The 72089-nt window shown below is 46.2% G+C and overlaps 2 protein-coding genes and 1 long non-coding RNA gene across 3 annotated transcripts; 2 read left to right on the top strand and 1 right to left on the bottom strand.

The window, feature by feature from the left end:
* The first annotated feature begins 44046 nt into the window (after positions 1–44046).
* On the top strand, positions 44047–55423 carry LOC135919232 (uncharacterized). Its single transcript, XR_010569925.2, has 3 exons — positions 44047–44412; positions 49317–49409; positions 54946–55423. It is a non-coding gene; the product is annotated as an uncharacterized lncRNA (long non-coding RNA).
* On the top strand, positions 44623–46945 carry LOC135919214 (uncharacterized). The gene is made up of 5 exons (XM_065452916.2): positions 44623–44938; positions 45248–45479; positions 45957–46130; positions 46200–46283; positions 46568–46945. The coding sequence occupies exons 1-5, from the start codon at positions 44800–44802 to the stop codon at positions 46803–46805; spliced, it is 867 nt and encodes a 288-aa protein (XP_065308988.1). The 5' UTR covers positions 44623–44799; the 3' UTR covers positions 46806–46945.
* LOC135917488 (putative nuclease HARBI1) lies at positions 46968–48342 on the bottom strand. Its single transcript, XM_065451053.2, has one exon. The coding sequence runs from the start codon at positions 48100–48102 to the stop codon at positions 46981–46983; it is 1122 nt and encodes a 373-aa protein (XP_065307125.1). The 5' UTR covers positions 48103–48342; the 3' UTR covers positions 46968–46980.
* Positions 55424–72089: the final 16666 nt, after the last annotated feature.

Raw genomic sequence — 72089 nt, 5'->3', positions numbered from 1 at the left:
GGAGTTGCGCTTGCGTCGGTCATGAGTTCCATCTGCCCACAGCTGTCCAACAGCTTATATGGATTTACGTTCCCATTCGGCAACATCACTATCGAAAGCGTAAATGTGGCGCTCTCAGTTTAGATTTTATGCAGGATTTCGTCAAGCCTGCTTATATTGCGCTAAAAGCCTTCCGAATGCACAAATGAACGTCAGTAGTTGACGCGGAAATACACGGCCACTGAAATGTCACTTATCTGTGGTACAATCTCGCTTTCCTGTTTCGTGGTACTTAGTGACCCAAACAAATATTATTACGATAGGCCAAATGCTATGACCCTGAAGAGGAAAATGTGCAGTGTAGTCACCGATAAAGGGCGTAACACTGCTTCCCGAGCCGGTGAAGTCCTAGTTTCGGCACACAAAGGGAAGATAGTTTTCAACGTACCAAATACGCATGTTTCCAATGCTGCTATATAAAACAATTTCGTAAAGCATCAGCTGTAACAGCACTCTCTAACTATGGCCGTCATTCAGGCTCCAGGTTCTAAACATAGTCAATCGTGGGAGTCTCCGTGAGATGTTTATGGAACCAATATTTTGAATTCGCACCCATTATCCCGCTAAGACTTCTCCTGCATAGATTAGACTTCTCTAATAGACTTCTCCTGCATTATCCCGCTAAGACTTCTCCTGATATATATATATATATATATATATATATATATATATATATATATTGATATTGTGGACTTGCTTTTACCATCGCAAGGAAGTGAAATTGTAGCACATGGACTGAAACACTAATACTGCTCTCATATCTGGTCCTAAGTGCGCGCAACTGCATCCAGTGCATGTGAAAAAGGAACACAGCAGCGCACAGGAGCTTTCAGATGGTTTCGCGGTTAGCGCGGCCTCCACGTACGTGCCACGCCGACATTTGAGCCTGATGCACTCTTGCCACTGCGCAATCGCTCGAAACACAACGGGGGTCGAGCCACGGAAAAGACGTACGCACGGGACGCGGTGGACGTACAAGCAAATAGGAGGGCCTAAATATATGTACGAGGGAACTAGGGCGAACGGCGCGAATCCAGTGCTCTGAATAAGTAAAACCCCTCGTGCGCGTTTCGCTCTTGTTTTCTCGTAGGCAGCAAGAGGACGGCATCATCCGCGCTCGTTTAGTGGGTGCGGCGTCTCTATGAAACGAGAGACGACGTATGATCCGACAGTCCGTTGGTCCTGCTTGCGAATGCGAAGCTCCGCAGGGGAGCGCTATCTGTCTTGCGCTGTCGTGCTAGGTTGAGCTTTGTGGGAACATAAAATGGAAAAACAAGACCGGCAGTTCGTAATTAAATAAAGTAAATATGAATGTGTTCTTAACGTGCAATACAGCCGGACGTTACGAAAAGTGAATAAGTGAAAAAAGAAGTGTAAAAAGTGCGCGTCAGGCGACAGCTGTTGTGGCCCTTTCGCACTCGCCGAACAAGAAATGGCCTAGCACGTCACAGCCTTGCTTCTGAAACTATTCCCCTGCTTGCTAAGTTAGATCAATTTGTATGTAAATAAGGAAAGCTTCTTGAGAGAAACCACAATCGAAGGATACGAATAACAAGTGAAAAATGAAGTATCGCAAAACGGTTTAATTCTGCGAAATTGCTTTGTTATGAGTAAGCTTGCGCTGAAACCAGTCAGAAACGTTTTCCGAAATGTCATTTGTCATTCGAATAAACCTCTCTTGCTCGTATGCTACGTGCCACAACATTCGTGAGGATGGTGCTGCAGAACAAAAGAAACACTAATATTTTTGGAAATGCATGAACGACTAACTCCGAGAGAGAACATATATATTATTAGGGTTCTGGCTCCGGACACAGTTCGCTAAATCAGGCTGGCGATGATAAAATCTTTAAATATAGAATCACTGCTTGTCGTTTTTTACGTTCGTTTGCGGCGTTATTCATTTTTATGCGAAGCATATTACGAGAGCTCAACCCAGCTCCTCAGGCGCGGCGGTGTCGCCTTCAATACCACGTGACACCGTGACGTCACGACAGAGGAGAAACGGGACTCCAACTCGCGCCGTCGCTCGCGGCGTCGCGGCGTTATATAAGCAGCTGCGCTTGCCTCTGCTAGATACTCACGAGGTGAGATGCCTCCTGGAGACCGAGCTGCTCGTTGGAATGAGAAGCGAAGTTTGCGGCGTGCTACAGAGACTGATTTTCTAGGTGGCTTTGGCTCAACTCTTGCAAGATGGGCTGGGTGGGAATCGAACCAGGGTCTCCGGAGTGTGAGACGGAGACGCTACCACTGAGCCACGAGTACGATGCTTCAAAGCGGTACAAAAGCGCCTCTAGTGAATGGGGTGTTGCCTTAGAAACGAGCTGTTTCTCAGGCTCAGGCGTGCGTCGCTTGCTCAGGCGCACATTTCGTTGCCGCACCGAACGCTGCGTTGCTCGACGCTCACCGCGTCCAATGCGGGGCGCGTAGTCGCTGCGCCGTAGCCCATTGTCTTATACCCCTCGGCGGGTCGACGGGAACGCTGTCGCGTTCCACTCTCGAAGGCGAAGCAGAGTAACGCATGAGTTGTTCCTTCGTCTAGCCGAACCAAATATAGCCAAGCAACAGCAGTTCACCAGGCTAAACAGTGGTTCAACAACTAAAATAAAGGCTAGTATGCTTCGCATCCTGGGCTTAACCATAGCTAAGCCACAGCCATTTTTTTCAGAAGCCTCATGAAAAGCCTTCAGAGTAGTCAGAATTGCCGGATAGTGAAACGTGAAAACATACAAGGTCATGTATTTGCGCAGTTACACGACCTAATGCTTGCTGTTGTCGGGGAGGAAGTTTTTCAAACCATACATCTCATGCAATTCCATGGCCTCCTCAGCCTAGTGGATACAGCGATTTGTAACAGCAGTCAGGCGTTTCAAGCCGTTAAGCTTCGGACACAGCTTAAACAGCATGTTTCTGTGCAGTGGAACGTAATCTCACCTGTTAGCAGCCTGCGTGAAGAATGAATGAATGCGTGAAGGCTGAACATTGGGTTAGTTTAACCATATGAAGGAAATAGACAACGACATAGCTACCAACTCTCTATATTCGTCCGGGTCGTTCCCGAACGGCGACCAATCCCTGTTCTACGGACACGGCCTTAAATATATGCAAAAACTGTCCCGTTGCGAAATAAAACGAGCCAAATGAAACAAAATTACTGCGTTATGCAGCAGAACCCCATCGTGATCGCCTCTATGTGCTAGGTAGCTATCCGAAGGGAGATTTAAATCTAAGCCAGTTGTTTGTAGGCACTGCAGGCCTTAATCTGTTCGTTTCCAATCGAGACATGGGTATACGGGGCTTGTGAAGCAAAGCTCTAATATGGGTTGCATAACGGCCGGTTCCCTTGGTTAGCTTCGTTGCTGTATAAATGCGTTATGCAGGGACGCATACGGAAAACAAAAAGTTTTTGATGAAGCATATTAAGATTGGAAAAAGGCCCCTATTTCCGTGCATACCATATGTTTCTTCAATATGAACGCGTGCAGGAGCCATTTGCGGTAAGAGTACGAGCCCTGAGACGACTAATAAATGCACTGGCAGCCGTTCGGAGCCCTTTCTGACGTTGCTGTAATGGAGGAAGAAATGAATCAATTGTTGTCTTGACTCGCCGTTCCTCCCGACGAATCTGTTGAATTTCAAGGTCCCCACCCATGCTGAGCTGAAGACCCGGAAAGCATAGACAAAATATTTGCTATCTTTTATTTGGAATGTAGAAATAACAAGGAGAAGCAAAATGGGTAGAAGGACCACTTCATGGAGGTGGGAGACGAACCCATATCTTCCGCGTTGCGTGTACGATGGTTTACCACTTTGGATACTTTGGATACACTTTATTGGGTGTCTGTGTTGGCTTTATCTGTGTATGCGTACAACGTTAGTCCTGCGAGTGTTATCCAGCAGCGCTCGTGGCTTTGGTGATGCTTGTGGAACAATATTGACGTGTGCAGTTTGGCTGGTTGGTACACTTCTTTCATATAGCATATTTTGAACAGCATGACATGTTATAATGTGTGATTCATTTTCATATAGCCTATATATACATCCTACGCTGGTGTAAACATCTTATTTATTCGTGCCGACAAGTAAACAGAAATAAAGAAAGTTAGAGCAGAGCCATGGCTAACAACTAAATGCTTCGTTTCCAGAAGCGGTAAATAAAAGTATGCGGATGAGCATACACATAAAGTAGTAGAAAATATCCAGACAGACTATGTTTTGCGTCCTCAGAGGGAGGGACACAAAGCTAAGGTATGTGTCTCTGGGTGTAAAGATGAAGGTTTCAGACAACTCGCATGCATGCTGTAGGCGTTCCAATCATTTTAAACATTTCAAACATAAAGGTGAAGCCATCCGTATTGCAATCGGTAGCGAGAAGAAAATGCGGGGAGCCATTATACAAGCCACATGACCTATAGGTGCTTGCTGGGACCTCTTGCAGTTTGCAGCGAATGTAACAGCGAATTTAGGCATATGGATGAATACGTATGCACAGAAGAGGATGCGGTATCACAGGATCGGATGGGATAGTAATTTATCAAATATTGAGATCATACAGCATTTGTGTTCCGTCTCTTTACACGAAAGGGACTATTAATGGTCTTAATAGTGTGGGTAAAATAAAAAAAAATTGGGTTGCATGTGACCTTTGCTCTGTGGATATGCACATCTAAACCTTTCATTTGTAAGTACTTTAACTAAATAAAATTAGTTGCCAGCTGATGTTCATTCTGTCTTTTTGTTATCTCTCTTTAATTGGGCACTAAAATAAAATATTAAGTCGAGGTAAATCCATAGCTTATCTGTCTAGAGGTCTGCTGTCGTTTGCTGTACGCCAATATATAAGTTCGTTATGCATAAAGAGCTGCAGAAAATACCGCTGGCGCTCATGAATTTGAATGGCCTGTGCCAAGCGGACGAGTTGGCGTAATCTGCGCTTGGCTGGTAGCGGCGTAATCAATAACGGAAGCGACAGAAGTGGACTGATTCTTCTGAAGCACTTCCTTTTTTGATTGCATGGCCCGTTCCGCCAACCCATTCTACTGCAGAGGCTATGGGGCTGTTCTTACGTGTTTCACGTAGTTTTCTAGCAAGATAGGGGACAGGGTGGCACTTGAAAACTGTGGTCCGTTATCCGATACTATAGAGCATGGCAGCCAAACATGTGCGAAAATACCCTGTCGTACTTGAATGGTGGTATCCGCTTGGGTGCTCTTCAAAGGTACGGCCTCAATCCACTTCATTTCGACGTCAAGCAACACAATAACATGGTAGCCATTGATAGGACCAGCAAAATCCATGTGCAACCTGTATGTGCTATGTAGCTATCCGAAGGGAGACACCATTTGATTGAAGACCACTTCGAACCATCACTCTGATGTGGCTATCTAAGCCGTGATACAAAAAAAAAACACTCGCGCGATTTGTTTCATGGCACTGATACAGGGGTGACTACCGTGAGGTTCTTCCAGCATGCACCGTCGTGGTGCCTCCGGCCACACCACACGAAGCCCCAGTAAATTAGATTGTGACTGGCCACGCATTCGTCCCGGCGATGAAAGTATGGCAAAAGGTGCTGCTGTGTTTTGGGTAAGCGCGGTGGTAAGCCGCACGTGATCCACGCCTTGGCATGCCGAAGGGCATCGTCTGTGCTGCTCACGTCCGCCAAATGCTGATCGAAAAGGGCCGTAGCCTTCAGGCCCTGCGTATAGAGCACGTATTCCATCGGCTCTTGCCCTGCTCGGTCTCCCAAGCTCGGCAATGTCAGCTGACTGAGAGCGTGAGCGTCATCATGCAAGTGTCCACTGCGGTGCTCGATATCATTGTAGTAGGCTCACAGCAGCAATGCCCACCGTTGAACTCTCGCTGCTGCTATCTGCGGAATCAGCTTCTCCAGGTGAAACAGTCCCGTCAGCAGCTAAACGATTCGCCAACAAGTAATCTCTGAACCTGGTAACGCCGAACACTAAGGCCAACGCTTCTCTCGCCAATTGTGAATAACTCCGCATAGCAAGTGTAAGCGCTCTTGAACAGAAAGACTTAGGATAGTGTCTGTTCTCAATTTGGTGTGACTGCAACAAAGCGACCCCAACCGGCGAAGCGTCGCATTCAAGCCACATGTGCTTTTGTGGGTCAAAGTGTGTGAGAAGCGTTGCTTCGACCATGGCGTGCTTGGCTGCCAGGAAAAATTTTTCGTGTCCGGCTTCTTAAGGCCGCCGTGCTCCTTTAGCTAGCAGTCTATAGAATGGATCCAACGTGGTTTCAAGGTTAGGCAAAAATTTGGCGTAGTTTATGCTCAACCCCAAAACTGATTTCAACGGGCTAACCATCTCCAGTAAGGGTGCAGCGGTGGCGGCTTCCATGTGGTCGGCAGGGCGCAGAACAGTTCACTCGATTTGTGCCCCACAAGGAAACTTGCTTCCCTCTGAAGCAGCACTTGTCCCGGTTCAACCTGGTTCTATTGTGGCGCAGCCTCTCGAAGATTTGTCGGCGCGTTGAATTCTCGCATCGATTTTCGGCTGTAGCAATGTAGTCTAAGTGCACCATGATATTGATGATGATTAAATATGGGGTTTTATGGCGCAAGGGCCAAGTATGGCCAAAAAGCGCCATGCTAGTGTTAATAAGTGGGCAATGTAATAGTGAATTACGAGAGGTGTATATGGTGGGCCTTGAAAACAGTCGTTTTCAAGGCCCACTGTTAATGATGCATACTATTCACACGAAAAATATATTTGCAAGGGCAATACTACACTAAGTACATACTAAACATATAAATATGCTGTAAAAACTTGTAAGGAGCACAACTGCCTTGACAGAGCTCTTGCAGCCTAAGAGCCAGCAGGCACGTGCTGTACAGAACGCTACAATCGCACCATCATCCTCTAGCGAAAGGAGGCGCAGTCAATGTCTTACGCTGACAACATGTAATACAACGTCACTCAAAAAACCTAGAACAACTTTGGTATTAAAAAGCAATTCTTCACCAAGAAACAAAATGCGTAGGATGCAAAGCAGGGGGAAGGCGGAAGATGGAAATTCAAGACGTTAAGCAAAACGAGCACGAGGTTAAAGTGGGAGCCAACGTTTCGACAACTATATTTGTGTTTTTCAAGGCTTCATATGCTTTCCTCGCCACAATGTACCTATATATACTGCGGCGAGGAAAGCATATCCCCTTGAAAAAGACAACTCCACTTGTCGAAACGCTGGCTCCCGCTTTTACCTTGTTCTCGTTTTCCTCAATGGGGTGGATGGGCACACGATAGCCGTATGCTTAAGGGAAATGTTTCTTTCCCTGTGTTTCAGCTTCCCTACACTCTAGGAGCACGTTGAAACAGTCAGCTGTTCACCACGTCTGCCACAGATTGGTGATTCACCACCAGTCAGCAAACAACTGTGGGTGCCATGTGTGTGTCCTATTTTGAGACGAGATAATAGAAAATCAGTTCGTAGTGTTTGCGCATTGGATGGCCAGGAACCCAAATGTGGCTTGATTACGTAGAGCTTAATATCTGTGCCAGCATCCGATGAAGCTGCCAGTGACTTCTCAGTTTGTTTCGGAGAAAGCGCTAGAGATCTAAGGCAGGGACAGTAGCGGCATATTTAATAGCTTGCGATTGAGCTGGCAATTTGCTCAGCTAGCACATTACCCTCAATATCCCTGTGTTTAGGTAGCCAGCATTTAATGAGTTGCTGCTGAGACATGTAGGATGTGCAAATAACGGAATAAAGTTCGATAAGTACAGGGTTTCGGTGTTCACGCAGTGAACATTAAGGATTTTCCTAAGCTTAAGGAGTCCCAGTATATAATAGATTTGTGTAGCTTTGGTTTCTTGATTTGTTTTACAGCGAACAGTATTGCACACACTTCCGACGTGAAGATGCGTGTTACCGAGTGCAAGACATCAGAAGAAGGGTGGTCCCATTGCTGCATAAAAAACGCCGGTATGTGACTTATGATGATGTTTGGTGTTTAATGGCGCAAGGGCCAGGTGTGGCCAAAGAGCGCCATGTCCGTGTTCATGAGTTTGCAGTGAAATCATGAGTTTTATGAAGTTGGTGTGACGTGGCTGTAGAGGGGCCTTAAAAATGGTCGCGCTAGACTGCGGAAAATCTATATTATAAAAGAATGGCGATGACTTGTGGCGTGTGCTATGAACAATAGGACGCATTTAAAAAGAATGATATGACGTCTAAAAATATATCAGGGTATATAAGATATGCTAGAGCACTACTCTACGAGGCCTTAGTGCCCTTGAAACTCAAGGGCCTGGAGGCATGTGCTATTCAAAACAATTATCGCAGCGGCATCCTCTGGAGCGAGGATGCTCTACGAATTTAATGGGCTTACAACGTGTAGAAGTACATCCTTTAAGAAGTCGAGGACTGCCTTGGTGTTAAAAAGCGGTTCCTTACCAAGAAACATAGCTGGGTGAAGAGGTATGCAATGACGATATTGTCACGTGGTGGTGACGTTAAGACCACAGTAGCAATACTGTGACAGACAAAACTAACTTTTATTGGGTGAACCTGTGCCCACAAAACAGGCTACACTTATAGCACATCGATAGCGGCGAACACGGTCGGCGATCGTCGAAAATCTCATCAGCGGGTCAAGCGCGTCGGCTTTTATAGAGCAGTCGTCAAATGTTCCAGACTAATCGTTCGTACCCGCGTGCCTTCCACAAAGTTCTACACCATTCGCGTTACGCGATGAAATCGGATAACGCAAGGTTCGGCGACAACAGACAGCCGGGTAGAAGCATCGATAGCTTTCCAGAAAAATCGGATACATTCAGGCGCGTCCCTCGCTGTGTGATTACAGTTGTTAAGCGGCGAAACGTGGTCGCCCGATGAAGATAAGTACACGTGTCAATACCCCCCTCTTAAAAAGCATCGACCCGATGCTACATACAAGCGAAATAAAAACACCCGTAGCAAAGAAAACAACAACAACAAAAATAAGGAATGTCGTCAGCGTCCGTAAAAGGGTTTAAGGCGCACCACGTGGACCACTTCAGATCGTGCGCGGCGCCGCTGTGAATGCGAAATGCCGTCTGGCACGACCCCATAGTCCTGTGCGCCAATACGTCGGATGACCTTGTAGGATCCGAAATAGCGTCGCAATAGATTCTCACTCAGTCCTCGTCGGCGTATCGGGGTCCAAATCCAAACACAGTCGCCAGGCTGGTACTCGACGAAGCGTCGTCGGAGGTTTTAGTTTCGGCTGTCAGTCCTCTGTTGGTTCTTGATCCGTAGGCGGACGAGCTGTCGGGCTTCTTCGGCGCGCTGGAGATGCTAGCGACGTCAACATTCTCTTCTTCAGTGACGTGGGGCAGCATGGCGTCGAGCGTCGTCATCGGGTTCCTGCCGTAAACAAGCTTAAACGGCGTGATCTGCGTTGTTTCTTGCACCGCCGTGTTGTAAGCGAATGTTACGTACGGCAGGACGGCATCACACGTCTTGTGTTCGACGTCGACGTACATGGCTAGCATGTCGCTCCGTAAGACCATTCGTCTGCGGGTGGTAGGCCGTGGTGCTCCTGTGCCTTGTCTGACTGTATTTCAGAATGGCTTGGGTGAGCTCCGCTGTAAAGGCCGTTCCTCTGTCGGTGATGAGGACTTCTGGGGCGCCATGTCAAAGCAGGATGTTTTCGACAAAGAATTTCGCCACTTCGGCTGCGCTACCTTTCGCCAGTGCTTTAGTTTCAGCGAAGCGGGTGAGGTAGTCTGTCGCCACGAAGATCCACTTATTTCCGGTTGTTGACGTCGGAAAGGGTCCCAGCAAGTCCATCCCGATCTGCTGGAATGGTCGGCAAGGAGGCTCGATTGGCTGTAGTAATCCGGCTGGCCTTGTCGGCGGTGTCTTGCGTCGCTGACAGTCTCGGCATGTTCTGACATAACGGGCGACGTCGGCGGTCAGGCGCGGCCAATAATACTTTTCTTGTATCCTCGATAGTGTCCGGGAGAATCCGAGGTGCCCAGCGGTTGGATCGTCGTGTAGGGCGTGCAGTATTTCTGGACGCAGCGCTGACGGTACAACAAGAAGGTAGTTGGCGCGGACTGGTGAAAAGTTCTTCTTCACGAGGGGATTGTTTTGAAGCGTGAAGGAAGATAATCCGCGCTTAAATGCCCTGGGGACAACGTCGGTGTGCCCTTCCAAATATTCCACCAGGCCTTTTAGATCCAGGTCTGCCCGTTGCTGTTCAGCGAAGTCTTCCGCGCTTATCATGCCAAGGAAGGCGTCATCATCTTCGTCATCTTGCGGCGGCGGGTCAATGGGGGCGCGTGATAGGCAATCGGCATCGGAGTGTTTTCGTCCGGACTTGTAGGTTACAGTGATGTCGTATTCTTGTAGTGTGAGGCTCCATCACGCCAGTCGTCCTGAAGGATCCTTTATACTCGCTAGCCAACACAACGCGTGATGGTCACTGACAACTTTGAATGGCCTGCCATAAAGATAAGGGCGAAATTTAGCTGTAGCCCAAACGATGGCCAGGCATTCCTTTTCGGTCGTAGAATAGTTGCCTTCCGCTTTTGACACCGACCGGCTAGCGTAAGATATCACCTGTTCGACTCCGTTTTTCCTCTCGACTAGAACGGCACCGAGGCCTAGGCTACTGGTGTCAGTATGGATTTCTGTATCGGCGTACTCGTCGAAGTGCGCAAGTACGGGCGGCGACTGCATGCGTCGTTTGAGTTCTTCAAATGCGTCGGCCTGCGGCGTTTCCCACTTGAAATCAACATCACATTTAGTTAGACGTGTCAACGGCTCGGCGATGCGTGAAAAGTCCTTGACAAAGCGCCTGTAGTAGGCACACATGCCAAGGAATCTACGCACTGCCTTCTTGTCGGTGGGCTGCGGGAACTTTGCGATGGCAGCTGTTTTCTGGGGGTCGGGGCGTACTCCGGATTTACTGATGACGTGGCCTAGGAACAGAAGCTCGTCGTAAGCGAAGCGGCATTTTTGTGGCTTCAGAGTGAGCCCTGATGACTTCATGGCCTCTAGTACTGTGGCAAGCCGCCTAAGGTGATCGTCGAAATTTCCGGCGAATACAACGACGTCATCCAAGTAAACGAGACAGGTCTGCCATTTCAATCCCGCTGAAACCGTGTCCATCACGCGCTGGAACGTTGCAGGCGCCGAGCACAGTCCAAATGGCATAACCTTGAACTCGTAGAGGCCGTCTGGGGTGATGAAGGCGGTCTTTTCGCGATCTCTTTCGTCGACTTCTATTTGCCAATAGCCAGACTTGAGGTCCATCGAGGAGAAGTACTTAGCGTTGCAGAGCCGATCCAATGCGTCGTCTATCCGTGGAAGGGGATATACGTCCTTCTTCGTGCTCTTGTTCAGACGACGATAATCGACGCAGAAACGTAGGGTTCTGTCCTTTTTCTTCACCAGGACAACAGGGGATGCCCACGGGCTTTTCGATGGCTGGATGATGTCGTCGCGCAGCATTTCGTCAACTTGTTCTCTTATAGCTTCGCGTTCTCGCGGCGAAACTCGGTAAGGGCTCTGGCGGAGTGGTCGAGCGCACTCTTCGATTATTATGCGATGCTTTGCGACTGGTGTCTGACGAATCTTCGATGACGTCGAAAAGCACTCTTTGTATCGTCGAAGCAGACTTCTGAGCTGTTGCCGCTTAATCACGGGGAGACTTGGATTTATGTCGAAGTCTGACTCGGAAACTACGGTCGTCGGGGTGGATGCGACAAAATCCGAGAGGACAAACGCTTTGCTCGTTTCCAGAATTTCCTCGATGTATGCGATTGTCGTGCCCTTGTTCATGTGCTTGAACTCCTGGCTGAAGTTTGTCAGTAACACTTTCGTGTTTCCTCCGTGCAGTCGAGCGACCCCTCTTGCGACGCATATTTCACGGTCGAGCAGGAGACGTTGGTCGCCTTCGATGACACCTTCTACGTCAGCGGGTATTTCGGTGCCGACCGAAATAACAATGCTGGAGCGGGGCGGGATGCCCACTTGGTCTTCGAGCACACTCAAGGCGTAATGACTACGAGGGCTCTCCGGCGGTATCGCTTTATCTTCCGACAGCGTTATTGACTTCGACTTCAGGTCGATGACTGCGCCGTGTTGGTTCAGGAAGTCCATACCGAGAATGACGTCTCGAGAACACTGTTGGAGGATAACGAAGGTGGCAGGATAAGTCCGGTCATGAATGGTTATCCTTGCCGTGCAAATTCCAGTCGGCGTAATCAGGTGTCCTCCAGCGGTGCGAATTTGAGGGCCTTCCCATGCAGTCTTAACCTTCTTCAACTGGGCGGCGATGTGTCCGCTCATTACGGAGTAATCGGCCCCTGTGTCGACTAAGGCAGTGACTGCGTGGCCGTCGAGAAGCACGTCGAGGTCGGTGGTTCTTTGTCTGGCGTTGCAGTTAGGTCGTGGCGTTGGATCACGGCTGCTTCGTGTTGAACTGAAGTTGGAACGTCGCGTCGTCAAGTCGTCGTTCGTCGGTGTAGTCTTGCCTTCCTGACTTCGTCGGGACGGCGGCGTGTCGTTATTGTGTCGTCGAGATCGTTTCTTCGTCGTCTTCGTCGGCGGCGGAGGATCTTCTTCAGTTCGACGAACAGCAACCGCACCTCCATCGGTTGCTGCTTTTAGTTTTCCGGATATGGGCTCGCTGACCGTCCCCGGGCTGGGCCAGTGTATGGTCGGCGCTGCGGCGAGAGGTAGCGGCCTGGTGATGGCGAACGCGACGGTCGTCGAGGGCTCCACTGAGTAGCGGCGAGGTAGTCGGCGATGTCACGCGGGCGCTCTCCAAGCTGTGGACGCGGCGCGTTGACGGCGAACCCTCTCAGTCCCAAGTCGCGGTAAGGGCATCGGCGATACACATGACCAGCTCTTTTGTCCATTTTTACAATTTTTTTTACCCATCCTTGCCAACACATTCCAAAGTCCCAGACACCCGGATACCTTGTTCGGCGCTTCAAACACAAAGGGTGCCGCTACTTCTGTATACCGCCGAGAGGACGCCTACGCTGAGCTACTGAGGGTAACGTCTCGTGAAAGACCAAGCCGCTGCCTGCCAGCTACTCAATACATTGCTCCCTAGACTCTTTGTCACCATCTTAATTCCTTCAAAATTACACGACACACTGCTGCTACGCTACTCAACTCATTCTTTTAACTCAAGTATTTTTTGTTGCTCGCGCACTGACCAGCTGACCGGCTCTTCTAAAGCCACAAAAGCATGTCGCCAACGACACCTCTGAAGGTTCCTTAACCTTCCGCTCCCCCAACTCCCTCCCACGCCCTTCTTTTTTTTATTCTTTTTTTCTGTTCCTGTTTTTTCTCCCCGCTTTCCCACTCTTCCACTTCCGTCCTCTCGTCTTAGAAACGACGCGTAGTGAGGTCGAACGACCTCGCTCATTTTCTTTTCAGTCTCTCTCTTTATAGCAAGGCGCCACTGACAACTGCACGTGACGTCATTCAACTAGCCCGTTAAAACTAACCTGCCGATGATGACGAGGCCACCTTGAACGAAAATATATCATCGCATCAAAACGTCGGCCAGTCTTTCTGAGGCACCTTAACCCTGTCGATAATCTTTGCACCACAATGTGCTGCTTGATCTTTCAGCCACATTTTTGATTTTCGTTTATCTTTCTGTAACTGGTACAAACCCGCATCTTGTTTTACGTATAACCTTGGCGCAGCATCAGTGCAGCAGGTAACCAAGTACACGTTTCTTGGCGTAACAATAACCAATGACCTCTCATTTAAGCTGCGCATAGACAACATCTGTTTCGCCACCTTCCGTAAGTTCCTTTTTCTAAAACGTAAGCTTAGAAATTATCCTTCCAACATTACACTACTCAGTTACTTTACGCATATAAGAGCTAAAATATTATGCTTTTATGTTCCACGGGACCCCCTCAATAGAGCTACATCAAAAAAAGTTGAAGCTCTACCGAGGAAGGGTTCTAGGTTTGTTTATTCTAAATTTAAAATTACAGGCACGGTCTGGGCTCACGGCTGCTAACATTCAAAAACTTGCACTACAACAAAAAAAAGAACCACCTCAACTTTTTTATCTACTTTTTAACGATAAGTTAGACATTGACCTGCTACCATATTACAGCGAAGTGGTTTATGGCTAGGTTCGGACGGGACTCTCTCTTTGCACACAGACCAACAAATTTCATATGTGGGCCGATCCCGAAGTTAGTGCAATGGTGGGCCCAGCCGCGTTGAAGGCGAAGCAGGCGTTAAGCACTCCCAATACATGGACCAATCCTCAAGATAGCGCAATTCCAGGGCGACACGCGCTGGAGGTGGAGCAGGCGTTAGACACACCCGATACGTATGTCGATCCCGTAGATAGTGTAATACCAGGCCGACCTGTAGCGGACGACCTGCAGTGGATGTGAAGCGGGCGTTAAGCACTCCCCATACGTGGGCGGATCCTCAAGGTCATGCAATGCGGCACCGACCCGTGCTAGAGGTGGAACCGGCCTTCAGCACTCCCCATACGTGGACCGATCCTGAAGTTTGTGCAATGCCGCGCCGGCCCGCGCTAGAGGTATGGGAGGCGTTAAGCACTCCCCATACGTGTACCGATCCCAAATATCGTGCAATGCCGAAGCGACCTGCGCTAGAGATGTAGCAGACACTCCCCATACATGTACCGATCAATCAGATTGGGCAATGCCGGGCTGACCCACCGTGGAGCTTAAGCAGGAGTTTAGCAGTCCCCATACGTTGGCCGATCCCGAAGATAGAGGAATACTACACACGCCGGCGACGAATGTGAAGCAGGCGTTGCGCACTTCCCATACGTGGGCGGATCCCGAAGACCGGGATCAATGCCGGGTCGACCCGCGGCTGTGGTGAAGGAGGCTCTCAGCACTCCCCATACGTGGAGCGATCCTTTAAGGCAGTGCAATGCCGGGGCGACCCACGGCGTAGCTGAAGCAGGCGTTAAGCATTCCCCATACGTGGGTTGATCCCGCAGCAAGTGCAATGCCGGGCTGACTCACGGTGGAGGCGAAGCCGCCTTTAAGCACTGCCCATACGTGAGCCGACCCCGAAGATGGGCAATGCCAGGCCGACCCAAGGCGAAGGTGAAGCAGGCTTTAAGCACCCCCCATATGTGGGCCGATCACGCAGACAATGCAGTACTGGGACGACCCGCGGCGGAGGTGCAGCTCACCCTTAAATGCAGGTGCAGCTCACCCTTAAATGCATTTCATGAACGGAGGGAATAATAATCGCACGAGTCTTCCTGTAGACAATCGTGTTTAAGGAAAGCATGCGAATATTCTTCTTTTTGTGTCGGTAGCAAATTTTGAGCGGACAGTGAGTGAGTTAGTGATTTATAACTTTGTTAAGGTCCTGAGGGGAAATCAATGTGGGTCGAATCCATAGCTTTTGTTTCTCATGGTTTACGAATGTCCATGCCGCCACTGAGCGTCGTGTAACAGGTCAGCAGGTTGTCGTCACAAAATAGCATGCGATGACATATATGGAATGCTACACGACACCCACTTTTCATTTCTCCGAATTGTTAACGTTCATTCGTGGTCAAAAGAACTACACCATATAATGTGCTATTTCATATCGCGGCACTTATGGTGCATGTCGGAGACCTATAAAATTGTTCCGCTGTAGTGACGGTGAAGAACGAACCTATGTCAAAATTGTGAGTTATAAACTTATCTCTTTATTGGGGGAACTTGGGCCTGCAACAAAACAAAGAACCCTTACTCACAATGATAGCGGTGAGCATAGACTGCAACCGTCAAAAATTTGATCTGCGGGTCAAGCGCGTAGGCTTTTATGCATGTCAGCGGAGTGTCCAGAGTAATCGCTGATGCATGCATGTTTTCCAGAAAGTACTAGGCAATTCGCATGGCGTGTACCATCAGATTACGCAAGGTTCGGCGGCAACAGACCCCGGATAGAACCATCGGTAATAGAGAGTTTTAGCAGAGCGTTTACGGTCCGCTCCGCTCAGACCGGCCTATCTCAACAATTGGCACGCAGGCGCTCAGCAAAACGCTACTGGGAACACTGACGCGCGTGCGCACAGCACACATAGCGGCAGCGGAACGTGGGACGCTGACCACGTTCCGCTAGGAACCTGATTTAGCGGCGCGTCAGGAGGTGTGTAGATGCTTCCGTAATCGTTTTACCGCCAAGCTGAGAGCACGTCAGTGGCGTCTCTGGGAGACGCGCTTGTTAGATAAGCGAAATCAATGCATTCTATGCAGCCACCGGTGTGCGTGAAACGTGTGCGGAGCGGAGCGCAAGCAAACGCTCTGCTAAAACTGTCTAATATTCGAAAACCTTGCAATACATCAGCCCTGTCCTGCGCCTGCATGTACAAGTTCGAATATTTATCCATTTCTACATTGCGATTTATTTGGCAATGCAGTGAACATGCACACTTACGATATTTAAGAATGTAAAAATAAGGGGTGTACATTTACTGAGCTCTCGGTTACATCGAGTCCGGTGGCTCGAGTATCTGACACACACATGCGTGCACATACACAAACCACAGACACACACATGCGGTCGCACGAACAAAAACGCGCACACACGCGCCTTATTTTTGCCTGCACAAAGCCAATAACTGCCGACAGGCCATGTGAAGATTTGATAAAAAAGGAAAGCGAGAGCAGGCGACAACCATCGGGCTCTTATGCCTGGCAGGAAATGCTTATTCGAAACCTCAGACTAACATGACTCCTGAGCGAAGTGACGTCACTCATGTGCTTCAGTTGCTTCGTGCAACGTTATTTCGATATTTTTCTCCTCGTACTTAAGAAAGCCTTCATAGACGTTTCAAAATTGCAGCGCAAGAAAGTTCTTCCAGCCAGCGACAGTATTACAATGATTTTAATCTGCTACGCAGTAGTCGTGAACATGACGGACGAAGAAGCCGGACACAGCGGCCTGGTACAAACAATGTGAAGCATGGACGGTGCTGACAGTGGTCAGTAAAACACGGTCTGTCAGCTAGATCAGCATTTGCGATGCTCGAATTGTGATCTTGTGTGCTCTCTGAGCGGTGTACATTTAGGTCACATAATATATTGTGTTTCGGCAATGCTACGACTTTTTCTGTATTTAGCGGTGAAAGTGAGTATCCTGTAGAATTATCCTGAAGAACTGAACCAACTTCTCTACAAGGCTTAGGGAATTCGGCTAACAACAACCAAAAAAACTTTCATTTGTGTGAAACTGTGACATTTACGTTCCGCTACAGCGCCCATATATGCCACTTCTCGCACTGAATTTCACTTGCTCACTGACAGTTATGGCTTCCCAAGATTTAGTTACCCACAAGAAAAGTGAAAAATATTTATCAATACAAAGGTCAAGCAAGGCGACGCAATCTCTCTAGTAATATTGACTGCACGCATAGAGGTATCCGGCTTAGTGACAATCAACGGCGACTATCTCAACAACCTTTTGATCGCCGATGTTCAGTAGCGCTAACATAATGCAACACGATGCAACAATTTATTCAGAACCTTACCTGAAAAAGCTTCAGAGTAGCTTGAAAATTAATGTGCATACGACAAAGATGTTCAAAGCCTGGCAAGGAAATGAGAATTCAGGATTGCGACTCAGACTCTAGAGCCTGTACAGGGATATGTTTATCTAGCTCATTTGCTCACAGCTGACCCTGATCATGAGAAGTAAATACACAGAACAACGAAAATGGGCCGGTGTGCTTATTTTCCGCATTACCAAATCCATGTTACCACTGTCGTTGAAAAGAAGAGTGTACAATCATTGCATTCTACCAGTTCTAATATATGGGGCGGAACCTTGGAGGTTAACGAAGAAGCTCGATAACTCGTTAAGGACTGCGCAAAAAGTGGTGAACGAAAATTGTTAGTTGTAGCGTTAAGAGCCAGGAAGAGAGTGGTGTGGATGAGGTCGAAAACGGGGTAGTAGTTGAAATTAAGAGGCAAAATAGGAGGTGCGCCAGTCGCGTAATTCATAGGGAAGATAATCGGTGGCCCACAACAGATAGAGTTGGTGCCAGGGAAAAAGAAGCCCTGTAGAGGGCGGCAGAAAAGTAGGTGGACTAATGGAATCAGGAAATTTGCCAGGATAACGTGGAACCAACTCGCGCAGGTCAGGGGTAATTAGAGATCGCTGGATAGAGACCTTAGTCCTGCAGTGGACATAAAATAAGGCTGATAACATTTTACAACATCCGAACTTTGTCCGGAGTTCATCGCACTGTTGTCTCTGAGCCTCAGTTCACTTCGTGTTCGGAGGCCGCATTCGCATGTTTACAGAGTGGTGTCTGTCGCCCCTTGGATACCACCACCCCCAGCTTGTCCTCGTAATATATGTGCAGTGACGGCTTCGAACAAAGTGCGCAAGTGTACGCAGGTACACTGCTTGAGCCAATGTGATCCGGAACCACTTAGAATGTTGAACCGCTATGTGCCTCGCGTTCGGGGATGCGTAGTATTCCGACGTGACCATAAGCGTGTGTTGTAATTAGGATGGTAAACTTAAGGAAATGCTGCGGCTGATCTTGGAGTTGTGTAGACTGATTACGCTTGATTTCTGTGAGGTACCAGATGGGTTACGACAAACACAGTCGTTACAGGCTCCTGGCCTTGACTTCACCAACCTAAAACTTATTACCGGGCTCCAAAATTGAAATGTACGCATCTTTATGCATTTAGCCTCCGTCGCAATGCGGCTGCCCTGTACCTGCAGAATGAACCCTCAACTTGGTGCGAGGCACCATCGCGTTTTTTCGCGTGATGAGACGCCAAGGAGAAACGATAATGCCGATGCAACGTGAAAGTGTTATAGGCATCGAAGCTGGCATGTGCGGATGTTACGTCACGAAGTTTTCTGTAAAAATTTGCGGAGTGTCGGTCGCCACGGCTTCATTCGAGGTTTCTCTTTCAGTGCTGCTTTCGCAACTATCCGCGCCTTCAATAGGGATCCTATGGAACGGGAGCGTGTGTTCCTTTGTCGGTTCCTGTTCGACGACATCCCCCAGCCAGGACCTTAGATGGTACTGGCTGCCGAAGGAACCGATATTGAGCACATGTGCATGGCGATCACATGCCATGTCAATGAAGGTACGGGTGTTGGTTGTTTTGACTCAGGCTGATATGAACTATTTATTATGCAGATTTCTTTATAATTTTTCCTAATTAGTATAGAAATAATTTCTATTAGCCGTTGTGTAATATTGCGGAGGTGATAATGATGATAATGTTGTCGCTACAGGTGGGGTCAGCCTCGGTAAACTGGCCGGCAATTGCTCCGCCTGGGCATCTCGTTCTGCGCCAGTTATGCCGCCATGTGGCGATTACTTCTGTTTCTCGCAGAAACAAGAGGAGAACGCCGTGACTGGTATTTTGACGGCGATGCTCTGTAGCTCTCGCCCGGAAAAAGAAAGAGGGGTGTGCAGTGATATTCCGCGAGAATATTGCCTCAACTACAGAGGCATAATGAGCGATCATATGATCGAGCGCGTTTATCTCGTTTCTTGACTTGTAATCTGAGCATTCCTTCCTCATCGCTTTCATACAACGCACTAAGTTAAATGCGCTGCCACCTTTCTTGCACACTTAGCGTAATAAGTTTTTGGCTAAGTAATAGCGTAAGAACGGCGCGACTTAGTGAATTCCGCTCCAGCTTTCCAGAAGTTTCGGACAAGTTTAAGGAAAAAAATTAATGTAATGTTTCGTACATTTTTGTGGACAGATATATTTGAATGCGTGCTGGCCTTAAACATTCTCAGCATGTCTACATGACCTCTTTACGATTCGACGTGAATTTCGCAAGGACAACATGTGGCTGAAATAAATAACTGGTTAATAATTCAAAAAGTAAGTAGTGGTCCTTCTTATTAGCTACTTGGGCATTGGGATTTCTCGATAAGATAATGTCCGCCCTTTGAAGTAACGCGACTGAACACTCCAAATAGTAGAACAAATGCTGGGCAGTATCTGCACCATGCACTTTGAAAGAATATGCTCAAACTAAAAAAAAAAGCGGTATATGGACCGTTCAGTCAAGCTAACATCGTTACCGCAAGATGTTAGGGACATTGAACTGAATTCTGCTTCACGGAACTCCTCGAACTGTGGTATGTTTCATCTTTTGTGGCTTCAGCCTGCGTTACGCGTTTGCTTTGACACTGGACGCATTCTGATGAAACAAAAACTTTCATCACCGTTATGAACTAGTTATCATCAGTGTATACTTAATGAGCAGTATTGCTCGTGGTAAAATGCTTCATTGCTTCATTGGAGCAATGTGACTGCGGCTCACTGTTTAAGGATTACAGGCACCATTGTATCTAATTACCATGAAAATTGCGCACGCCTGTTATCCGATGCCTCATATATCCATTAAAGTGGCAATGCAAACGTACTGTTCCATTTATTTGACTTCTTCCGAAAGGAATAGCATTCCTATCAAAGTGGTTTCGTCTCGTCTATTCCAGGAAGTGCTTGTGTTGTGTTCTTTCTTTACGCGCAAGCGTAGCTGCCCCGTCTGTGAAACTGGCGAAATTATTGTCGTCGTCGTGAGAAAAGCGAGCGCCGGAGGCAGGAGGCGCCTGGAGGTGGAGAAGAAAATCGCCGCGTTCGCGCTCTTTCCTTTTGTGCTTCGACGTCGCAGTGCTAGCTGTTGATGTTCGCGGCATCTCTCCTTTGCCCATGCAGCAATATGTGCCTTCCTTGTGGCAAACCAGGCGTTACGCAATCAAGATCAATGTAACATCTGCATTCGCACCTCTTCCGTTTGTTCGCGGCTTCGATACGCTTGCGCGTAGCACGTGTCCACGAAGTGAAGCGTCACTATCTTTTTTTGTTGCTGAGTGGATAGACTATGATCGGGATTTTCTGGCCCTTTCTCCCGTTCTGTCCATTAGGTGATTTCTTGCACAAATCTTCAAATGCATTCTTGAGAAAAAATGTACGTGTGTCGATCAAACAACTATATTTGAAATGACGTTTTTAATTTGACACACTCCTGTGTTTTTAGTTCAATTGACGAAAAAAAGCGATTCATACTTCGCAGCGTTCATACTTCACGACGGGAGCATCTGAATCGGCTTCTGCGAAACCCAGTGTTCAAATGACTGAAATGGTTCGATGCCCTCGCGTGATGTTTTATAGGCTGGTCTCTAAACACACGAATAGGTGTGAGCGTGGTGCGGCTTGATTAAAATTTACTGTCTGCTCCTCGTTTTCCAAGGGTGGTCATTTTATATAGTACACCTCGTAGTTTGTCCTTCACTGAGGCATTTAAGGGAAAAGATTGAACGCGATCTCACGTGTCAGATTATAAAGGTGAACGTTGTGTACAGCAACAAACTTTCTCAGTTTGGCTACATGATTTTTATTTGTAGTAACAGCGAGAACTGTTGTAAGATGCGTTATCTTCTCGTATCGCACTCATCTGTTCGTACTGCAATTCGTTCACGTTAATGCACGGCAAGGGAACTCGCAAATATTGTAAAAGATTTGCGAATGTATTGTGCACATTGGTAATATAAATGCTCTAGATAGGGAGTCGCGTTCCAACTGAGGAGCGCACAGCCATGACTGCGACCCTGCCAAAGCAATCGGTAGAGACGACGCCTGCGTCGCGAACGACCGAACGAGGTAACTCAATAAGTCACCTCGATAGATCTGCTTGCCGCTATTTCTGGAGCGCTTTAAACAGGACTCTGGAGACTGCCAACAAAGAAGGAATAAGCGAACGAAAACACACTGCCTGCGAGACGACTTAACATCTGTGCGCTCGAAGACAAGGCCATGGGAACTTGTTTACACTCCCCGTGCATCGTTACTGAATCGTACTTTCGCTCTGGTACAGTGTATTTTTCAAGTTAGACTGTATTGATCGCATTATTAAGTTATATTTATAAAATATTGGGAACATAGCACACGATTAGCTTTCGTAGCAAAGTTCCTTCTCTGTCTCTGTTTTCGTAAAAAATATATGGTCGTGCTTTTTAGGATTGCTCCTTCATCGACATTTTGCATTACTCAACGAGAGAGAAACTAGCGTGTGCACAACAACTAACAATGCCACAATCTCAGCATCAGAATAAAATGCGTACAGTTCATAGCATGACTTTTATATAGGGCGTATCAACGCGACACAAATTTCGCCACGCTATAAACGTAGTACAAACGGCTTAGTTTTCATACAAGTATTGCGATGAGGGAAATGTGACGGGTTTCACTCATTCTAAACGATAGCTGCTTCATGAAGCTAAGCACTAAGCAGCCATGAGTTTGATGAGCCCCTATCGTGGGACACACGCTTCAAGAGTATTCTGTTCTGATTTGTCCTGGGCAGTCTTCAATTCAGTTTAAACGGTAGCGAATATCATAGCCGCCGTACAAGCACACCGAATGCAGGGCCAGTTTTGGGAAAACAAGAAAACCCGAGACTTGTTTGTCCATAAGTGGGTGGTTGACACAATGTCTCTGGTCTGTAGGTGCATCACTAAAGAAAGGTCATGATGTAAAAGGGACGTAATTGGCCCAAAGAAGCATGCTGCTTTACATATTTTTATAGTCGTCATCATCAGCCTATTTTTATGTCCACGGCAGGACAAAGGCCTAGCGATCTCCAAATAAACTCTCTTGATTTAGCTGAATAAAACATGAGTCTGATTCCTTTTTCTAATTTCATTACCCCACCTAATTTTCCACCGTCGTCGACTGCGCTTCCCTGCCCGTGGCACCTAGTCTTTAATTCTAGAGGTCCTCCGGTTACCTGCCCTAACCAGTAAATCCGAAGAAAAATCAGATTGCACAACAATGCATCGTCTGCAAGGGAGATCAAGTCACTTGTACCAGAAATGCAAGATTCGTAGCGGGAAACAAAAGAAACCTATTACCGCACCTGCACCACCCAATAAGAAGAATGACGGGCACGTCTCAAGAAGCCGGTCGAGTTCAGCCACACGTGGCGCTGGAGCAAGAAGTCGAAGCAGGTCAAGGTCCTTCCTGCCCTTCCATCTCCAAAGACTTGTCAAAACAGGTAAGGTGAGGTCCGCGTACTTCCCGGTCCAAAGCAGATGAGAAAAGAATACAACACCTAGGCAAAAAAAATGCACACTTAATCTCCGTAGTCACTCAATTACAGTAGGAAATTAACAAACTGAGAACAGAGACAGGGTGCAACCTAATAGCTCTGTAGCGGCGTTTGCATGAAAATGACAGAAGCGAATCGTATTAACCTTAAAGCGTATCGCATCTCATGTAAACGATGTAATTCGCCAGGAAGACGTATCGCATTCAATACGCCAAACAGGGGTAGTTTGAGATGGAAAATGGGCATTTCAGCGGTGCATGTAAACAGAAGCGTATCGCATCAGGAATTATGGGAAAGCATTCGCTGCGGGATTACAACGGGCCAACTACCCAGCGCCGCGGCCGCTGCCGCACTGCGAGACATCAAAGCAAAATGGCGGCTGAAGGAGCAGGTGCGTCGCACGGTCTTGTTGCTCGCGAGGAAGCGTCAACTCGCGTTTCCTTTACACACGAGGAAACAGCATTCTCTTTAGCCATAGTTAGTGAGATGAATATAAGTGAATTGTTGGATTCCCGGCGTCAGCGAAATCAGGCACACTTTCAAAAAAAAAAAAAATTACCGACGATTACGTTACTTCCTAATGCGAAATTTGAGCGCAGCAAATAAGCTGTTTCACCTTTTCGATAGATTGAGGCAAAGAAATCGAGCAACACATGTATGCGCTATCACAGAATTTTTTTTTTATTTTTCACACGTATTCCTTTAACAAAGACTCCACTAACAGTTCTTGACAGTCATGAAGGAAGCTTTGTGGTCGGAGAAATAGACTGATATATGTTCGACTTGGTACCACCGCACAGGGGTTGCATTGGAGGAGGAGCGAAGAAAGGAATTAAGTTCGAGCCGGCGCTTTGACAACTGGAGACTCGCAGGAAGAGGGGGGAGGGGGGCGGCGTGTACACCCAGCGGCAAACGATGGGGGCAGAAGCGCGCACAGCAAGCGGACAACACGACAAAGGGAGGAGGGAAGAGATAGCAGCGACTGACTGATGCCGCTGACGCCAATAGTGAGTCAACCCCAGCTGCGGAGTTGGTTTCAGGGACAACGCCGCCGATGCCGACACAAACAATATGATACCCTCGCTTCCGCAGCGCTAAGAACCAGGTCTAGCCGTGGGAAGGTGGTCACGTATTCGTCGACGTGCCGGGGCCTACGTGAAATAACCGGCGTGTCGGCAACTGAAGAGCACCCTATCCGCCACACAAGAACAGTGGGGGGGGGGGGGTGTTCACCCATGTCAACCATACCCTTTCCTCCTCTTTCTGCATGGCGGCGACGGTGTTCTATGCAGTCACGTTATCTTGACTCTCTAGCGGCGTCAGCGGCATCCAGCGGTATCAGTCGGTCGCTGCTAGCGCTGGGGGGATGAAAGGGGGGGCGGAGCTGGTTACGAGGCCGACGACAACGCCGACGACGACGCGAAACCCAGGAACGGACGCCAAAGAGCTGCGCTCTAATACAAGCCGAGATGGCCCCGCTCGGCTACCATTGGTCTTGGCAGCAACTGCGGACTCACTGGAATAACCTGAATTCCAGATACAATAAGGTATGTTTCCAATTTTAGTTGTTCCCCTTCTCGGCCTGTGCGATAGTGTTGGTTGCTTAGAACACCTTTCTCTTTCTTTTCACATGCCCGAGGAGCTGCTAGAGCAAAGCAAGAGCGGCGCGGGAAAATCCACTTGGCAGTGGTTTTCTGAAATGAAGGCTCTACTCGCACATCGTCGTATGAGCCAAGCGCTGCATTACGGGATCGACAGCAATGAGCCAAAGGAAAGTGAAGACTCCCGAGCCGGTAAGCGAATACAGCATAACACTCGCGTACTTTGCGGACTGCGCAAAAGCAACGACGTATGTGGGTAGGAAGTGCGTAAAACTTCGCGTGAACGTTGCGTACACACGGCAGCTCGCAACTGTGAGGAGGCGCGGCCAGAAGGTGCGAGAACACAAACCGTAGGGGGCAAGGGTTATGTAGACAAGCTTCCCGCGAAAAAGATTGAGAAATGCGATTGCAACCGAATATATCGATTTCCCTATGTGTACCGCTCGATGCTCGATGCGAATTCACGAGTTTCTTTTCCTAGCGTTGTAGGCTTGCGTTTAGGAGTATGGTCTTTACAAAAGATTATGTGGTCATTTGCATGCCTAGCATTCATCACTTTGTTGGAAAACCCTAGCTCTGTTTGCGCCAGTAAAATAAAATGTACCACTGCGGACATGTTCACCATAACTGGAGCCGCAAGCACATGGAATGTAATGGTGCCTTTGCAGGTAATACTTAATATGTATTTGTTCCGCCTTCTTTTTGTAATTAAACTTGAAAACTAGCAGAAGACTCTGCGTAATATGCACTTACTTATAAGGCTGTTTGTATTTATTTTTTTCGCAGACACGTGTGCAAGTGAAGCTGATGACGATGCCGAAACGGTCCGAAGTACACAGTCATGTAAGTCACTGGTTTCTTTCTGTCTAATCACATACGCCCGTTAAGAAACCTTTAAAGTTATGGGGTTTTACGTGCCAAAGCACTTTCCGATTATGAGGCACGCCGTATGTGATTTAGACCACGTGGGGTTCTTAGCGTGCACCTAAATCTAAGTACACGGGTGTTATTGCATTTTGCCCCCATCGAAATGCGGCCGCCATGGCCGGGATGTGATCCCGCGACCTTGTGCTTAGCAGCCCAACACCATAGCCACTAAGCAACCACGGCGAGTTTTAAGAAACCTTTTTCGTGCTCACCTGGGCAAGAAATGAAAAACGCTGGAAACATTCTGTGAACATTAACTTGGGCAATGCGACTGTGCTGTGGATAAAAAAAAAATGTTTGCTGAGAAATATATACACTGTTGGGTAAATTAGCATTACAATCGGAGGTCATAAGATCTGCGATGCTGAAATTGCAGGATATTAGGGAAAACCAAAGTGCTCCTTTTCTTCGCAAGCATGTCTTAAAATTTCCATGACGTGACAAGCGAAAAGAACCAAAGGTTATGTACTGGAATAGGTTTCTTATGACAAAGTTAAACTATTCAACTGCTTGTGTTTGCGTGCAACCCCAGAAACCAGCTGCGCACAGCCACCAAGGAAGCGCTCCAGATACAGCTAGCACTCGGAGCTGCGTGAACTGTTCGCTGATAAGCAAAGCAGAAGTGCAGAGCTGTTAAGACAGCACAGAGATATGATATTTCAATAGCTGCGGCAGCTTTTACAGGAGAAGCGGAATAACATGAATCAACTCACGGAAAACATTACAACTTCCTTCTTTCAAGGCACTCAAGCCCTTTTGTCACAAGTGTTCAGCCAACAGGTGCAAATACCGGGAACCAGCCTGCAGTGTTCAGCTTTCCTGCACAAGGACCTTTTGTCACAACGGGGGTGGCCTCCAACATCACAAGCTTCCAACCATGTCACCCGTCAAACTCGACGCAAGACATGCCAGTGCAACCGAACTTTTCTGGCTCAACCACATCAAGGTTGCCTCGCTCATAGGCGACTCATATTAAGTGTGTTTCACTGAGTGCTAGAAACACCTGGTGCCCTCTGACGTTCCTTTAAAAAATCGCTCACAGGCACTGTAGCACTCTAGTCACTTTCGTTGTTTTTTTCTGTTGGTCTGTGGTGCTGTCTCACTCACATTTTGTTTTGCTCGACCCATACTAACTTATTTTTGCGCGTTTTATCTCAGTAAGATCTGTGGTGTCGAGTCATTGGTTATTTTTTGCTCTGGGTCGGCTCATTTGAAGGTGGCTCATATTCAGTGTGCTATGCTAAGTGCTGGAAACAGCTGGTGCTGTCCGACATTCTTTGTACTCTAGTCACTCTTGCTATTTTTCGCTGGCATGTGATTGCATTGCCTGCATTTCTTACTATTTCATCAGATATGAAAATGTGGGTTGTCTAGCCCATCTGGTTATTTCTTGCTGCCTGCCAGTCAGTTTATGTGGTACCTACATTTTTTGTACTTTATTTTATCGCAGGTAAGACAGCTGTGTTGTCTACTCACTCCTTTGTTTTGCTGGACCAAATACATTGCCTGTATTTTTTGCGTACTATCACAGATAAGAAAAGCTATGTTGTCTAGCCTCTGGTGACATTTTCCCTACATAGAGTGCCTACATGTTTTGTATTTTGCGATAGAGCTGTGGTGTCTAGCCACAGGTTTTTTGCTGTGTGACACTCTGTCAAATGCCTACATTATTTATGACACCTATTTTAGTCAAGGGAACCTGTGATGTCTAGCCAATCTTGCTATTTTTTTTGTTGTGAACGACACTTTATACAGTGCCTGTACATATTGTGTACATTTTATCACGGATAAAAGGTGCTGTGGTGCCTAGTCACTCTGGGTATTTTTGCAGCGGGGTCGCACTTAATTGTGCCCACATTTTTTTCTGGATGTCCTATCACAGTTAAACAAAATTTATCTTTTGTCACATGTGTAACAAACATGTTTACCAATTGTAGTACACAAAGACAGTGCCTCCACTACTCCTGCATTGACTGTTTAAATGTTTTATATATAATACATGAAAGTATTGGCCACTTTCAGAAGCAATGCTGCCTTATTACTGTTGTGTACAAAGTGTAAGCTGAATTTAGCAGACAAGACGGTGCTTCCAGTTCTTAATAAACATTTTATTTTCACACTTTGTTGCATTTTATCTGTGATATGTTGAAGGTGGAATGAACAACTGGAACTTAGGAACTTAAGTTCCTCACAACCACCTTATAATTTGAACACATAGCATGTGATCTCCAAACAGGTTGCAAGTTTATGAATGAGTAACTGCTTCTCACTTTTATAGACGTATTGCAGTTCATTCTCCAAGACACGGCCATTGTACTTCTGCTTAGGTACATGTTAAAAATGTGTTAAGAACTGCCATGTTAACTTCATGACCTTTATTAACGTTCTACCATGAACAAAAGCGCAAAGGAAATTCTTCTGCCATGTACTGCTTCAAAAAGTCTCTCATAACATAGACGTCATTCCGGTCCTGAGGACTGTTAGACGGCTGCACATAGATGTTTTGCTCCGTATCTTGAACAGCTGACAGCCACGCATCTGTGATGCTTTCCCGCCTTTGTTCACAGAAATTGTGCAGTATACACGTCGCTGCTATTACCGTTGGCATAAACTTATAGCTGGTATCTGCACGTTTTAAAAGTATGCGCCATCGTCCCTTTAGCCGCCCAAATGCGTGTTCCACTACATTGCGCCCTGAACTATGGTAAACATTAAATGACTCCTGTTTCTTAGACAGTGCCCCTGTATAGCCTTTTAAAATGCATGGCAAACATGGGTGCGCAGGGTCGCCAAGCAGCATAAATGGTATCTGGAAGCCGCGCAAGGTTCTTTCTCCCTGTGGCAGCAAGTCGTTGCTCCTCCAGTATAAGTTGGACAGCTTGAGCATTGTGGCATCATGCGCTGATCCAGGCACGTTGCAAGTGATGCTGCGAAACCTGAAAAATTAAGCATCATTTAGACCATGCTTTTTTTTTGCAGAAGAGGTTTCAAGATATGCCAAGCTTTGTGCTGTTATCTAATCTCACTAACATGGGGAAGTGTTCAGCTATGCCTGAGAAAAAGTAAGGCAAGGATACACCATATGAAACACGCAAGAGTTGCACAACTTTGTACAGAAATCACTGAGTAAATATCGCACTTAGTGTAGCAGAAGTCCTCAGCTGTAAATTAACTGAAGATGCAAGTCCTGGTCATCCACAGCAGCCTTCATGGTGTAAAGGCATATTTGTAGTAAACAAGGTCGTCAAGCCCTTTCTGCAGAACATGGGTGCAGTGACTTGCACACAAATGTGAGCTAAATTGCATCTTGCTCTTAGCATTTTATGTTGGCTTTGAGCTGAACAATGGATAACTACAGCACTGGAAGACTATATTTTGTTGTCTAGGTGTCTGAGGTTTAGAAAGCATAGCTAAAACAGACTTACAGGCCTCTGTCATCCACTACGGCTTGTACATTGTACGATGTCCAGCCCCTCCTGTTTACGAAGTCTCTGCTGTCATTTTAGCCTTTTTTTCGGGGCAGTTATTGGAATGTTGGAATTATTGGAATTATTGGAATATGAACCTGGTAAGGTTTAACGCTAGAACGTTATCTAGTGAGGCGAGTCTAGCAGTGCTATTGGAGGAATTAGAGGGCAGGAAATGGGATATAATAGGGCTCAGTGAAGTTAGGAAGCCAAAAGAAGCATATACAGTGCTAAAAAGCGGGCACGTCCTGTGCTACCGGGGCTTAGCAGAGAGAAGGGAACTAGGCGTCGGATTCCTGATTAATAAGAATATAGCTGGTAACATACAGGAATTCTATAGCATTAACGAGAGGGTGGCAGGTCTTGTTGTGAAACTTATTAAGAGGTACAAAATGAAGATTGTACAGGTCTACGCCCCTACATCCAGTCATGATGACCAGGAAGTCGAAAGCTTCTATGAAGACGTGGAATCGGCGATGGGTAGAGTGAAAACTAAATACACTATACTAATGGGTGACTTTAATGCCAAGGTAGGCAAAAAGCAGGCTGGAGACAAGGCAGTGGGGGAATATGGCATAGGCACTAGGAATATTTATTTATTTATTTCATTTATTTCAGAATACTGCAGGCCAACAGTTATGGCCCAAGCAGGAGGGGCTATACAAGGCATGTAAATACACTGGAACATCAAAAAATAAAAAGAAAGAACGGCAGTTTAACAGATTGCCGCTAATAGACAAGCAGAAAAATATGTATACACATGTACATATTCATACATATATATATATGCTTTCGCACATATGCAGCTCTCATTCACTCAAACAAATGCTCTTCTAGAGCTTTAACAAAATTAGTGGACTGGAAGATGGCCCCTGGAAGACAGTTCCAGTCGGAAACGGTCCTCGGAAAAAAACTGTGTTTGAATGTTTCAGTTCTTGCAAAAATTGGTTCCAGTAAATGACTTCCTGTGTGGTGTGTTCGTCTAGACGATAACTGTTTAAGTGCTGTGGGATGCGAAATGTTTAGTTTATGTGCTAAGAGGTTATGCAAAAACAACAAACGGGACATTTTCCTACGTACTTGAAGTAGTTGGATGTTATTTGTTTTCATTAGTGTCGTAGGTGAATCAAGCCTTCTGTATTTGTTATAAATAAACCTAATCGCTTTCCTTTGCACCATCTCAAGCTGGTAAATGTCCTTCTTTGTGAACGGGTCCCATAAGACCGACGCGTACTCTAACTTCGATCTGATGAATGTTATGTATGCAAGACGTTTAAGCTTACTTGGAGCGCCTCTGAGCTTCCGCCTCAGAAAGCACAGCTTGGAAAATGATGAGGAACAAATGTCTCCAATATGCTCAGACCAAGTTAAATCGTTTGTTATTGTAACCCCTAGGTATTTATGATGTGTGACCTCCATAATAGAATGATTTAGAAGACTGTAAGAGAAAGGAGAAACCTGTTTTTTGCGCGAAATTCGCAAGAGGACAGTTTTATCTAGGTTAAGTTGCATATTCCATTTAAGGCACCATTGATGAACAGCTAATAGTGAGTTTTGTAAGAGGTAATGATCATTACGCTCGTTTATGCTCTTGAAGAGAATGCAGTCATCTGCAAAAAGCTTGACAGAGACATTTTCGGAAATAGCAGCCGGCAAATCATTAATATAAATTAAGAATAGCAGTGGGCCTAAAACGCTTCCTTGGGGTACACCTGACGTAACTGGAAGCACTTCAGATTTACAACCATTAACCTCTACGTACTGTGTCCTGTGTTTTAAATAAGCATTAATCCAATTAACAAGGTAAGTAGGGACGCCAATACTTTCCAGTTTATAAATAAGAACATGGGGGGAGTTATTAGTAGAGTAGAGTTATCAGGGGGGAGTTATTAGTAGAGTTTGCGGAACAGAATAATATGAGGATAATGAATACCTTCTTCCGCAAGCGGGATAGCCGAAAGTGGACGTGGAGGGGCCCGAACGGCGAGACTAGAAATGAAACAGACTTCATACTCTGTGCTAACCCTGGCATCATAAAAGATGTGGACATGCTCGGCAAGGTGCGCTGCAGTGACCACAGGATGGTAAGAACTCGAATTAGCTTAGACCTGAGAAGGGAACGGAAGAAACTGGTACATAAGAAGCCGATCAATGAGTTAGCGGTAAGAGGGAAAATAGAGGAATTCCAGATCAAGCTTCAGAACAGGTATACGGCTTTAACTCAGGAAGAGGACCTTAGTGTTGAAGCAATGAACGACAATCTTGTGGACATCATTAAGGAGTGTGCAATGGAATTCGGTGGTAACTCCGTTAGGCAGGATACCAGTAAACTATCGCAGGAGACGAAAGATCTCATCAAGAAACGCCAATGTATGAAAGCCTCTAACCCTACAGCTGGAATAGAACTGGCAGAACTTTCGAAGTTAATCAACAAGCGTAAGACAGCTGACATAAGGAAGTATAATATGGATAGAATTGAACATGCTCTCAGGAACGCAGGAAGCCTAAAAACAGTGAAGAAGAAACTAGGAATTGGCAAGAATCAGATGTATGCGTTAAGAGACAAAGCCGGCAATATCATTACTAATATGGATGAGATAGTACAAGTGGCTGAAGAGTTCTATAGAGATTTATACAGCACCAGTGCCACCCACGACAATAATGAAAGAGAAAATAGTCTAGAGGAATTCGAAATCCCGCAGGTAACGCCGGAAGAAGTAAAGAAAGCCTTGGGACATATGCAAAGGGGGAAGGCAGCTGGGGAGGATCAGGTAACAGCAGACTTACTGAAGGATGGTGGGCAGATTGTTCTAGAGAAACTGGCCACCCTGTATACGCAATGCCTCATAACGTCGAGCGTACCGGAATCTTGGAAAAACGCTAACATAATCCTAATCCATAAGAAAGGGGACACCAAAGACTTGAAAAATTATAGACCGATCAGCTTACTGTCCGTTGCCAACAAACTATTTACTAAGGTAATCGCAAATAGAGTCAGGAACCCCTTAGACTTCTGTCAAGCAAAGGACCAGGCAGGATTCCGTAAAGACTACTCAACAATTGATCATATTCACACTATCAATCAGGTGATAGAGAAATGTGCGGAATACAACCAACCCTCATATATAGCTTTCATTGATTATGAGAAAGCATTTGATTCTGTCGAAACCTCAGCAGTCATGGAGGCATGCATGGAGCAGTCATGGAGGCAGCAGTCATGGAGACGAGCCATATGTAAAAATACTGAAAAATATTTATAGCGGCTCCACAGCGACCGTAGTCCTCCATAAAGAAAGCAACAAAATCCCAATAAAGAAAGGCGTCAAGCAGGGAGATACGATCTCTCCAATGCTATTCACAGCGTGTTTACAGGAGGTATTCAGAGACCTGGATTGGGAAGAAATGGGGATAAAAGTTAATGGAGAATACCTTAGTAACTTGCGATTCGCTGATGATATTGCCTTGCTTAGTAACTCAGGCGACCAACTGCAATGCATGCTCACTGACCTGGAGAGGCAAATCAGAAGAGTGGGTCTAAAAATTAATCTGCAGAAAACTAAATTAATGTTTAACAGTCTCGGAAGAGAACAGCAGTTTACAATAGGCAGCGAGGCACTGGATGTCGTAAGGGAATACATCTACTTAGGGCAGGTAGTGACTGCGGATCCGGTTCATGAGACAGAAATAATCAGAAGAATAAGAATGGGCTGGGGTGGGTTTGGCAGGCATTCTCAGTTCATGAACAGCAGGTTGCCATTATCCCTCAAAAAAAGTGTATAATAGCTGCGTCTTACCAGTACTCACCTACGGGGCAGAAACCTGGAGGCTTACGAAAAGGGTTCTACTCAAATTCAGGACGATGCAACGAGCTATGGAAAGAAGAATGATAGGTGTAACGTTAAGGGATAAGAAAAGAACAGATTGGGTGAGGGAACAAACGCGGGAGGTAATGACATCTTAGTTGAAATCAAGAAAAAGAAATGGGCATGGGCAGGACATGTAATGAGGAGGGAGGATAACCGATGGTCATTAAGGGTTACGGACTGGATTCCAAGGGAAGGGAAGCGTAGCAGGGGACGGCAGAAAGTTAGGTGGGCGGATGAGATTAAGAAATCTGCAGGGACGACATGGCCACAATTAGTACATGACCGGGGTTGTTGGAGAAGTATGGGAGAGGCCTTTGCCCTGCAGTGGACGTAACCACGCTGATGATGATGATGATTGGAATGTGAGTCCCATCAATCGCCCCGAAAATTTGAGTCAAGTGGCACCTGAGCTCAAAGTTTCTGGCTATTGCTGTTGCTTCTTGTGCTGATGGTAGCATTATGAATGTCTTCAAGTAATACTTGGTAAGTGCACGACCGAACATGTAAAAGCACTTTTTTACAGTACTTGTGTGCACGCCAAATTGGTTTGCAACATTCCTGTACTCGCAGCAACTAGCTAGCTTGTACAATGCAATGGATCATGATACGTGCAGATTACAAAACAATCGTATTTCTAACTCATGATGTTATAAGTCGTTTTTTTTAAGGAACACGCAGTTCGCGTAAACAAGAGTGCGCCACATAATTAGGACGTTTTTCTCACTTGCATCAGCGCCAATCCGCTGAGAGTCGACGCCGTTGTAGCACTGGCGCCAAGTTGCAAAGCTTGAGTGTGCAGCAGCCGTATTTGTCGGCAACGCTCTTGGTAGTGGATAAGTACTAATGCAAACCAACCTACATGCAAATTCATCCACGCAGACAAGAGAAGCAGGACGTGCAGACGCACAGACGCACTGAAGGACATAGCTCACTAGGTGCGTATGGTATCGCTTTCGGGTTGTTCGCGCGGGACAGCGGAAGCATGCTTACCGGAAGTAGGGGGGCTCATTTTCAAATGTGACACTAGATGGCGCTAGCTTGCCAGCCAGAGAGGTGCGCCTGCATATAAACGGTGGCGCATCAGCGTAATGCGATAAGGCAAGATAATGCGATACGCTTCTGCCGTATTGATGTAAACGCGGCTTGTGATGCAACACTCCCCCGCGAAAACACCACCAAAAGAAATATTTCACACACCTGCTGCATCCGCAGCCTCTTCGTGATCACCCTCCCCAAAACGCCACCCACCCCCACGCAATAAAGCGGCCTCTACCCTCTGAAAAAGGCCTCATGGATGAACTTAATTCCTTGCTGGAGCAAAATTTTTCAGTTTGCCGCACTAATTCGCAGCAGAATTGAAGCACATAGGGCTAGAATAAGCAAACAAGAAGCAGCATTTGCTAGCGTTACATCCGCCTTTAGGCAGGGTACAGGGATTTCAGGTGCCAGGCAGCGTTCAGAAACCTCCACCCTTCCCGTACTTTAACATGGCGGGACTGCATAATGACATTAACAATTCGGTAATGGAACAGTAGATGCTTCGGGAAAAAATGAAGCAACCTTCCGTTCCACATACAAAACCGTAAAGAATAACCCCTGACATTATTACCTTACAGGAAACACTTGGAAATGTTAAGCTACGGAACTATAAAACCTATGAAAAGAAACTTTCAGAGAAGTACCAAATCGCCACATTAGTCCAGAGAAATTTAACGGCCGTAGCACATGACCTAGAAACGTCTGCCTTGGAATGTCTTCTAGTAGAACTAATTACACAAACGGTAAACATACCCGCCACATTTATACTTAATGTATACAGCAAACCAAAGGGAGGACACCCTACCATTATCCAAGCAATAAATAGGACACTCTAAATTTCTAAACAGAAGCCACTTCTCATAGCGGGGAACTTCTTTGCAGAAAACACGGCCTAGGGGTACAGAGCCAATCATAAGAAAGGCACGGACCAAAGGAATTAAATCTAGGATGCGCGCCTTACACTCAGATCCAGTCACCCGCACTGGAATAGGCCGGAGTACACAGATTAGCCCATCTACGGACCTCACACTCACAAAATTTATTGGCCATGTGACATGTCAGAACACCATGACTAACCTAGGTAGTGACCACTACATAGTGGCAACTACTATAACTGCCAGAAGCCTCAGAGGTAGAGGCAGGAAACCAGCCCAAATTACGGACTCGGACAAATTCAGACCACTCTCAGAAATCAAAACGCAGGGTATAAGATAAGCAACCTAAAGGAATGGGTAAACGATCTTATCAATGGTGTTAAAACAGTAACCAAATCAATCCCATCCTCAGGAACACCACAATCTGTGAACAGCCGGCTGCTATATGTGTGGGAAGCCTAAGGGCAGTCTGCAGAGAACGTGGCAAATGCAGAAACTCAAGCGGTCATTGAGCTTTAAATTACAAAGCTATTCAAAGAGATAGAAGATTATGCAAGTAGCTTGCCAGGCAATAATGAGGCCAACTCTGCAACAAAATGAGTGGCACACTTGGCCTCGAGGATACTTGGCACCTCCTCAGACACCTGCTGGATCCGGCGAACAGCAAAACAGAGCACAGTAAAAACATCATTTGGCTAGTACATAACCAAGCATCACAGATAAAGAAATCGTCGAGGAAGTCAGACGGAGATACGTAGACACATCAAAGAAAGCCTCTCTCGCGAGCTACTCGGGAACCCTGAACCACAACCTGGACGACGAAATCCAAGAGTAAGAAGTGCTAGCTGCGCTTCCAAGAAGCAGGACCTCCTCGGCTCCAGGAGGTCCTGATTTATCAACCCAAGACATCATGGTAAGACTCTCAGAAGAGTTTTTACACCCTATTCACAGGAAAAGAACTAAAGCTGTCCTAGCCCTATATCTAACAAAAACCTTTGACAATATTAAGCATTAAACAATCATGCTTGCATCAGGGAAATCCATTGTCGGGCACCAAACCTGCGACTGTATCAAAGCCTTCTTCTCCGACATGACTGCCGAACTTCACTTAGGCTCCATCACATCTTCTAAATTGAAACTTGGCAGCAAAGGAACCCCACAGGGATCAGTACTATCCCCTTTGCTGTTTAACATCTGTCTTGTACCGCAAACTACTGGCCTTAGCACAATCAATGCTTTAATAATCTCACTATACGCTGACGATATCATGCTCTGTGCTAGTACCTGAAGCGATAGGGATATAGAGGAAACACTACAAGCAGGAGCAGACCGAGTGTCAAATTATGTGAATCAAATAGGTCTCTCATGCTCCCCGCAAAAGTCACTTCTGATTATTAAGGCTAAACCACAAGCAGAAACGCCTACTCCGGACATCAAGGTGATTGTAGGTGGCACATGCGTAAAAGAAGTGCAGACGCTTAGAATCCTGGGCAACCACGGACAGAGCAAGGGAAAGAACGCAGTCAGTCCGAACATAATCATAGGACACGTTAGCCAAACAAACAGGCTAAATAAGCGAGTAGTAAACAAACGTAAAGACATCAAGGAAGCAGGTCTCAGACAATTGGTCCAGGCCTTCGTCATGGCAGTTATAGATCTGGCTATCAGTGGCACCACCGCGACAATCATTTTAGCGGTTCTAGAACTGCAGTCAGAAACTTTACCGGTGCAACAATCCACAAACCAGTGTGGCAAATTCTAAACAAATTTTCACGACCTGATCGCCAGATTGAAATCATCTGGGTTCCTGCGGAATCCTCGCACCCAGAAAATTAATCTGCCCACAATGATGCCGTAGGTTTCGTCAGCCGGGCGGTCGGAAACCTCGACCTGGTTTAGGCGAGTGATTGCGTGGTCACGTTCCACAAAATTACGATAAACTGCCGCAAATGTAGACAAAAATACCCCTCTCCAGATGTCACTGAATTAAGTGCAATAGGTTACCTGGAGACAGTCGCAGACTGTCTCATTGCCAACCTTTACAATACTCCCTAATATATCCTGACTGCTTCTCACCTAAATGCAAAGACTGCGACGCCCATAAAGCGGACTTGACGCATATATTGAGCAACTGGGACGGGCAGAGCTAGAACTCAATAACACTTTGGACTGGGAGGTATCGGTGTCCATCTCGGACCCCACAGTCCAGCTCCGGACCATCAACTGGGCTTTGGAGATCGCCGAAAGTCAAGGGCTTATGGCCACCTCACACCACCTGGCAGAATAAATAACCCAGTAATTCACGTAATTCGAAGGTGTGATGAAAATGAAGCTTTCCTCCTCCTGCTTCTGCAAATTTCATTCATATGGCCATGGTAAGCTGTGAGTAATTGATAAACGTACTGAGTGGCGATCATGAATTCGTGCCACCTTGCCAGGCTATTGCACCCATATTTACTTTAAGCAACTTAAAAAGGCTAGTGGAGTGGCGGCTGCAATCGTTTGAGATAGAGAGAGATATAGAAGAGAAGAAAGGCGGTGAGGTTCAGTAGACACAGCACTACGCTGCACTCGGGGAAGCGCTATGGGGAAGGAAGAAAGAGAGTGAGGGATAGAGAAAGCAAAGTTTCTCGCACATTCTAAGGTTTGCACCGAGTCCGCACATGGTCGCCAATACCTGCCTACTTGAGGTACTAAAATGACACTTTCCTGGCTTTCTGTGTCATCAACATGAACGGTCATGGTCCAAGGATCTCCATTTCCGAAAATGGGGAAGAGTCCAGCCAGTCCATGCTACTCAGAGAGCTTCACGTTTGGCGTCGTACTGGGGACCGAGACATAAGAGGTGTTCAATCGTTTCTCTAGTTCCACAAGAGTGGTAGATTGGCGTATCCCTCATTCCTGCGAAACATTCATTCATTCATTCATGCGAAACGAGTAGGTCTTTGTAAACGCCCCCCAACCCTCCCGAGTCAGAAAGAGAGAGAGAAACAACTTTATTTGCCACTGCATGGTTGCAAGTAGGGCAGGTAGGCCTAGTTTGGCTCCCACGTGGGGCGACGTCTTGGGCCCACGAGACGAGTGGCAGTTGTGTTTTCTTGTCTTCTCTTGTCAGCAGCTGGTTACAACCCTCCTCGGAGAGAGCTGGCAGTAATGATTGTGGGGGAGGGTTACCTTCGCATCCCCGGAGAATGTGTGCCCGAGTGGCGAACACTCCGTGGTCGCACTTAGTACAGACGTGGTCGCAATCCCCGCCAATGATTAAATAAAGCCTGGAATGACTGAGAATGGAATCGGTCGGCAGTCTGCGAAGCATGATGGCTTGCGCTCGGTCCAGGTCGGGGTGGTGAGGCGGCTACACGCGTCTCGTCTCCTTGTAGAAGTTAGTAATGTCAGCATAGGATTTAGGGACCTCTACGAAACCACCCGGGTTCGAGGGGCCGGCCTCCCGGTTACTTAGGCCTCGATCTAAACGGTTGACCCCTTCATTCCCAGAGTTCGTTCGCCGCGTGAGCCGGTACCCACACTAAGCTTACAGTTCTGTGGAGAGCACAACCGCGGAGGATGTGTGCGGCGGGGAGACATCAGTTTTTCGAGAAATTTTGCATGACTTCCTTAGAGAACCGTGCGTGTACTGGGATCCGCGATGGCTCCACTTTTAAGCGAAATTACACCTTTTTGTCACAACAATGATCGTCATCTGTCTTGCCCGCATTGGCTTTTTTTAACGAGGCCAGCCTGGTACTTCCCAGTAACAAACGGCATGCGCGTTATCAGCATGACATAGCATTCCCGACAGGAAAGTAGCGGGCGTGGTGTTTTCAAGAAAGGAAACGCAAGCGAGGCTGATGACGATTATCGTTGTGTGGCAGATACACGCCAAAGGGTGTAGCTTTGCCTAAGAGTGTAGAACGATCAGGACCTCCTCGGCAGCACTGGAGGAGTGTGTGCGCACTGTAGCGGCGCTGATGAGAGTGGTGGTTGGCATCGCTACGCTGGCTACGTATTTGTTAGAGTCGCATTTCGCCGCGTCCCCGTACTACATCCATCACTGTAAACGAAAATAAACCCACCTGGGAGTTTTTAACAGGTGAGGTGCTCTAAAATCTCCCCTCCTCAAATATTTACTCCGATGTATGGGAGCGAAATAGCGCCATTCCCTCGTTTCACTCCGCTGGCTAGCTGCGGGAGTATTAGGGCGACATGACGCGATTTTACTCCGCTTAAAAATCTTGTTCTCCCGTGAAACTCCGACAGGGAGTTTTAAAAACTCCCCTCCGCCGAAACAGGTTATCACGTGGCGCTTCCCATGAGGCTGTGCGCCTCGGCAGCGACCGGGCGCGTTCGGCGGAGTCGTCAGTGCTCATGGCTGACGGTTTGTTTACATTTGTGAAGTGTCGTTCCGTGACAGCTTTTCGTCAATTTGTTTCCGTAGTTCCTTCCAGAAAGTGTTATAGGCGTGCCTGAAGCTCACTGTATCTCAGCTTCAAGTACGTTAGTTCTGAACACTTTGCTGACAACGACGAATGCAAGAGCAACGTTTTCAAGTGCGGAAAAAGGCTTAGGTATACCTCGAAGCTGCTCACTGGCTCGTGATGTCGGCTCAGGTTCTGATTGTGTTTTCGAGCTGCGTGACCCTGGCTTGTGTTCTTCAGTACGTGAAATACGCCTTTTATGTCCTTTTGGGTACATGCTGACAACGTCCGGTGCAATGTTTGAAAGGACCGCGTAGCAATGGCAACAGCAGCCACTGCTCGAGCGACGACGTCCGTGGTCGCACATGAATGGCGTACCCCAAGTTCGTTGCTGTGCTATGTTGCCAGTGAGAAATACCGGAGTCCGAGCAACTGTTTTTATGCATCTGTGAACGGATATTCTCGCCCGAAGAAAAACGGTAGGACATAAGTATGCGTACTGTAAATAAAGCTTCTTATTGAGCGATGTGAATCGAATTGTTATCGCGCATCTATGTTTTGGTCACGTCGTTGCTTCCGATACTGCACTAACATTACGCTCTATCCGAGACACTGATTTAGATGCACGCCCTGCTGGCTCCGAGTTTAAGGATTCACTCGACAAATCAGCGATGTAGCTCCTTTTCACAACCGAGAGAGATTGCTTGGACTCGGAGCAAGTAGTGCGGTGTATAAAATGTATGACTGCGCATTTTTCGGTGTTACGTCGGCTGCTGCGGGTCATACTCACACGTAATAATTTCTTGCTATGCTACCACTATATTGCAAAAATTTAATTTTGCTATGAAGCACACGCACTTACATCTTTCTTGCTTACTGTAACTAACGCACTACTTTTTGGTCGCGAACGCCGGCAGTGGGCGAAGTCGCTTCAGCACACAGAATGGCATGATAATTTTGAAAAATTACGCCATTAACTTTTTTCTCTCACTATTCTGAATTAAGAGTTTTGTGTTGATTAAGGTATTCTGCTAATTTCAGAGAGGCAGATCTCGTATGAACGAGCATGCGAGTCATAATTCTGAAAACAGTACAGCTGCTCCCTAGGCGGTTTCGAGGCACACAGTATCGTGGCTATATATACTGGCACCGTTGCTTCTTGAGTATCGCGTGTACGTGGGATGTCTTTCAAATTTCTGCATTGGCCGTTTCTGAAATGTTTATGTATGTCATGATATATGTGCTTTCATTGACTTGTTTCGTCGAATTTGACGCGGTCTCGTGTGCATATCTCCAAATTTGACCAGCAGCCTCGGTATGTAAAGATATTCGCGCAAACTCACGCGATGCCTCTTTTTATACTCCCGTTGCACCTCGAAAAAACTCCGTCCATTGCAAAGCAATAAATAAAGAAAAGACAAAAAGAAAACTCCCATAATTCCACGCGAAAATTCCGCTCGCACGGAGTAAAATGTCTACTCCGATCACACGGAGCATAATAAACTCCGACCCGGGGGGTCGCTAGAGGACAAGCATTATACTCCCACCTCGGAGTTATTTCCGTTTACAGTGATGGCATGTTCGTCGGCGTATTAGTTGACGTCTAAAGCTTGTGCCTTCAGATGGCGGCGCCTACACAGTAAAATAATTTACACCCTTGATGGTGAGAATTGCGAATCATAACACCCTCGAAGGGTGTTTTCATTCAAGAAACATCCCATCATCATGACTTTTTGCGAAGCATAGGGAAGTTCTAGGTGCCATAACACCCTTTTACCCACCGAAAGGGTGCACTGACTAAGAATATTGGGGGTGGGTGCAAGGGTGTTTTTGTTTGTTTTTATCACATTCACAAACATACAGTTGCACGAAGAGACGGCGTGTCCCACGGCACTAAAAACCAGTGGCGGATCCAGAAATGTGCCCTCCCCTAGCCCAACCGCTTCCCCCCGAGACATGTCGGGCTTTCAGTGCCGACAAAACTCCTGAAGAGAGTCCCCCTCCGTTTCACTGTCTGTTTTGATAAGCCCTTTTAAATATGTCCTGCGAAAAACCTGTTCCTGAAGCACTACTATCTATTATGTCACAGTGTTCCAGGTGGCACACAGTTCTTAAATGTTGTCACGCACAAATTCCGCGGAATCCAAAAGCGCGCACCTACTTTTTCTAGTATTGAATATTTAACCAAAAGAAAAATGTTCAAAATGTTTTCAGCACGGCAGAACTAGTGCAGCTCTTGCTTTTGGAACGCCAGGAATCTAGCAAAATGAATAGGCCACGTGACAGCATGCAGCTGGGCGCGTCCCAATTGCTCTAAAGCAGTGCGGTCGTCTAGGTTTCTTTCAAGCATGACAAAACAGGCAGAAAAGGGTGCGACGAACCATACGCGAACAAAAGATACGCCGACTCGAGAAGCTTTGACCCCACCTGACCTTCTTTCGCCGAATCAATAACCCCAATTCGTTCTGCTTCTCTCAAGTTTATAAACAAGGTAGGTTCGTTGGCAAACTTGAGCCTTCTCACCCACCAAAATGCTTTGCTCAAGCAGCATCTGCGGAAAGAGCCGTGCAAAACGCTCATGGCTTCGCGTCTGCGTCAATTTACGAAGCTGGCTGTACAAAAAGAAACTGTTAAGTTTGTAGTTGTATAGTAAGGGAAAGTTCTACTGGCTTACAAACAGCTGCCTGAACGGAGTGCTCTGAAAGAAAGGGAGAATAATCTAAGAAAGTTTAGAGAACCAACGTACAACTTGCGATGCATAAAGTATTTACAACACCGACTAACAGCGGTATTTACTCAAATAGTTCCCCTCCCAAACTGGAGACAGTATTATTGCATGCATGAATAGGATATTAAGCCAATCATTGCAGATATAACGAGATTCCAGAAATTGGAGGGGCATTTGCAGGCCCATCTTTGTTCACGGAACAGTGGTGAGCCATTTTTCAAGTGTGCGCGCTACTGCCCACCTGCCAAGTACGTTCGCGATGTCTTGGCATATGCAGACCCGTCTCGCGAGACTCGCCCGTCTCCCCTCGCTAGACGGGTAGGACAGATGCACATGCTGAATACGGGAAAGAAATACTTTGCAGAATGAAATTGAATTTTGTCAAAACACCAGAGCTCTGCATTGCAGGTTACAGCGTGCAAAGGGGCGTTCTGCCAGATTTTAAAACGAAGCTTTCTATGCCTCCTCCCTCACTCTTTCCAATTCTGCTGCTGCTGCTGCTGCTGTCACTGGCTTGCCAGCCGCGTCGGTGGGTGGTTTGAGGGCGTGCATAACGAACATGAGAGGGACGCGGGGAAGGCGTGTGCGAGTCCTTTTAGCGAGAACTTCGTGGGCATCGCTACAATACTTCTTGGACCTCTTTGGCCGTCACAATGCCCACTGAAACACCCTGGCCATCGACACAATGCCCTCTGGAAGACTAATTACGCGTTAGCCCCCTTTTGCCCACCCCAACCCACCGCAAAAGTAGTGCAGAAGGTGCAGCACTTACTTTTTTGTACTCACATGCAACAGCGCAGAGGAGAGACAGTATGATACTAAGGGGAGACAAGAGAATGCTTAAAGCCAACACCCAGACGAAATGTCATCACAGTTCCCACACTTTACCAAGAAATTGTTGTTGTCATTCAATAGCCTGTACTGCAGCTGCACCCTCACCGAGCAAAGGGGTTCGGCGATGGTATAGGCACAGCTATTGAATACGAACAATACTAAATTGCTCTCTCGTGGTAGTTTGAGGGCGAGAGTAGTTGGGTTGAAAATGACTTGTCTACCGCATGCACAAAGTACCTCGATTGTGAATATATCTTCCTCATTACCCGTCAAACTGCTATTATAAGCAACTGCAGTAAGACAAAGACCGACATCAGATTGTAAGCGACAACTCACGGGGCTGTCCACCAAAGGGGAGTCGTTGTTATATTTGTTCTTTCTTTTGAGCGGTCATCGGCCGCACTTGCTCACCCGCTCTTTAAAAAAAAAAGAAAAAAAAACCCCGAGCTCTGGATTCGCTTCGGTTGCACTTTCACGACACCACGCAAAGACTTCGTACTTGGAAACTTAAGGTTTTCGTGTAGTTCTGCTCATGTGAAATTTCGTGGTGTCACCTATACGTTTAGAAAGCTATTATGCAAGTACTTTTATATCTGCCGTTCGTCCAAGCTATTTAAAATTTGCGTGAGCACACAAGTTCAGAAATATGAGCATTGTGAACGTCTTGAAAATGCCAATTAAAGCTTTTTTTTCTCTCTCTCTCTTTGTCTGCGCATAAAAGAAAAGACAGACTCGCAAGTACCTCTGCATCTTATAAAATCAGGAAGGGCCACGTCTCTTTACAGATGAACGTCCAAGCAAACAAACAAAAAAAAAGCATCGAGAAATAAATTCACTTACACGCAGTTACCAGCCCACCTTTGCCCCATTTGATTTGATATCAGCCCATGTTTCTGGGAATAAATTTCCAGTGAAACTACCCGTAAACACAGAAAATGGCTTAGAGGTAGCGTAAAATAAATAGCTTTGAAAGTAATACACACACGTAGTTTAAAAGAATATTTGTTTTTATGCCTTGAAAACGAAACCGAAATTGAAGTAACTTCCCCCGACGGGTGTCGCCGCTATCGCCGCTACGTCATTTCCTACGTCTCGCGGCGGGCCGGCGGGCCGTCGGGTGCATGTGTGTTCTCCGTGACATTCTTGAAGTTGTGAGTAATTAGATTGTTTTTTGCTGCGTTTAGGTTGTACCACGTCGTTGTTCTCGCGTACTTTTGTGCTCATAGACGCGAAGTGAGCGTCCGGAGTGAAGACGACGCGATTGTGCGTGAGAAAGAAGGGCAGCAGCGGCCTACGACATCGGTGTTTCTTTGTGACAGTGTGTTTACTACGCCTACGACGGCCGTCATTCGTGGCGACGGAGAAAACATCTTCCATTCGGCCTGAACAGTGATGAAGTGGACGTTTTGTTTTTCGGCGGAATCCATCGTCAACATCGTCCATCCACTACGTAATCGAAATGGTGTGCCCACAGTACACATCGTGGCAGCGCTCCGCCTTCAAACCGAGGGCCTTTTGCAAGGCGCATGAACTGCTCATATAAAAGGTACGTACGTAGCCACGTTCAGCGTCGCGTTTTTATGGTGCGTCATTGTGGTAGTAATCTTCGCGCAATTTATTTAAAGGACAGCGCAAGGTGTGTTGGATGCGAGTGTAGTATATGTACTCCAGGCGTAGCCTATGGGCACCGAATGTGAAAAAGAAAAAAAAGAATGAATGTTTCATTGTTCACGTGTCCTCAACTAGATAGTCTCTTCGATTTGGCTGCACTAGCTGCACGAGTTCAGAGAGTGCAGCACCATCGTATACGTTTTGCCAGTGCAGCGCGCGCCCTCTGCACTTTCCTCTTCTTTTTGTACAAGTGCAGGCCTAGTTCTCGACGAGTTCACGACTACGCTGCACTCACGTCGGAGCAAGTGTCAGCCAGTTCACGATGGCGGGTGTTTGTCCTAGCGCGCAGCAGACGACGGTGGAAATAGCTGTCGGCGGCATTACCAAGACGGTGACGGCTGTTATTGGCAGCGATGGCTCCTACATTCCGGATGGGAATGGATACCTGTACGAGGGAGCAGGTGAGTGTTGTTCGATGGCTTACTGAAAAAACGTGGTAAGCACGTGCGCGGTCTTGTTTGTCTGCTATGGCTTCAATCAGTGAACAGCAAACTTGACTGCATTCTCTTTTACGTGTGCACGAATTGCGCGTACCTGCGCTCGTACTGACCGTCTGAGGAAGCATTTTGGTACTCGCAAGCAAAGTCGCACCACGCTAACGCCACAGACTGGTGCTGTCAAGGGAAATGAACCCTATGCGATTTCTCAGTCACTTCGCTAAGTTTGCGCGTCTACAGCTCGTTCTCGTTATGTGTATTTTTATTTTTCAGACGGCCAACGCTACACTCTTGTATTTCAAGCTGAGCACACACCTGCCAACCAACCATGTGCTTCCGACGAAAGCGCTATGGATGCCTCTGCCTCTACCTCAGCAGAGCCACTTGCACCAATACCTGCTTCTGCGGAAGCTGATTCTGAACTTTGGACCGCAGCAAGAACGCGGTTTTTAATTGACAAATATGTTGAACTTAAGGACCTGGTCGGCCAGAAAGGGGGATTCAGGTATGTATCCATCCTCGATTTTATGCAGCATGCTTGCAAACGCAAAAAAATGACAAAAGCGCGAGAATTTTTTCCGAGCGGTTGCTGTATTTGATAATATTTGGGGTTTTACGTGCCAAAACCACTTTCTGATTATGAGGCACGCCGTAGTGGAGGACTCCGGAAATTTTGACCACCTGGGGTTCTTTAACGTGCACCTAAATCTAAGCACACGGGTGTTTTCGCATTTCGCCCCCATCGAAATGCGGCCGCCGTGGCCGGGATTCGATCCCGCGACCTCGTGCTCAGCAGCCCAACACCATAGCCACTGAGCAACCACGGCGGGTGTTGCTGTATTTGAATGCATCGGCAATCGTAATACAAACCAAAGTGCATTTCATATTTCATCCCAGCATGCTTTTGTAAATGTGACCCCTGTTATTGCAGTTGAGTTTAATTGTTGCTGCAGTACGTGTTTCATTTGTGGCTTGATTTTAGGACAAAAAAGATGTTGTGGACAAAGTTGGCCAACCTCCTCAACGACGAGTTTGGAGGCACCCTTTCGTTTGTCCAGGTCGAAAACAAGTGGAAATCATTAGAGCGCAGCTACAAAAGAGCGAAAACAAAAAATAATACATCGGGGCACCACCGTGTACCGTGCGAGTATGAGGAGTGAGTACCCAGTCCAATAAATGTCTACCTGACTTGCTGAATAGTTCTAATAAAACTTACGCCATGTAGGGAGCTGGCCAAGGTCTTGGAAAAAGAACACCATATAAAACCACCAGCACTCCTCGAGACTGGAGTCTCTGCAGGAAACTCAGAGTAAGTTTACTAATTACAGTAAGTGCATTTGTCTTTGTATGTAGGCTTACTACTGGAATGGCAGACTAAATTTGGTACATGACAAGGAACACACATGACAAGACTAAGCACTGACTACAAGCTGGAATAACATTTACATTGTAAACAATGCTTATTATTTTCCTAAGCAGTTAGAGCAAAAGAAGCATGTCATATGTGTCCATTCTTGTGCAGCTGGTTTCCTAGTGAAGTACTTGGTGCAAACTACAGAAAGTGATGTAATGTTTGTATTCATGTGTGCAAAGTGTGGCCGCAGAGGACATGGACTCCTCCAGGGACATGGACTCCTCCAGGGACATGGACTCCTCCAGGGACATGGAGAAGGTTCCAGTCAGCATGCCCCCCAGGAAGAGGCAGAGGACATCAAACAATGTCCTTGCCGAAACGCTGCTGAAATTGGATGCAGCCAGAGCCAAGCGCCACGAGGAGCGCATGGCCAAGTTTGACATGCTCATTGATGTCATGCGTACAAACAAGCAATAAACACTTGCACTTTGGTATTTCGTGACTTGTGTATCCCAAATGAAAAGGAAACGTTCAAAATACGTTTCCGCATTTATTCGCTTCACTTCAACTTGAACAGCACTAGAATTCATGCAAGCACTACACAGACAGCATGGCAGTAGCATGACACAATCTTCATGGAAACAAGGCTGCCTTAGCATTGCTGCTTGGCAATGTGTTCCCTCAGAGACTCACTGTAGCCTAACAAATTAGGGTCAATATGACCTGTTGGCTCTCGGTTTCCTGCATCGTCGAAAGGTGGCAAAGTCTCCAACTCTTCCAAAAAATCCCTTTCTTCATTACAAAAATTGTGTAAAACGCAGGCAGCCATTACAAGGAAGCAGCTCTGTACTACAGTTTTGGCGTCAACGAAGTACAACCTTCGAAAGCGCTGCTTCAACAGTCCAAAAGTGTTTTCAATGGTCACCCTTTGTTGGCTATGCCTTCCATTGAAGTTTCTTTTCCACGAAGGAAAACAGTTCTGGTTGTCTCTGAAGGGGGCCATGAGCCACGGCATTAGCGGGTAAGCGCAGTCCCCAAGAAGATACCCACCGTCGCATAATACGGATGCGTTCTGAAAGAAAGAGCTTTCTCTCAGCACACGCGCATCGTGTGTTGATCCCGGAAAACCGACGAACACGTGCGTGAATCTGTTTCTATCGTCGCAGATTCCCTGCAGTATAATGGACGGAAACTTCTTCCGGTTGTAATAAGAATGCGCAGATTGATCCGGCTTAAGGATCTCCAAATGACATCCATCGATGCACCCTATAGTGTTCCGGGGCCCCTTGCCACCACTCTTCGCAAGGAATCCGGCTTTCACGCGGGCAATCTCCGCGCTGCCAGGCCAGCAGATTACTTCGTCTCTGATGCCGTGCAAAAACTTGACGACTCGGTTGACACAGACATGCACCGACGACTCCGTCACGTCAAATTTATCGCCAATAGCGTACATTGAGCTCTGGGAGCCTATGTAGACTAAAGCTATCAGACATGTTTTTTCAGCCGAAATCTGCCGCCTTCCTTGTACAGCATCGGGGAAGAAGGCGGATGCCATGAAGCGAGCGCTCAGCTCATCGAAAGTCTTTCTAGACAGCCGGAAGAGTCTCTTGAACTCCATTTCGAAGTACGTGTTCACTACAGTTTCACAGTAACCAGGGATACGATGACGATCGTTTCTGACGACACCGCATGCAAGTAAAATGCACATCTCGTCGAATTCTTCGTCGCTGTCGGACTCTAACAGCTCCATAGCCGCTTGCAAGCAGGCAGCCATCTCGATCACACACGCACGAAAAGTCCGATGCACCACACAAGAAAAAGAAAAAAAAAGCAGCACGAATCAGTAGAGCACCCGGCACAAAGAATCCGCCTAGGGAGACGGCGAAGCGACGCTGGCGACGCGCTGCAGACGACAAGGCCTGCACATTTTGTGAACTTGCCTATTCGTTTTGACAGCGACAGTGCGGCGCTAGTGTTGTGAACTGCTGGAACCGGTCTTGCGCGCTCGTTGCACGGTGGCGGAACTATCACGGAACTAGTGCAGCCAGTGCAGCCAAATCGAAGAGACTAAGAGTTGTAGAGAATTAAGTACTGCTACGCGTCAGTATCCGGCGCAGGCAGGTAAATAATACTTTTGTTTGGCTAATTAGTTCATTCTGTTACTAAAGATGGGCGCATACTTATACCGGTGTCACACGGCCACTTTCGATCACGATTGAGCCTGTTCTGGATCGAAATTTTCGACCGCGATTGGCTCCCGTCCGCCGATTGTGCAACGAGGCCAAACGCCTCCAGAAATTCGATTCCAATCAGGATCGATCGCGGCCAAAAGTATGCAGTGTGACAACCGTATTAAATGTCGCTTGCGTACTTTCACTCAATTGTTATTGTTCTTTTTTTTTGTCGGAGGTCCCGTGGTAGGTAATGGCGCAGGCAGCTTGCAATGCTTGTGCTTTCATGACTAGAACTAATGCAAAACAAAAGAACCACGACCGTCCCGGCTATGTACTTATCCTTCGCTTTAAGTTGTGCTCGTTTGTTCTAGAAGCTCTTGTGCTGTTGCGGATGAACGCATGGTTGCGCTATTTGTTTATAAATTTATCTTTTTATATAAATAAGCACACCGAGCCTAATCATTTTTTTTTCTCGTCCTTGAACTCGTTTCTTGATTTCACGCAGGCGTGCTTATTACTACTACTATTTGTTTTCTTGTTGTGTGACTGAACCCTGCCTAAGGCGTCCTGTCAGTTGTCAACAGTATTTCTGAAATGAATTGCACTGAGCGTCCTACGGTTAGAGTACGTTTCACTACCTTATTTTAATGTCTAGTTATAAAGGGTATGGTTATTGTAACTATTCTTGGCCTTTATATATGTATTTATTAAGCTGGTAAATGCTTAATTGTATTTGCTGTTTTGAGAGGTTCTTTTATTGAGTGGTCAATCTCGGGTGGTATTAATGGTGGGTTGTTTTCTTGTGCCCATGCAGTTACAGTCAGCATGAAGCAATTGCATGGGAACCGACTGGCTGTCTTGGGCCTACACATTGCTGAAAAGACAGTGAAGATGTCTGAACCGACAGGTATACTTTTTTCATCACAATTGGCCTACATATTTTTTACAGGAGGATGAAGACCTCCCCCATTGAGCTCCAATTACCCCTGTCTTGCGCTAGCTGATTCAAAGTGAAGCCTGCAAAATTTTTTGACTTCATCATAGTCTACTTCTCTACCGTCCTTGACTACCCTTCTCTTCTCTTAGCATCCATTCTGTAACTCGAATGTGTCCACCGGTTATATGCCCTATGTATTACATGGTTTAAGAAGGCACTTTGGCTAGTTGGTGCTCATTGCAGACTTGAGACATCAATAACTAGCGTGAAAAAGACAACATCAAGAAGCACATAAGGAAGAACTCTAAACTTCAACTGAAATTTTTGCTACACAGAAACATGGAATGCACAGAATGCCGACGGACAGAAACAACAAAGGAGCTATCGGAACAAATTTATGAACAGGTTAATTTTACTTACGAACATTCTTGGTAAGAGCCAGAGACGGGTGCTTACACACCTATTCCCCTCTTTTTTGATGCAAAGTGGTTCATATATTTCCCTATGTACCTGCTTCTGGAGCTGTCTGAGCACACGATTGCTTTGAAACTGCTCGGTGCATGAGCACGTATGGCGATGATTGGCCATGTGGCCACCAGCCACCAAGGCACTCAAAGCTGCCCTATGTTTCCTCAAGCCAAACAGGTCGGTGTTTAAACGACCGCTTGGGGGAACAAAGATAGGGCAGCTGTCATGGCTGGTGGCCATCTGGCCAATCATTGCTGTAAGTGCTCATGCACTGAGCAGTTTCAAAGCACTCATCTGCCCAGGCGGCTCTAGATGCAGGTCGACATGAAAATATTCGAAGCACTTCGCATCGAAAAGCGGGTGATAGGTGTGTAAGCACCCCTTCCCTGGCTCTCGCCAAAAAAGAGTGTTCGTATCTCGAAATGAACCTGCCCATCGATTTGCTCCGATACCTCCTGTGTCAGGCAGGGAAAAGGAAAGATAAATGTTGCTTCCATGCGTCGAGGTCGCATCCCCTGAATCGTATGTTTCTGTGTAGCCAAAATTTCAGTTGAAGCCTAGAGTTCTGTCCTGTGTGCTTCTAGCTGTCGTCCGTTGTCTTTTTCGCGCTAGTGAATGTCTCAAGTCTGCACTACATGGCCTGACCAGCTCCCTTCTTTACTCTTTATGTCAGCTAGGATATCAGCTCCTTCGTCTGCTTTCTGAACCACGCTGCTGTCTTCCTGTTTCTGCTGCCATCAGGATAGGAGTGGACATGACAAATGAAACTGAATGTCATTTAGACAGAGGAGCAGTGAGACTTCCTGTGCTTTACCTTTTGTTGTTGTACATAATAGTTGAAATTGCACCAACACATCTTTTCCACCTTGTGATCTTCCCATAGCTGCGGCAAATAAATATATAGGCTTTAAGAAACTAGATATGCAGTTTGCCTAAGAAAGAGAATACTCTTGCACTTAAAGGTAATGTGTATGATGCTCTGACTCCTTTGATGCATGTGCCTCGAGAGGTGTTGATGCTGTTCTTCATTTCTTTCTCAGCGAGCTTTACTTGATGGGTCTGACTTTGTATAAAGAAATAAGTTCTAAAGAAACCATAATACCTAACAGGCAGAATTGTCGAGGTTGAAAGCCAAGTTTTCTTTCATGACATATTTTTTTCAGACTGTACTAGTTGATCCACGATGTTCGACAGCGCAGACTTGTACAAGGGACGTAAAAAGTGGCGAGAAATGGAACAAATGCTATCGCCTCTTTCTCCATCCTTTGTCGTGCTCACATTGTCTAACGTCATCGACCAGTACCAACTAGCCCATTTGCGTACCTGTACTAGTTGGGCCATTTATACTATGGTACTCTAAACCAAATGTGATAAATTCAAAATTGGTGCCTTTTCTATCTTTGTACAAATAACTGTTTCATAAAATAGTTTAAAGTGTTATGGTTTATATCATGTTTCGACACCACCATAACCTCATAAAATATCTTCATGGATGCAAAAGGTGCCTCTTACAAGTTCCGTGCTAGCCTGACATGGAGAACAAACCTGGCAGAAGGTAGAGCACATGCTCTTTTGTAAACAAAACGCATGATTGCATTTTCTTGGCAGTTATTGCAATGTTTTCTGATGTTTATCTGCATGAACATTAATTATTTCAGCTGCTAAAGACACATCACTAGACACTGTGAGCAGAAAAAAGTCTGATTGTGCAGTACTGTTGAAGTCATGCAACATTATGTTTAAGCAAACTGGCAGGGATGCTAGCTGTTAAAAAGAAAAAGCTGACTTCAAGAAAAATTTGCACTCCTAAATGTGGAATTGAAATGCACTATGCTTATAAGCTACAAAAGATTTCCAGGATGATCAGACTAGTTACACTGGCCATTTGCTGATTCAATAAGGTTCACTGAAGCTTGTTTTTAAATTCACACTGTTTTTATACAAGGTGATGATTTTCAGTTTTGTGGAATTTTTAAATATAGCCCTGTTGCATATTGCATAATTATAGTCCTTGAGCAGGAACATTCAAACAGGCAGATATATCTTGCACGAGAAATCGAAACATATCAAGCTAATTAGAAAATTTTATTATCTTTTGAATGAATTACATTATAGCTAATATAAACGAAAAGAAAGCGGCTTAACCGATGAACCCGATGTTTATTAATCATATCCTAAGAAGCCAGCAAACACTGACACCAAGGGACAAGTTAGGGTAAATAAAGAAATGATAAATAAATGGAAATGAAAGTGGATGAAAAAACAACTTGTCGCAGGTGGGGAACGAACCCATGTCTTCGCATTACGCGTTAGATGCTTTACCAATTGAGCTACTGCGGGCGCCGTTTCCCCATCACTTTCTTGGGTATTTATGTTTCCTAGTAGAACCCTGGGAGTGTTTGCCAGCGCCACCACATATCTGGGGCACATATTGTAATTTACGAATCATAGCCAGTGACATTACAAGGTGTATCTACTTGGAATTTATTTCCAGAATGGCGTCAGTTTGGAGATATGCACCATCAAACTTGCTGTAAAAATGCACTGTTGTTCCACTTACTTTTTTAACGAAATGTGCTTTTATGCACTGATGTACAAAAGTAACGGGAACACCCTTGTGTATTGGTCTTTATAAGGGAAATATTCCTAAACTGGTGTCATTCTGGAAGTTCAAATGCATATGTCTTCCAAGCTCACTGGCTACAATTAATAAATTGCAATATGTGCAGTAATATAATTAGTTACGAAGTTAATTAGTGATTTTTTATTTAGTTGAGCATGTGTTTCGATTTCTCATGCTAGTAATGTCCACCTCTTCAAATAATCTAGCTCAAGGACAAGAATTATGCCATCTGCCGCAGGACATTTTTTAAAATTCCATAAAACTTAAAAATGATCACCCTGTACAATCCTACTACAGTGCTAAACAGCCAGCAGCCTAATCATCACATATAAGAATGCCGTAACAACACTGACAAGTGCACTAAAGTTTTCTGCGCTTCACAGATGAAAGATGTTGGCCATTAGAATGTTTGATCTCAGTGTAACTCACAATCATATAACCAGCAAGATCAAGTGAAAGCAGATCACAAACTTCATACATGAAAGGCTTTAACTGTGCTTTGATTAAAATAGCTAAACTTCTGTTAAGCATGATGGATTCACTGTGTTGTTTCAGTTAAAAGCATCTAAATGATCAAATGCTAAAGTGTTCTTGCTTGGAAGATCTTTAGGGAAAACCTCTGTAATAAAAATACCAGCAGGATTATGTGCTTGCTTAGTGGAGATGGCTAAGATGATGTCAGAAGGTGTAGGTAGGGCTTCTTTGTAGTAGAGATGCCAAATAGTTCTGACAGAGGGGTTGTTACCAGCCACTGTGTAAGTCAGAGATTAAGAAAAAATAAAGGTCAGCTTAGTGATGCTTAGTATAAAGAGAACAACAGGAAAACGAAACAAGTAATGCTCTCAACTAACATATTAAAATTTTCGTTGAATATGTTACAAATAATTGTGTCAAATATTTTAGAGGAACCATGCTTGATAAACATTTGCAGAGCAACCACCATGACAATTAGGGATCAAGAGCACACCAGTGAGGCGAATTTAGAAGCCTAAGATCACTAAATTCTAGTTTTGGGTCAAATGTCACACACAAAAACAAACTGCACAGCGTTATTGCTGTAATATGAGGGCGGTTAAGAAAGTAATGCCTCCAAACCCACTACTTTACCAGTAGTACTGCCAACATTTTGGCTCTTTATCATTAATACACTGATGTTTGAGCTATAGAATGTCACTTGACCCATCTTCCTATCTCTTCGCGTTCCAAAGTAATCGAGCAATGCATCGCATCCAGTGGTGATGTCCGGTTGAAACAGTGGGCTGTAATTGAATTGAATTTCTCACTGCGGAACGTTCTGCGCCCTTCAACATTCATTGCCATCTGAAAGCAGTTTACGGGGATGCTGGTGTTGAAGTCAGCATTGTGCGTAGGTGGGCAAGTACTGAGAAACGTCAAAATCCAGCCGCATCAAATGTCCAGGATCAGCACCGAACTGGACGGCCCACAACGGCTTCTTATGAGGATCATCAACATCAGGCAAACGAGTTGAATCAGGTCAATCGTAGGATCAAGCAACACCAGATTGCTACAACACTCGCTATTTCCATTGGTTCAGTGAACCACATAATTAAAAACCTCCTGGGTTACAAGAAGAATTCAACTTGTTGGCTATGCTTGGACTTTTTCATGTCAGTTGTCAGTTACCGTGACACCCAACAAGCGCAAGTCTTCTTGTAACGCAGGTCGTTAATGATGTGGTTCACTGAGCCAACGGAAATGGCGAGTGTTGTTGCAATCTGGTGTTGCTTGATCCTACGATTGACCTGATTCAACTCGTTTGCCTGATGTTGATGATCCTCATAAGAAGCCGTTGTGGGCCGTCCAGTTCGGTGCTGATCCTGGACATTTGATGCGGCTGGATTTTGATGTTTCTCAGTACTTGCCCACCTACGCACAATGCTGACTTCAACACCAGCATCCCCGTAAACTGCTTTCAGATGGCAATGAATGTTGAAGGGCGCAGAACGTTCCGCAGTGAGAAATTCAATTCAATTACAGCCCACTGTTTCAACCGGACATCACCACTGGATGCGATGCATTGCTCGATTACTTTGGAACGAGAAGAGATAGGGAGGCGAGGCAAGTGACATTCGATAGCTTAAACATAAGTGCATAAATGATAGAGTTCAAAATGTTTGCTGTAATATTGGCAAAGTAGTGGGCTTGGAGGCAATAATTTCTGAATTGCCCTCATGTAATTCTGTAGCCTGTCTCTCCTACATTCATGATGTGGCAGATTGAATGCCTTATTCTTTCGAAATAACGATTTCTTGGAAGTAAGCACTATCTGTGCTTGTTTCTTTAACCTGCTCTTCATGTGATCTTGAAATATTAAAGTGAATGATGCAGGGAAGCACAGCTTGTCATGTTTCGTGTACTTTTCCTGACATTAAATTGCAACAAATCATTTTGCAGGTAGAAAAGAAGCAGATGGCTACAGCGATCAGTGAAGAAATGGCTTCATCTATGATGGCTCGCCTTAGGACATTGGAATGCAGCTACACAAAGGCATCATCATCCTCGCCTCTGCCCTGGAACTTTGGTTTGAATGAGACTGTTCTTCACCGTAGAACGGCCACAAGACTTGTCACCACATACAAGGCATAGTGCAAGCTCTAAATATTGTACAGGAGGCTAGAATAAATGACCCTCCATGCAGTCACTCTGTGTCTGTGGTAAATGGGACCATCACACATGATTATGTGTTTTCTCTCAAAGTTGCTATGCCGTGCGTTTGGAAACACATTACCTATTGTATGCACACCATACATAACATTTCTGTGTGCTAGCCTGACTGTGGACTTACGAAACAAACAATGAAGTGCATATCAACCCGCATCCACATGCCATACTTCAAGGGTTATTATATTGCTCATTACACCCGATAGGTGAAGGGGTAATATATTCCTGATCGCACCCTTACACCCCGTGGGTCGAAGGGTAATATGTTGTTCAAAACACCCTCAAGGGATAGGGTGTTATTGGAATATAGAATAACCATCATAAGGGTGTAATTCCCTATAGAACCCACCTTTTTCAAGGGTGCTAGGGGGTTAGTTATAGACACCGAAAAAAACCCTTAGGGGTGTAAATTATTTTACAGTGTATCATGGCGGCCGGGTAGCATATTCTTGGCCATGGGTTTGATGACCAGCCAACTGCAGACTTCAGTCGGGAGGGGAGCAGTGGGGTGTATGTCACCTGTAGGGGTGATGTTAAGACGGTTAAGTTTATAACGACCGTGTTTGGTGCGAGAAAGACGGTGTATTTGTGCAGTCTTGTGTGCCTCTATCAGCTGTGTGAGGGTGTTGTATACTCCAAGCTGAAGGAGGTGTTGTGTGCTGGCGGAGTGGGGCAGTCCCATCGCCCGCCTTGTACGCCGAGCGTATGATGTTATTTACCACCTCTTCGTCTTTGCGGCGGAGGTGGTAATAAGGGTCAGGGGCGTAGCCAGGGGAGGGGGGCGGGGGGCTTGTGGGGCTTCAGCCTCCCCTGAAATTTTTTCGTGCTGTCCATGCACCGCCGAGCAAAGCCCCAGCGCCGGAAATCATTCTGGATTTTGTCTAGAACGTATTTTTCATGCTCGAAAAGCCATCTCACCGCAAAAATTGCGAACTGGGGCTGGATTTCGCGGCAACGCCCATGCACCGGGAGTCACATAACGCAAGCAGCCCCATCCGAGCTCTAAGTTTTAAGGACGTTTTGATGGCGAACGGGCTCGCCGCGGCATCTCGCGAAAGCCGCGGGATCTAAACTATATCATGGAATCTACGGAGCGCGTGGATGTCAATTCCGAAACTTTATGGGTATAAAGTTCTCAAACTTTTGATGTGAAAGGCGCATTGACATTTCCAAGAGTGTGATTTAGATCTTCAATTCCGTAACTGCAATTCAAAATTATGTTCCCATAAATATTTGATGCCAAATGTTCATTAACTTTTCCAAAGTAGTACATCGGGCCATACAAGGAGACAAGCCAAATCAACACACTATCAGACAAGTTAACAAAGCCCGCAGCGAGGCCCGATGAGAAGGGTTGTGGTGATTCATTCGTGACGTCATGTCAGATATAAAAAATATCGGCATTTTTTTTTCACCTGCGCCAAAGCATCCAGTGAAGACACTAAATCCAGCCAAGGTAACTACGTTCTCATTTATTTTTTATACTTTGACATTTAATCGCGAGGACATATTGAGCCTCTTCAATTTTTTTGTTCTCCCTTCCTTACCCGTGGGCTGCCAAAGAGAGCCAGAGCGCACGCGTTTTTCTTGTGTGGCCCCGACCAACGCGCGGCACACTTCGGTGCGCGTTCGGTTTTCTCTGGCCGAGTGCATTTTCACCTGACAGAGTTTTGGACGCCCTCTCGCTAGCAGACGAGAAAAAAGAAACGATGTTCGCTCGCCACCATCACTGTGGGGACTCGACGGATTGCCCCGCGTTCGCTTGAGCGCAACCTTTCCAGAAAGTCTTGTTTCGCCGGTGTAGGATACCGAGCAGTATGCGCATGGTTCTTGGTGGACCAAGAGTCTCGTGTTTTCTTCGATATTCCTTTAATAGCTGCATTAGTTGCCCAAAGTAGGCATTCGATTGTGACCCACATACTTTTCTCTGTGTTTTTTATTTCATTACGGGGCCCCTGCCCCACAAAAGGAAAAAAGAAGTTCTTGCGGCGCAGCGAATTGTCGCATGGTGAAAGTTCTATTTTGTTACTTATTTTGCGTAATATAATGGGCCATGGGACGCTTCAGCTGCCGGATACTCTCATTATATTATCGCGATAGCAATTATAACGACACTCTAGGCGCATTCCAGCCGTCACCCTCATGTTCCGCATAAAATCCAAAGGCGATAACATCGCGACCGTGCCGCATACTGTATGTGCGATTGAATGCGTGTGGGGGGTGTGGGGGAATGGGTGAGCCGACGATGGTGGCTCAATCTTGTGTGCGTAACGGAGAAAAGTGAGAAGCAAGCGCGCCGCCTTTCATCGCGCGCGATACATCGGGGGGAGTGGATGGAATGGAGGAGGGATGTAGGATTCTGTGAATCTGTGATTGCGCAACATGTTTATTTGCCTTGTTTGCCCCATTATATACCTTGGTGTTTTTCTTAGATACGTAGATTTATTGGAGACTTATACGTATGTTTAGATATCTTGTTGCGAGGTTTTGCGCATACGTGCAGTGAACTTTGTTTCCAGTGGCACTTTTTTGCCCTTTATCAAGCTGTATCTTCGCATTTGTATATTCCACTGTATCTTCGCATATGTAATGTACGAGGTCGAGTCAAATGAAAGTGAGTCTACCCACCCTGCGCTACATATGGTTCTGTTCACTATCTGCAAGGCCTGCGCGTAGCACACAGGCATCTCTCATTTACAAAAGTGACACGCAGGTGTGAGGAGAAATGTTGTTTAATGCGCTCATACACTAGGTTGAACATGGCTGCGTGACGTAATGGACGCTCAAGAAATTGAGCAGCGTGGTGCCGTGATGTTTTTGACAGCTGAAGGTGTTTACAAAAAACAATTGTCACCCTATGGCTGCCTTGTACATTGAACAGTGCATTTCATGGGCCACTGTGAAGCGTTAGAACAAACGGTTCAACGAAGGACGTGACAGTTGCAAAGACGATCCCAGACCGGACCAATGCCATCGTGCAATCACCCCTAACAAAATTGCAAAGGTGGATGAGCTGATGGCGCAAGAACGGAGGATAAGCATCGCTGAACTGGCAGAGCGTGTGAACATCAGTCACGGTTCGGTTCACCGTCACCGTTCACGCCATAATTCATGAACATCTCGGTTATCGGCTATTGTGTGCGCATTGGATCCCCAAAATTTTGAACCACCGCCAGAATACGGAGAAGTTCGGCGCTGCCGTTACTCATCTGATCCGGTATCACTATAAGGGTGACGATTTCTTCGCTGCAATTGTGACCGGAGACGAACTATCACGCCACTACTACGAGCCTGAAACACGACGGCAAAGCTTATAATGGAAACATTCGAATTCACCACCCCCAAAGAAAGCAAAGGCCATCATTTCCGCCGGAAAGGTTTTGTCTTTAATTTATCGATCGTCAGGGCCATTACTGATAGAATTCGCTAAATATTGAGAGACTATCAATTGTTTCTTATATTGTCAAACGTCGGATCGGCTTCGTGTCGCATTCAAAAACAAACTGCGAGAAAAATTGACGAATGGGGTCATCTTGTTCCACGATAATGCCCGTCCCCACGTTGCTGATGTGGTTAATACAAAACTGGCAACGTTCAAGTGTGAAACGCTGCAACATCCGCCATACAGCTCAGACCTGTCGCCTTGCGACTTCCACATTTTGAGGCAACCGAAAAAACAACTCAAGGGAACCAGATTCGTCTTAGACAATGACGTCAAAGTCGGTTGCAGAGGTTTTGAAGCAACAACTCAAGGATCTTTAAGAGACGGGAATTACGGAACTCGTTAATCAATGGCACAAATGTCTACATGATCATGGAGGCTACTTTTAAATAAAGTACCCCGTTTGTCATATATTCGCATTGGCTAACTTTCATTTGACTCGCCCTCGTATATTCTGCAAAGCTCCTGCTTTTTATACGTGCTCTCTGTTACGACTATAATTTCGGTGCAATTACGATACACGACCGGTGACAGCTGCTCTTGCGTAATACATTGGAACAAATGACCGCGTCACAGAAATTTTTCACTAGGCATTGCATGTGTTCAAGAATGTAAACAAGGATCTTGAATGACAAGGTTTCATTAACATATTTGTCCTCAACCTGTTCATGTCATGGCCTTTACGTATTTCATATCAGCGGCATGTACTGCTTTGCTGGTTTCGAATTGATGTAGTTCTAAAGTTCGTGTGATATTTTCTTTACTTACTAAATAGACACAAAAACATGGAAGCATTGAAATCAGTTATGTTGCGCACAATTTTTCGCACATACGAGTATAATATACTATGAAAAAATACATATTTTACTTGTATTGATAGTGCGTAGCATTCAAGAATTCGTTTGCACAATCTTTGGCATTGGCAATGCAGTTATTATTCATGTATTTGATCGCTAGGCAAATTAAGAGGAAGCTTTAGCTCGGGCCCAACTCCGACACGGCCTTTGCAGATACGTGTAAAACGCAGAAAGGCTTTTCTGAGATAATTCCTGAATCGCCATTAGTGAAATTTGTTGCATTTGAGAGCGTAAGTTAATGTATAGTGTCTGTTGGAAGCGGAATTTTGATTTAGGGCCCAAACGTTGTTTAAAATATTTTGAAAAATTCGAAACTTCGAAAACAAAATAAAAGCACGAAGTTTACAAATTATTAGTTCTGCATCAATGACATATTTCGCGGTTCTGTAAATGGCATCCATTACACCATTCAAAGCGGACAAATTCGATATGTCTATTTGCATCTTACGTGAATTGGTTATCTTATGTACAAGGGTTCGGCAAAAGCCGTATTTCCATAATACTTAATTTTTTAAGACTCATGTGTGCCATTAATTTTTTCCGCTGTAGATGTGCTATTATGTGCAATTCACATAATAGTGATATCAAATTTCATTGCTGATTTACAGAGTTGTAAACTTCATTGTTTCGTTTTCTGAAAACGTTCTATTTTTGCCACTCTTCAATAAAATATTGATGACCTAAATAAAAAATTCGAAACAAACAATCACTAGAATTTGAGCCTTTCTTTTAAATGCAAGAGACCTCATCAAATTTGGTGCAGTGGTTGCTGAGAAAAACGAATTCTCCTTTTACGTGTATTTAGATAGAAGCATTCGACTTAATGTTTCCTATTAGGAGAAGGCCGAGCTGCATTGTGAGCCCTCCCCCCCCCCCCTCCCGAACGAATTTTCTGGCTACGCCACTGATAAGGGTATATGTAGACAATCCGAGTAATGAGGTAGGCTTGTGTGAGGTGACAGAGGTTGGTCTCCCGCATTATTCCCTTGCGGTGAGCGGAAACAGACACGTAACTTCAGCAGGCAATCAACACCGTCCACACCTACGTGTAGGCAAACAGTCTCGTTTGCTCGCCCACGAAATCTGACCTGTTAGTTACACAAGGCAGACGTGTTCGCCGACCGGTCCATGACTCTCAAGATCTTATCACGTTCCGCATCGCCACCCACCCCATACCCCCGCACAGACCATCCGCGTTTTAGGCATGCTGGTGCAGAACAACACGCAGAACTCGGAAGTCGTCCAACGCCTCTGAACCACAGCCCACCAAATGAACGCCCTAATCCGCCGCATTGCCACTCCCGAGTCAGAGGCGGCACAATACTGTCGCTTCAGAGCGGGTAACTTTTGCTGGCACTTAAAGCTGTAGGGACGGATAAGGTCTATGAAGATCACACTTCGGGAGGTTGGGAGAGGAACAGTACGCATGTGTCATGGGATTAGCCCTATTTTAAGGTTTCTTGCAGCGTCGGTTCTGGATAAGAGAATCGGATCTCGTCGGGTTTCCAGATGGGCCGACCGAGCGACTTCATCCTCAAGGTCATTACTGGCAATGCTGGCATGTCGTACGCCTCAATACGTCAACGAGCATTCCTTACACGTTTGCCACCAGGCAACTGCGCTCGCCCTTATACAGCGCCTATCCAGAAGTCGACGCAGTGTTGACGCCAACTGTTGACGAGCCCAAAAGAGACCCCTCTACTTGAATCTGACCCTGACAACCGGAACTAATTGATGAAAAGGGCTAATGTCTAACGCTACCATGGGAACAACTTTGACCTAGGGCTCCAAGATTACTATGCGCTTGCGCCATAGGCGGGGGTGGGGGAGCATCATAGGCGGTGGAGTTCAGCGTAACGGTGCGCTATAATGGGCGGAAGTTTGCAACCGATTCGACGATTGTGATTGACCGCGATATGGTCCTGAGATTCCCCGGTCTGGTCTCTTAGAGAAGACGGTGGTACTGAAAGCCCAGACTTTTGCTGCAGCGGGGCTGCTGACGGGTCCTGATGCGAACTCAGACGCTTCCCATCTTGCTACATGGAATTGGCGTCCCTATCTGGAGCCAGTGTAAATAACGTGAAATAAACCCCTTGCTCTTCATTCTTACTACCGGATGTGCTCACCGATGGGCTTGATGGATTCCTGGCCCGAATGCCACCTGTAGCCGCAGCAATTTCCAGACAGCCCCTGAAATATAATTTCATGCCTTTTAGCGATAGCTTGAAGGTGGTATTTAGAGTCTACAAAAAAGAGACTATTAACTGCTGCCTTAGAGTCGCAAAAATTACGGATTTCTGAAGTGTCTATTGCAGGAGGTATTTTACAGCAGTGCGCAAGACAGCAAGCTTGGAGGCCGTTGACGTTGTCATGTGTGACCGTTAGAATTTGACAGCAGTTTTCCTAGGCGGAATGACAACGGCACGTGAAGATCTGGTAGAAGAGACAGAAGCAACGGTGTAGATGTGTATTCCGTCTCAGTATGTCTCATTCATTAATAGCAGAGTTATCTGTTTCAGGGGTATTTTTGGGTTCTTGATCTTCTTTACACCCGGAAAACTTAGGTGCGCCCGAGGCTGTTCGAGACACCACAAGTGGAATGAAGGCCTTATTGCTGTGTATATCCTGATAGAAGACAATCTGGATATCTTCAGAAAACGTAGCACGAGGTCTCTGCGAGGGCAAGAATGCTAAGTGAGGATCGGGGATGTGGGATAGATGACGTAAATGCACCCTGAGACAATGCACAGCAATGTGTGTTTGGATTAGATAAACTTCGGCTGGGATGATTGTTAAAGATCTTGAAGAGCAGCGAGGTAGTCCTAAACACGTGCGCGATGCTCGGCGCTGTGAGCTTTCTAATGAACAAACATTGGACCTTCACGTACTGGAAACACTCGAAGGCTGTAGGGTTGATATTCTAGGTATAGAGCTCTGTTCAATTTGAGCAAGGAACGTACAGACATGTCATATCTTCCCGCACATGATTCTCAGTACCTGGGCAAACGACATTTTTTTGCAGGAACGTGCTCTAGGAAAGTTTTCTGTAAATAATTACATCCCATAATCGATGAGCCTTTCACAGGTGAAAGTGCGTCCAGTAATGAAGACTGGGTATGGCGCCATAGGTGTACGTGAGAATGCACTTAAACCTATTACTTTTAGCCCGACCTCTAGCATGAGCACGTCCTGTTGACTGCTTTCGTCTCGAACCACAAGAGACGCGTCGAGCTCATGATGTTGACGTGCCAAAAAAGAGCGGTAAATGACGCTAGAGATTGCCCACCGCTCTCGCCTCCTCGTGCCTCTGAGATGATATACAATTCCTGGTGCAAGGCTGTGCAGAACTGTGCTGGTTTGTGCATCTTTAGAAGTCAATAGAAAAGCGCTTAAAATAAATGAATAAATGGTCATGCAATAAATAAATAAATAAATCAGATAATTACTTAATTAGGTAATTAACTAAATAATTAATTATTAGGTAAGTACCATTTAATGAATATGTAGTTAACTCATTATTTAAATAATCAATTGTATTTAATTATTTATTCATTCATTAATGACTCGTCTCTTGCTAAGTGCCCAATACTGCATGGGGCATTTCCCTCTTCCTAAGAAAAAGAATCGGCTCGATGTTTAAGAAGCGGTGCAGCAAAAGGAGGGAAAAACATGGTCAACGCAGATGCTCGCGCAAAGACCACACTGACCGCTACAGGAAAGACAAAAGCACGGCGGTGGCGAAGCCTCACGTGCACATTCTCAAGAAAGAGAGAGGTAACCTTCTTAGCTGCTAATATAAATAAATAAATGAAGAAAAAGGTCACCAACATGCGACATACAGTTTCATGCGTACGACGTGAACTGTGTCATGGCTAGGCTATTGTTTATGCCGTGTTTGAGATGCACTGTCGAGAACAACTTCGTAGTTGGCGTTACTAATGTGGCGCAGTACTTTATATGGGCTAAAATACTGGCTCAGCCACTTTTCACTTAGGCTGCGGCGGCGAACATGGGGTCCACACCCTTACTTGGTTTCCGGGAATGTAGCACACTTGTCCATTGTAGTGCGTGAATCTGCGTGATGCTGCTGACCGATGCACAGCCACTCCAGCTGGCGAGCTTCCTCAGCGCGCTCAGCAAATTCTTAGGCGCCAGTAGTCAATTTTTCGTGGTCATGACACGTGAGCATAGTGTGTAGCATCACCTGAATTTCGCAGACGTAATGGAGAATAACTAGTGTGAAGCGCGTTGTTTCTTGTACGACGGTAATATACGCGAATGTCACGTAAGGCAAGATATGAGCCCATGTTTTCTGCTGGACATCGATGAACATAGAGATCACGTCTGTGATGATCATGTTTATGTGCTCCGTAAGCCCGTTGGGCTGCGAATGATAAGCAGTCGCTTTCAATGGCTGGTGTTGCTGAATTGAAAAATTGCGTCCATGAGCTGTGCTGTGAACGCCGTCCCTTATGCTATCTTTGTCTGGTCGTTTCTGAGCGCTCTGCAGCGCTCTCGCGAGCGGCGTTGTCTTCGGCTGGTTGAACGAGGGTGCGCGCCCTGCGTTCGGCTGGTTCTTCTCGATTGCTCTCCTCCATCTTGGAGCGCTCTGAGGCGCTCCGAGCCCTGTCGTCGGAGCAGTCATCGAGATTGAAACGTCATCGCAGCGCCGCGTCGCTGCTGTTGGCGACGGCCCACCGTAACCTTGGCAACCTAGGCCACTGCATTCTGGCGTCTCGACGAACGCTCGTTCCGCCGGCACGTCCGCCGGTTGTTCCGGCAGCGCCGGGAGCTTTGGACAGGCGAATCATCGGACGTTGGCAGTTTTCACGTGGTTTCGCATCAGCAATTCCCTCCTCCGAGAGCGAGTCGCACGTTCGGCTTGCGCGCTTGTCCTCTACCTTTGAGCTCGGGAAACGCCCGATCTACCCGACTCTACTTCGGGGAATACAGGCGACCAGTCGAAGATACCATTAGTCTGTGATTACAGTCGACGGGGCACCATGACGCAATACAATGCGACATATCAAGAAGTGCACTACCTCAGAAACCGTAGCTCGCGGGGGCGCTTCTGCCTCGGCACAGTGGGTTAAACAGTCAGTAGCGGCAATCACCAGTTTGTTGCTGTCGTTTGACAGAGGAAAAGGCCCATGAATGTCCAAGACCATTTGTTCGAAAGGCTTTTGTGGTGATTCACTGGGTTACAATAACCCGGTGGGCTTTATTGGCGGCGACTTTCGCCGCTGGCATTTACTACAACTTTTGACGTACTGTTAGACAGCTGTCGAAAGCCCGGGCGAGTAATATATGTCGCGTACTCTGGCAAGCGTTCGTGGAGAGCCTAAGTGGCCTGATGTGGGCTCGTCATAGCGAAGGAAATATCGTCCTGCAAGTCATTTTGAACCACCATGGGTAGGCTCGGTCATTCTAACGGATGCTCTTGTAAAGTACGTTGTCTCGGAGATATATCGACGTCGATACGCGACTTAGATTGCGTGGTATGGTTGCTGGGTGGTCCCCTAAGTGGTCGATGATAGCTCGAATGTCAGCGTCGTCATGCTGCCGCCTGATGAAGTCCACTGCAGTAATAGCGCCCAGAAAGTCGTCACAGTCCTCTCACTCACGACTGACAGATTCGGTGGTTGCACGCGACCGTGTGTTACCATCTTCGTGCTTGCGGCCAAACTTATAAACCATGATGATGCCAAATTTCTGTAGCCGCTGGCTTCACCAGGCAAGTCATACTGAAGAATCTCATATGTTTGCTAATCAACATAGAGCATCTTGGTCGGGCACCACTTTGAAAAGACGGCCGTAGAGATGAGCGCGAAATTTCGGGGTCGCGCACACAACCGCTGGACACTTCTTCTGTGGTAGAGTAGTTCGCCTCGGCACAAGCTAGCGAGCGGCTAGCATAAGCTATGACTCGTCCATTGTCGTCTTGACGTTGGAGGAGTACTGCGCCAAGACCGATGTTATTGGCGTTTCTATGCACCTCGGTCTCAGCCTCATCGTAAAAATGTGCCGCAATGGGTGCTCATTGCATGCGTTGTCGTAGTTCGGCGAAGGCCGCCCGTTGCTCATTCATCCGGAAATATGGCGTGTCATCCCTTGTAAGGCGAATCAGGAGTTCCGCTATTTTCGGCAAGGACAAGAAGGAAGAAGTGAGCGTGCTACCTCGCGCACTCGATAGGTAAGGCCCCCTGCTGTGTTTTCACGCTCAGTGGTGCCCTGGAATAGGGGCGCCAACCATGCAGGCCGGAGATCTTCATCAACCAATAGAAGATCAAGACATCCAGCCCGACCGCTGAATTACTCTTTCTAGAGTAATAAAGTTTACTTCCTCCTCCTCCTCCTCCTCCTCAGGATCCAGCTGCCCTCAATAGAGTCGTCAGTCCTCTTTCAAGGCACGTGGCAAAGTGGCGAAACGGGCGGAGTAGCACGCGCACTTGTTCTAGCCTCGCTCGTCTTTTGCACTGTGTCCACTACTGCTGTTGGCATTACATACACACACACGCAAAGTTGAACGAATGTGAACATATGAACATCCGCAAAAAACAGCGATGCTATATATAATATTAGCTCGCTTTCATGTTCCACTGACAAAACCATCTCGTTGCATAATTTGGTTTGCATGAAAGAGAAAGCTCTGCCTTCGCGAATGTATTAAATAAATTGCTATTGTGTTTACCAATGTGCATTAATTATTGCCGATTTTAGTTCACTCGAGGTGTAGAAATATGCCTGTTTTTTATGCCTAGTATCGCAGATTATAATTTTTTTATTTCAGTCTGCAGCCCGACAATGCAAAACATAATTATTAATTCAAGTAGGACTGGTTATTCAAAATTAACCGATAGTTGTATAAATAGATTGTAGGAGGAATTCAAATTTTACAATGCGATTTTTTGAAGGAAATGAACGAGAAAAAATAGCAATGCATCGCCCTGCTGTTTTCTGAAGTAAGTGTGATTAAGCGAGGTTTGTTCGCCAGTGCTAACACAAACCATGGTTGGGCTTTTGCAGCATGGAAAACGCCAAAGTATTGTAAAGTCTTAAGTGTACGTGGTGTAAGATCGGGCCGTAAAAGGTTATCGAGGTATATGGTAATCCATTTAGCACCTGTATCTAACTGACTGTATCTAAACTGACTGTACAGCATCACCCTTGTGGTATAGGAGCGACTTTCAGGTACTTCGTGGCGCAGCAAGTTTTGATTTTTCAGAGAGGCGTCGAAACGCTATTCCGAAACTTAAGGATACGTGACCTGATCTATTGGAAAGTCCAGGCACGTTTTTAGGATTCGTAAACAAGAATATCGTCAGGTTGCGCGGACAATTGCACATTTTGTTCAACACCAGACATGTATGTAACCAATTAAATGTAAGTATTTCATGTAATCAATTATGTTTTTTGTAATTTGGTAATCTAACGATTGCTTTAGTCTATCGATAACGTCCGCTGTGATTCAATATAATTTTATGTAACCAACTACACGTAGCCAGTTACATTTGTGACAAAATCAGCTCTGACAGGCAACGCAGCTTTGAGTACTTATATTTGGCGGAAACTGCTGAGGCCAAAGGGATGAAAACATGTATTATCGGGGACACAACTGCCCAGAACACGGCTCGAATGGCCGGAGCAGCGGAAAACAGCATCGCTGCGCCGTTCTCACTCTAAAAAAAGTTTACACCCTTTGAGGCTCATCTTGTCCCCAAACAATAATTGTCATCTGCCTTGCTTGCGTTTCCTCTCTTAAAAACTGGGCGCTCACTACTTTCCTGCAGAGAATGCTGTGTCAAGCTGATAACGCGCAAGCCGTTTGTTTCTGGGAAGTACCGGGCTCACCGCTTTAAAGAAAGGAAATGCGGGCAAGACAGATGACGATTATGGTTTGGGGACAAAATAAAACCTGAAGGGTGTAAACTTTTTTTAAACTGAAGTGATGACTCGCCCGGTTGGAGATACAGCTTGCGTCCTGCACTCTAAGAACAGTTCACGCCTTTTGGAGTGCCCCTTCTTCCACACAACGATAATCGTCATCTACCTTGATGCGTTTCATTTATTTTACGCTGCGAGCCGGGTACTTTCCAGTAACGAACGGCATACGCGTTATCAGCATGAAAGCATTTCCTGTCGGCAATGCTATCATGCTGATAACGCACATGCCGTTCGTTACTGGAAAGTACCGGGCCCGCAGCGTTAAAGAAAGGAAACGCATCAAGGCAGATGACGATTATCGTTGTGTGACAGAAGGTAAACTGTTCTTAGAGTGTAAAGTGTAGCTTGCGCGCAAGCGTGTATTCACTCGCTCCTTCACACGAGTTGCTCTTCGCTCAGGAACCTTCCACGGGATGCCGCTTTGTGAGCATCGGCTGGGAGCGTGGCTTGCTTGCAATCCGGTTGATAAACGTACGATACATGCGGCTTTATTGGCGGCGTCATTGTTTGTATCACTTTCCGTTTCCGCAAAACCAATGTTTGATTGTCTGGGGCGCTATTCTGGACATTCCGCCATTTTCTTCGGTGCGTGACGTAGGCGCGACGCAAACAAAATGGCGCTGGTGGCCCAGTTTTGCTTACGTAACGTGACGCCAACTTGACGTTTCGCCTAAGAAACTGAAATGAAGACACTGAATGTAGCGTTATCGGTAAAGCAAAACAGTTTTGCTCCGCAGTAAAAATAAAGCAGCTATCTCAAAGCGTATGATTGTTCCGTCGAAAACGCATCGCGCTTCCGTCGTCTGCTGCGTACAAGCCGTCGTCTGCTTCAATAGCTAGGATGCGTGTCCCCGGAAAATGCAATGAGTCATCGCATGTTGGAGCCAACGCGCTTGTTTTCTTTCTTGAGACAACATGCGCGACCTACCAGTGATGATGCGCGCACGTTCTAGGCCACGTTATCGCTATTTCGTGAAACGCAAGTGACTCAGCCCGACTCGGCTGGCTGAGAAACGGCCGAATATCACCGATAGCGTTGCGCGCGCCAGAGATATCCACTAGAGCGACGCAAGCGCCGGCGCTGCCATCTCTTGTTCATTTCGCTGGTTACTCGCACCGCGGGAGGAAACTTCAAGGCGCCGCCTTGCGCACATTTCTTTTTATGAGTTAGAAAGAGGCCGTTGTCATAACTTTTGATTGTGCGAAAAGGCATTAATCTCCATTACAGTACAAATGCAGCAGTGAAAAGTGGACAAGATTGCTGAAATTTTCCTATATTCAACCAATATTATTTCGTATAAACGCGTTCTTTTAAAAAACGATGGCCCAAAACACAAATGCCAGCACCACCCGAGAGCGATGCAAATACTATGAGCACGCGTTATGAACAAAAGATTTTCGTGGTGCCAAACGACGGGGAAAATATGGCGATACGCATTCCTCTTGGCTGCCATTGCATATGGCTGCCCATTAGCATAATTCGCGCGGCTCGTCGCAGCAAAAATTATGGCGGAAAATCTCAGCAATGGCGGCCCTGCGCAACGTCACGCATTGTCAAAATGACGTTTCGGAAACAGCCCTTCCTGTGACGCTCCCTACGAGATATTCCTTCAGCCAATCAGCAAGCTGGCATGGCGCATATCTTGAATCGCCACCACATATTCGCGCAATTGCAGATGCATTGCACTGGCTTTTGCACGCTACCGCTCACATTCTTTTTGAAGCGCTAACATCACCATATATCTGCCAAGGACCAAAAAAATGTATTAGTCCATAAAATTTGCAGCTCCACGTCACGTTTCGTCATCTTGATGAAAACACAAAATTGCATTTTGCAATACTTCCGCTTCCCGGCACAAATTTCAAAACACGTGACCTCTCGACTGCCAATCAGAGAGTAAACATGCAGCCGCCATGCGTGTCCAGAATAGCGCCCCTGGGCACAGACAGCAAAAAAAAAAAGAAAAGACGCAGCCAGCAAAAACAATAACAACAAGTTGACATTCGTTGCACGTTTCTTAATAGGATATTGCGACCGCTTAGAGACAGCCATCACAAGTGCCTTGTCACCAGCACTGAAGCACGCGGAGCGCACGCTTTGAACCGATGCCATCATAGCGGCACCTCGCGCAAGTTTCGTGCGCAAAGAGCAACTCGCGTGAAGGCCCCAGCCAGTACACGCTTGCTGGCAAGCTAGGACGCGCATGCGATCATTCTTGATCTAGGACCAGGTGAATCGCCGCTGGATATCGCATCAATGTGGTTTCCCCCTGTTTTGGCCGTTGGAGCCCAGTCCTGGGCAGTTCTGTCGTTCTGTCCTCCATAGTACATGAGTTACCCTCTTCTCACAATGAGTGTCCTGCCTGGAACGCCTAAGCATCGCAGACTTGCACAGTGTGGTTTTAGGTTCAACCTATGAGCTTTTCTTTTACAATAATTTTTTTCCTTGCCTGCTAAAAGCGCTTATAAGCGGCCTTCACAGGCACCAAGAGCTGCTGCCAAACTCTTCTTCGTTTAGTGCAGCCTACGACTTCTCTGTCATAGGCAGAAGCTTCTCGCCGTATGTTTTTCTGTTTAACGTTGCGTCACTTACGCATTGTAACTCACGAACACTATTTTTGGGCTCAATATTACGCAGTAATAAACTAAGTACCATCACAGATTTGGCCACCTTTTCAAGTAGCACGAAAGTTATCTGCCGTCTTCTACAATTCGTCGTTTAAGCCTAAATCACCGAGCAGTGAATGGCGCTAAGAGGTCCACCCAATGTTGGTAGAAAAAATTAAAGCTGCTTCTACGGTCGACAGCAATGGCCCCATCGGACGTTCACGCCGCGGAATCGCCTTATGCAATTTTTTCAGTTTTTCACTGCCCTGTCGAGAGCAGCTTCCCATAGACCTATATAGATTGAAGCGCTGCACTTAATAGAGCACCCGGACCCGAGCATCGCTGCATTTTTATGTACAATCTTCCGAGCAAGGTGTTCAAACATTACTACACAGCCTTTCTCTCCGGCCCGCACATTAGGCAGGTTTTGAGTGTCACCGCTATATTATTTACCAGAAAACGAAAGATGATCAAAGAAAACTTTAAAAAGTGATTTTTACTGAAGATAAATTACGTATAAAAGGCTAAAGAGCCAACATTGAAAAAGCCAGGTAAGGTAGGTCTATTTACTGTACTTATCCAATAATTAAGGGACATAGGGACGACAGTAAAGGTGAAGTAATCCATTACATTTTAGTAATTGCTCAATTACTTTCGTGGGCAAGTAATTAGTAACAGCAATCCATTATATTTGTGAATGAAATAATGGATGTGAACTCGGTAAGATTTTTTTCTGGAACCTTTACAAATGATGTCAACATTAGCCTTGTCGGATACAAGTAAGAGAAGAAACATTGTAATATTAAACGCTCCCAGAAAAAAAATTATTGCCCTAAAATATTTTAGCAATTCAAGCGCGTGTATTTCAACCAATTATTCAATCTAATAATCAGTCAATCATATCTTATTTCCTGTGAAAAGGACTAAAAGTCTGAACAGCTTGACGAGTTCCAGATCTCTTAGAAGTTGCCACAAAAGCACGATGACGGCTAGTGACACATAAGCATGCAAAGTGGACAAGCATAGACAGCAATGAGTAATAAAGAATGAAGTAACGAAACGGCTAACAATCACACAAGCAACAATGTCAGTTTAATTAATAACGAACATGAAGAGCAGTGGTTAGCAGCAACAGGAAAAAATAGAAGGCGTATACTAGTCCTGAAAATAAGCTGGCAAAAGCATTTGATGAGACTGTTTTGGTTGCAGGCGGGATGAAAATCTTATTGGTTTAATAAGTTTAGTAGCGAGAGTAGTGTGTAAAACAAAGATTGTTCGTCATAGGAAGTTCTAGGGGTGGGTTCAAACCATATCGCTATATGTGGGCTCTGTCGAACACTTGTATTTTATCGTAGTCTTGCCAGGTGAGATGAATGAATGCACAATATAACGAAACCTTTATAACAACATTAAACTGGAATTGTAAAAACAAAGCACACCTAAAATTTCATATTGACAAAAAAAGAGAGGTTCTGCAGAGTAAATATAATGTACATCAGCTATGTAACGCACAGCTTCTTTCTGGTATATATGTAGCTTATGCGAATTTGAGTGGGCACTCGAGCAGCACTTTCGGCATGGCCCGTAACTTCTGCCTCTATCCTGTGCAGGCTGCTATCGGACTCCTGTTGGCGCTATCAACGGACACACCCACCGGCTTCGAATACGTTTCCGCGCATCTTCCTGGCGCAACCTGTGCTTACATCGACGTCGACGCGCATTTTCCTGCCGTGGTGTCATCAACAAGACTCGTCTTCCGTGCGCCAACCACATCGACCACAGCATCATCCATCAAGGCACATTTAAACGGCTTCCCTGGAATCGTCACCTTCAGTGGGCACTCGAGCAGCACTTTCGGCATGGCCCGTAACTTCTGCCTCTATCCTGTGCAGGCTGCTATCGGACTCCTGTTGGCGCTATCAACGGACACACCCACCGGCTTCGAATACGTTTCCGCGCATCTTCCTGGCGCAACCTGTGCTTACATCGACGTCGACGCGCATTTTCCTGCCGTGGTGTCATCAACA

Source organism: Dermacentor albipictus, chromosome 4, assembly GCF_038994185.2.
Source record: "Dermacentor albipictus isolate Rhodes 1998 colony chromosome 4, USDA_Dalb.pri_finalv2, whole genome shotgun sequence".
NCBI lineage: Eukaryota > Metazoa > Arthropoda > Arachnida > Ixodida > Ixodidae > Dermacentor > Dermacentor albipictus.
The sequence above is the reverse complement of the archived record's forward strand: the minus strand, read 5'-3'. Positions and strand labels throughout refer to the sequence as shown.

Bases quoted from the DNA above. Each gene is read 5' to 3' on its own strand.
- LOC135917488 (XM_065451053.2), bottom strand. From the start codon at position 48,102: ATGGCTGCCTGCTTGCAAGCGGCTATGGAGCTGTTAGAGTCCGACAGC.
- LOC135919214 (XM_065452916.2), top strand. From the start codon at position 44,800: ATGGCGGGTGTTTGTCCTAGCGCGCAGCAGACGACGGTGGAAATAGCT. The intron at 44,939-45,247 runs GTGAGTGTTGTT...TTTATTTTTCAG, and splicing joins ATACCTGTACGAGGGAGCAG to ACGGCCAACGCTACACTCTT. The intron at 46,131-46,199 runs GTGAGTACCCAG...TACGCCATGTAG, and splicing joins GTACCGTGCGAGTATGAGGA to GGAGCTGGCCAAGGTCTTGG.